The 71,910-nt window shown below is 44.9% G+C and overlaps 1 protein-coding gene and 1 pseudogene across 1 annotated transcript; one reads left to right on the top strand and one right to left on the bottom strand.

Moving 5' to 3' along the window:
- Positions 1 to 550: 550 nt before the first annotated feature.
- Positions 551 to 1,404, bottom strand: LOC128058060 (40S ribosomal protein S4-like; annotated as a pseudogene).
- A 25,958-nt stretch (positions 1,405 to 27,362) lies between these two features.
- On the top strand, positions 27,363 to 57,954 carry TGM3 (transglutaminase 3). The gene is made up of 12 exons (XM_052651186.1): positions 27,363 to 27,540; positions 27,874 to 28,116; positions 28,731 to 28,849; positions 30,228 to 30,356; positions 33,391 to 33,568; positions 33,676 to 33,811; positions 45,505 to 45,608; positions 47,391 to 47,633; positions 51,378 to 51,686; positions 53,950 to 54,107; positions 57,308 to 57,441; positions 57,807 to 57,954. The coding sequence occupies exons 1-12, from the start codon at positions 27,363 to 27,365 to the stop codon at positions 57,952 to 57,954; spliced, it is 2,079 nt and encodes a 692-aa protein (XP_052507146.1).
- Positions 57,955 to 71,910: the final 13,956 nt, after the last annotated feature.

Below are 71,910 nucleotides of genomic sequence, written 5' to 3'. Positions count from 1 at the left end.
TGGTAGAAGGCTAAAGTAGCTATACAACTTAAAGGAAAAAAAAGAAAAGAGAGCTGATTCAAAGAAAAATACTAAGTAGATGATGGCATAGCTGGTGTGTAGATATGGCAAAACCCGTGAATATGTTACGTGAGTGACCAGGGAGGGGAAACTGTCCAGAACCCAACACAGTGGCTGGCACATGGCAGGCCTTGAAGGGCTTTTCTCCTTCTTTCTCTTCTACTCCCAAGAGATGAAGAAGATCAAGGAAGGGAGGAAGCAAACCTACTTACTTATGTACCTACTTGATTTGTAAGTCTACTTTAGCCCTACCCTTGTTGTTCCATAATTTCCCTCTATGTAGGAATTGCCTGCTTACCTCTGTTTCTTCTCGGACACATCTCTTAGCTTTCCTACTAGAAAATGATTCTTGCCTAAGTCTTCTGATGTAACCAGGTATTGGAAATTCTAACAATACCTATATCATAAATTCTACCTATTCTAAATCCTCATCTGCAGCACCGTTCAACACTCCTTCGGAGCTTTGCAGGAGATAAACAGTTTTTTATTTTTAATGAACTATCATATTTAAGTACAAAAACGTTTCTAGTCCTGTCACATAGAGATCATTTTGTCCGCTGCTCTGTTTGGCTGCCAGTCTCTTGTTGCTCTCCTCAGCAATGGTAAAGTTAATACCCTTTCCACTGAAAGAGAGATCCATGGTTTATTGCCTTTGCCAATAGCGGAAATGTTCGAGAGCCAAGTGGCAAGGCTGTTGCCGTTGGTATCTTTCACATGAACTACATCAAAAGAACCTAGATGTCTCTCCAGGTTGATGATCACACCAATTCTTCCCAGGTTAGCACCTCCAGTCACCATGCACAGGTTACCAGTGTCAAATTTGGTGAAATCAGTAATCTTGCCAGTCTCCAAGTGAATTTATAAGGTGTCAATGCACATTGACGAGGGGATCGGGGTAGCAGATGTGCTAACATCATGGGTCACCAGATGAGGGATTCCTTTTGTCCCCACAAAGATCTTTCGCATTTTGCACAACTTGTACTTGCCCTTCCCAAGTGTAATTCGATGAACAACAAAGCGACCCTTGGTGTCGTAGATCAAAGAAAAATTCTCTCGAGTTTTATTAATGCTGATGACATCCATAAAACCAGCAGGGTAGACTTTGCCATCAATCTTAATGAAATGTTGCTTGCAAATCTTTACTTCATCTTCTTAAGTCTGTTCCTTTTAGAACTTAAGTCTGTTCCTTAGGAAAATAATTAAAGGGAGAAATTCCCTCAGCTTGTGGGGACTGGTAGATGGATGAGGGGCAAACACACCAGTCAATTTATCCAGCATCCAGTGCTTTGGAGCTGCTACACAATTCAGGTGCTTCTTGGGACCCTGAGGCTGTGCTAGGCACATTAAGAGGGAGCTAAACGTTTTAATGGATGTGAGAGAGAAAGAGACAGAGAGAGCATGTTTTACTTATGGGAGGAGAGGAAGCAGAATTCAGGAGGGGGGGATTGTGGGGCTTCAGACTCAGATCATGGCTCTTGAGTCTTTGGGATGGCCTGAGTTGTCTTCCTGTTTCTTAATTGTTTGGGGTTTTTGTTTGTTTTCTCTCTTGCTGCTACTGCTGCTAAGTCGCTTCAGTCGTGTCCGACTCTGTGGGACCCCATAGATGGCAGCCCACCAGGCTCCCCTGCCCTGGGATTCTCCAGGCAAGAACACTGGAGTGGGTTGCCATTTCCTTCTCCAATGCGCGAAAGTGAGAAGTGAAAGTGAAGTCGCCCAGTCCTGTCCGGCTCTTAGCGACCCCATGGACTGCAGGATACCAGGCTCCTCCATCCATGGGATTTTCCAGGCAAGAGTACTGGAGTGGGGTGCCATGAAGTGGAAATTCAGAGAAAGGAAGCGATTTGCTCAAAAAAATAGCAACTTAAACCTGAATATCTCATTTCTTGGTCCTATTTCTTGCATTCTGTCATACTGGGGTACCTGGGCTTTCCCGTACTAGGAGAATCAAAGCAGTTCTTAAGAACAGCCTCAGATGACAGGATCAAGGTGGCAGAAGAGTAAGATGTGGAGCTCATTTTCTCTGCACAAAGATACCAAAACTACATCCACATGTGGAACAACTCCCAGACATGGTATAAAATATGTACTGAATATATATTTAAATGTATATATTTGAAGACAATACATGACCACTACATGTATATCAGAATGACCCAAATCTAGGACACTGACAGCACCAATGCTCGAGAGGCTGTGGAGCAAAGGAGACTCTCATTTATTGCTGATAGGAATGCAAGATAGCACAGCCACTTTGGAAGACAGTTGCAATTTCTTACAAAACTAAACACACTCTTACTGTAAGGAACTGAAAATTTATGTCCACATGAAAACCTGTACACAGAAGTTTATAGCAGCTTTCTTCATAATTACCTCTTGGAATCAACCAAAATGTCCTTCTGTAGGTACATGGATAAATAAACTGTTTTATGTGAGGAAAATGAAATATCATTCAGCACTAAAGAGAAATGAGCTATTGAGTCATGAAAAGACATGGAGGAGATTTAAATGCATATTACTAATATAACCTAATTACTAATACAATCTGTAAAGGCTAAGCACTGTATGATTCCAACCATATGGTACTCTGGAAAGGAGAAAGCTATGGAGACAATAAAAAGGTCAGTGGTTGCAGGGATTGAGGAAGGGAGGGAAGAATAGGCAGAGCACAGAGGAATTTAGGGCAGTGAAGCTATTTTGTGTGATTATTAAAATGATGGGTACATGTCATTATTCATTTATACAAATCCACAGAATATATAAAACCAAGAGTGAACCCTCGTGTAGACTATGGACTTTCAGTAATTATGATATGCCAGTGTAGGTTCATCAGTTGTAGCAAATGCACCCTTTGGTGGGGGATGCTAATAGTGGGGGAGGCTATACCTGTGTTGGGGCAGAGGTGTATGGGAAGTCTCTGCACCTCTCCCTAAATTTGGCTGTGAACTCAAAACTGCTGTAAAAGATAGTCTTAACTTCAAAAAGACAGCACATACACTGATAATCACAAAGCTCGTATCCATTCTTACTAACATAATCCCAATATTGCATGATGTGGCAATGTGTCCCAGCCTCCCTTCAGTCCAAAATGACAGAGCCACACAGGTTCTGAGCAATGAGATGTAAGCAGAAGTAAGCTGAGGAGGGTTCCCAGTAAAGCTTTTTTAAGGGATCACAGTCAGCAGGCAATACTCTTTGCCCTTTCACCTTCCTGCCAGAAACACAGGGGTCATACTTGGAGCAGCTGTCTATGAGCTTGAGGCCTGATGCAGGCCAGAAACTTGGAAGGAGGAACAGAGAGCTGGGAGGATCCTGGGTCCTCAGCATCAACTCTGGGCAGCCTGGCCCAGAATTCTTATTTAGTAAGAATACAAAAGATGTTTGCTTAAGTCATCATTTCTCAGGTCTCTTTTACATGCAACCAATTGGTTCCTAACTTAATATGTATTCAGTAAACAAATTCAATGAGTACACAGTGAAAAGTCAGTATCTTTGTTTCTTTAACCACCAGACTCTCCGTCTCTTCCCTAGAGGAAAATCACTGTTACTTAAACCTTTTCAGTTATTGTTTAAGCACATACAAGTATGTGCAGGCATCACTGTGTGTGTCTGTTTTTTCAGTGCTCTTTTGATGATCATTTAAATCTAGAATCCTAAACCTTAAGACTTACAGGTGTGAAACATATGAAGATCATTTTGTTGAGATTCTCAGGGGAGCTCAGAGAAGGGACCACACTTGTTGACAATCACTGTGTCCAAATAAGCATTTGGATGAGAGTATGTAGAATGCGTGATGGTGTGAGGGCTGAAGAGAAGCTTTGGTCTACTGACGGACACCAAGCCCCTCATTTCCAAGGTCTCCAACTGAGTTAATGATGGAGCCAGGATTAGCACCCAAGTCTCCAGTCAATTTATTGCTCAAATGTCACCTAAACGTAATCATTAAGAACAGAGACTGTGAGCCAGAGGAAGTGCTCCCAGCTGCTTTGCTGGGAGCAAAGCTGAAGAGAGGCCAAGTGTTTGGGGCCTGCTTGAAGCAAGTAGTGCCTAGGAAAAGCTTTATGCCAGAGGGATGCCAGGACAAGCCCGAGCCCTCCATAATTTATCGCTTTCTTTATAGATGCATGAAACTAAGATCTGAATCTGATGCATTAGGAAATCCCCACTTCTCCATGAGAATTAAAGAATCTTTAGTATCAGATGCAACTGGTGAAGATGAAAACTGCCAATTAAACCCGTTTGCCAAGAACCAATAATTCAAACTAAAATAATTCACTCATAAGTCACATAGTGTTGAATCCATGTTCATTTCCCTCATCCAGTATACAATAAGGTCAAACCAGAATGGAAAGTGCACCCTTTGCACTCATTCAGAACTGCCTTGTTTGAAAAGGTGTGGATGAACTTGATGACTAAGCATGGTGGTTGGGTGGGAAAGAGAGACTGGGAGCTGGTCATGTGTGATCAAGCCTATTCCAGGCCTTTTCCCTGCTGAGAGTGCCCTTTCCTCCAATTTTTGTTTGTTCATGCCTACCTTTTAAGGTGTGGCGCAAATGTGTCTTTTCCATGAATCTTTCCTTGAGCCCCTTTCTACTGTGATTGTTCCCATCTCGCAGCAGATGAGTCTGCAGAAGGTTGCTGTACCATGTCATCCCATTTCTCTTCTCATCTCTTCTGTTAGATCATTAACACTTTAGAGGCAGGGGCTCTAAAGAATCTACCTGCATTGTGGGAAACCTGGATTTAATCCCTGGGTCAAGAAGATTCCCTGGAGAAGGAAATGGCTACTCAGTCCAATATTCTTGCCTGGAGAATTCCATGGACAGAGAAGCCTGGCAGGTTACAGTCCATGGGGTTACAAAGAGTCGGACACAACTGAGCAACTAACACTTTCACATTTCTTCGAGTTTATTAATACTTTTTTTAGAAAAGTAAAAACCTTCTTGTTACATAATTTTGCTTGCCTCTTAATGATTTATGCCCATTCATTCTAGACACCAGACAATACAGCAAAGCAAAATCAGGGAATGCAAATCATTTGCGTTTTGTTGTACAACATTCGAGGCTTTCAAAATTCCTTTATTTAATAACAAAAAAGAAGCAGACTCACAGATGTAGAGAATAAACTAGTGGATACCAGTGGGGAGAGGGAAAATGGGGGGCAATATAGAGATAGGAGATTAGGAGTTACAAACTATTAGGTATAAAATCAGCTACAAGAATATACCATACAATACAGGGGATATAGCCAATATTTTCTAATAAGTATAAATGGAGTACAACCTGTAAAAATTGTGAGTTACTTTATTACTATATCACTATATTGTATACCTGTAACATATATTATACATTGGCTATACATCCATTTTTTTAAATTTCTACATTTAAAATTTCTCCCTTTATAGGTGTATCAAAATTGGATCCTTCTTTACATAAAGGTTAAAATTTTTCTTCCATGTCATCGTATATCAGTGACCTCAGTGATAACATGGTAATTTTTAATTAATGGAAATATGTTGTTTTTCTGATTATAAAAATGTGATATGGTTTATAGAAATTGAGAGAATAGAAAATTGCACACAGTGTCAAGATCACCTTTTAATCACACCACACAGATAGACCACTGCTAACATTCTTGTATATAGCCCTCCATCTGCTAGAAGACTAGGTTTTCTTCTGAGAGCAAGTGTTTGTATATGTGCCACACTCATGTCGGCTCACTTGAATGTGTTCATTCATGTAAGTGTTTTAGCTTAATATGAACATCTTTCAGTGTCAAATTCTTGCATATCTACATCATCCCTTTTCCTTAAACTGGTGAATTAATTTTTTTTTGCTGCTCTGGGTCTTCGCTACTGTGCTTGGGGCTTTCTCTGGTTGCAGCGAGCAAGGGCTACTCTCAAGCAGTGCATGAGCTTCTCATTGCAGTGGCTCCTCTGGTTTCAGAACGCAGGCTCTAGAGCAAGGGGACTTCAGTAGTTGTGACCCTCGAGCTCAGTCACTGTGGCTCACGGGCCCTAGAGCACAGCTCAATAGTCGTGGTGAACAGTCTTAGCTGTCCCTCGGCATGTGGAATCTTCCTGGACCAGGGATGGAACCTGCATCCCCTGCTCTGGCAGACAGACTCCCAACCACTGTACCAGCAGGGAAGTCCTGCATCCTCATAACGTGTGGATCTGCCACAATCTAATCTACTTCCTATTATTGACACTGACTTTTTTTCCCCCAAATATTTCCTTTCAGTAACAAATTGTATGGATCATTATGTTAAATACATTTGTATATGTGTACTTTTAAATGTTTTGCTACAAATTGCCCTCCATGAGACACTTTCATCTTTGAATTTCCCAAAGTGTCTAAAGAGAGCCTTGCACATGGTGGACATAATAAATTGGGGTGAATAAATGCATGGAATATAGAAAAATCTTTGCCTCTCTCTCTAATTTTTCTTCTTCTCTTTTGAGACCTCAGTGGAAGATCTGTTGATTCTTTGGGCACCATGGGAAGGGCCCAGGTTAGAGGCAGGGCCTGTGCAAAGTAACTGCCTCAGTTCTCTTAGCGCTTTGGAGGCTGGGGAAATGGGTCCTGAGAGGGAGCATCTGGTTCTGAGCCAGCCTGTGGCTGAGCAGCAGAGCAAGTGTCAGAGAGGGCCCTGAGGCTATTGACTCCTAGCTCAGCCCTCCTTCCCCCTTCATACTCCCTTGGGTAGCCCTTAACCTCTTCCCAAACCTGTAGATTCTTCATAAATCATATTTATATCAAGTAACCTATGTCAGGTGGCAAAAATAAAGTGAAACGCTGTACATACAAGTTACTCACTATAAATCATCGAGCACATGAGTGACCCTGAACACCTTTTTCCCATTTATTATTAGCACTTGACCTCAAGTGCAGAAAAAGGAGGACAAAATTTGGAGTCCAGAACTTTAAGTTTGAGTCTGGCCTCCATTCTCTCCCCTGTAACATAGCAATTGTACTAAAATCTGCTTCCTAGGATCCAGGTAAGGATCAGGGAGATGGTGGATATAAAAGCAAATGTTGTGATAATTGTACAGTATTTAACAATGTTAGGGCTTCCCTGATAGCTCAGTTGGTAAAGAATCTGCCTGCAATGCAAGAGACCCTGGTTTGATTCCTGGGTCAGGAAGATTTGCTAGAGAAGGGATTGGCTATCCCCTTCAGTGTTATTGGGTTTCCCTTGTGGCTCACCTGGTAAAGAATCTGCCTCCAATTTGGGAGACCTGGGTTTGACCCATGTGTTGGGAAGATCCCCTGGAGAAGGGAAAGACTACCCACTCCAGAATTCTGGCCTGGAGAATTCCATGAACTGTATAGTCCATGGGGTCCCAAAGAGTTGGACACTACTGAGTGACTTTCACTTCACTTTACTTCTTAACAATGTTAATATTTCCTGCTATTGATAAGACTGAAAAATATTTCCCTAATCTTGCAAACTCAACCCAGAGGCCTTTCTAAGGTGGGTTTCTTAACTGAAAGTTGGCAGCAGAAAGAGTGTGGTGAGCTGGGAAGCAAGCATTCTAGTTCCAGGTGTCATGGCCTCAGTGCTTTCTTTGGAGGGAGGAAGTTCAGTTCAGTCCCTCAGTCATGTCCTACTCTCCAACCCCATGGACTGCAGTGTGCCAGCTTCCCTGTCCATTACCAACTCCTGGAGTTTACCCAAACTCAAGTTCGTTGAGTCAGTGATGCCACCCAGCCATCTCATCCTCTGTCATCCCCTTCTCCTCCTGCCTTCAATCTTTCCCACTGACTCTTTTCCAATGAGTCAGTTCTTTGCATTAGGTGGCCAAAGTATTGGAGTTTCAGCTTTAGCATCAGTCCTTCCAATGGATATTCAGGGTTGATTTCCTTTAGGATCGACTGTTTGGATCTCCTTGCAGTCCAAGGGACCCTCAAGAGTCTTCTCTAATACCACAGTTCAAAAGCATCAATTCTTAGGTGCTCAGGTTTCTTTGGAGTCCAACTCTCACATCCATACATGACCACTGGAAAAACCATAGCTTTGACTAGACAGACCTTTGTTGGCAAAGTTATGTCTCTGCTTTCTAATGTGCTGTCTAGGTTGGTGATAGCTTTTCTTCCAAGGAGAAAGCATCTTTTAATTTCATGGCAGCAGTCACCATCTGCAGTGATTTTGGAGTCCAGGAAAATAAAGTCTGTCACTGTTTTCACTGTTTCCCCATCTACTTGCCATGAAGCGATGAGACTGGATGTCATGATCTTAGTTTTCTGAATGTTGAGTTTTAAGCCAGCTTTTTCACTGTCCTCTTTCACTTTCCTCAAGAGGTTTAGTTCTTCTTCACTTTCTGACATAGGGGTGGTATCATCTGCATATCTGAGGTTATTGATATTTCTCCCAGCAATCTTGATTCCACTTTGTGCTTCATCCAGCCGGGCATTTCACGTAATGTACTCTGCATATACAGAAGTTGGCAAATGGCCTTTAACACTCTCCGAGCTCTGAGCCCAGGCCAGCTATTCCGTGACCTTAGGCAAATCATTTCTCTAAAGGCCTCAGTTCTCCCATCTGTGAAAGAAAGGGTTGGGCTGGATGACCTCTCTGGGTCGCTTCCTTTCTGAGGATTGACTCAACCCTGGAGACCTGCCCTCTGTGTGTTTTGCTTCCTGGCACCCTCTGGTGCCCATGCTCTTGGGCAAACTGCCAGCCTTCCGGGTGGTGGCCTCAGAGCCTACAAGTGGTGGGCTGTGGCCTCCTCTCTTTCCTGGTTGGTTTTTCCAGCCCCATGCACAAAGGTGACTGAGTGACAGCTGGACAGATTGAACCACCCCTCCTGTTAAGAGATGACACGTGTGCTGAGCGGGGCTGCCCACTGCGGTCCCTTCCTCATGCCCAGGATCCATGTCTTCACCCTGTTCTGGGGCGTAGCTAGCCTCCCCCACCCTCCCCTACTGTTCTCACACTGGGTGCTCCCCATAACCTCATGTGCAGTCTTTTCCCAGAACGACCTGCTTGCTGTCCTCTCTCTGATCTTTTCCTGCCTTCTCCTCAATAAGTAAGTCTTTTTTTTAATCTCTGTAATTGGAGCCCATCACTCGTTCTGCACCTCTTTTCAGCTTTTATCAGTCTCTGTGTTTAAGAAAAATTCAGCTTCTCCCTAAACTGCTTCCTGTCTTCCTCCCTGAGGGAAGCTCCCTGAAGGCTCGGTGTCTGCAGTGCTGACTACCTTTGACCCCCCTCAACAAGCACTGTAAGAAATCAGTGCTGACAGGAGCTATAAAGGACTTTTACACTTCTACTCTTCCTCCAGCATTTTGCTTTATTCATTTGTTTGGGTGAGAGTGGGAAATGCAGGCATAAACACATTAAAGTCGAGGCCTTCATATCAGTTCTGCAGGGATGCTTCCTTCTCTTCAGCCCTGAGTCACTAATACTATCATCACCAGAATCAGTAGCACTCTCCAGAATGCAAGGTCCAGAGTCACTCAGATGTCACTGAACTGGAGGATTCATCAGGGACAGGGCAGCATGTACAGGCCTCTGCTGTCTGGCAGATCTGGGTTCACATCTTGCTTTGCTACTTGGTTAGCTGCATACCCTTGTCAAGTTCCTTAGCTTCCCTAAGTCTCTGGCTTCTTATTTATTAAATGGGATTGCATTGAAAATATCTCCCTTGGAGGATTGTTGTGACACTTAAAAGTCAACTGATGTGAAACTCTTAGCACAGAGCCTGGTGTCAGGAAAAGGTGGCCAGCCATGCAGACCCACACGCTCCCCTCCTGAGTCAGATCATGTATCATTAGGTTCCTGATGAGTGACACAGGGCAAGTTCCAGAAGCTCGGGTGGAGAGAAGTCACTGCACCTTGTCACTTACACGTGTCATCACAGATTCCTCAGGATGCTCTGGAGGGTGAGTGGTGTTGGCATCACCAGACCCATTTTTCAGAGGAGAAAACTTAGGCTCAGAGAGGTTAAGTGATTTGCCTAAGGCCTGTGTGATTACAAAAATATGGGCTTGTGATAAGTTAGAATGTGTCTGAGGCTTAAACCTCAGTTTGCTTCTTTTAGCACCAGCCCCCTTTCCCGGAACAGCACACTGGAATGAGCACGAGGAGGGGAGACCTTTGGCTTGGTAGTGAGAGACCCTGATGCAGAAGAAATAGAGAAGGTGTTCTAGGCAGGGGCATTTTACAAATGGGTGTAGAGGCAGGGAAAAACAGATGGGGTTCCAGGAAAAATGATTGGGTGTGTTTTGCTGAATAGGAGAGTTAATGTAAGAGTAGTAGAAAAGGGAAAACAGAATTAAGTTGGACATACACTGGAGGGTCTTGAATGCCAGACCAAAGAACTTGAACTGAGAAAGGCTCTGGGGAGCCACTGAAGGTTTCAGAAGAGGGGATGACCTGATCTCATCAAGGAGATGAGAGGTCTCCAAATCGTGACTCACCAGGAATGGCTGGAGAAACTGATGCTTAATCTGAAGAAGAAGAGACTTGTTGGGAGGGAAGGGTTCTTTTTTTTTTTTTTTTTGCCATATTTGGGGGAGCATGTGATCTTTGTTGGGTGAAGAGGGGATAGGTGGGTTCGTTTGGGACCAGTAATGGATGGAAGAGAAGCAGTCAAGATCAATAGGCAGAAGCTCAAGGGAGATAGACTCTTTAGGAGGAACTTGCAGAGAGACAGACTTAGAGAAAGAAGTCTAAGGGGTTGCAGGGGTAAGGATGAGGGGAAGGGATAGTTTGGGAGTTTGGGATGGACATGTACACATTGCTGTATTTCAAATAGATAAACCAACAAGGACCCACTGTCTAGCACCGCAAACTCTGCTCAATGTTATGTGGCAGCCTGGATGGGAGGGGAGAATGGATACATGTATATGTATATCTGAGTCCCTTTGCTGTTCACCTGAAACTATCACAACATCGTCAATCAGCTATACCTCAATACAAAATAAAAAGTTTAAAAAAAAAGGAGGAACTTTCTAGTCCTGTCATCGCACTTTAAACTCCAGTTACTGAGAGCCCACCACATGTGCTGGGCACAGTGAGGCACTGAGGATGGAGCAGTGAAGCATTCAGTGGAGCCCCTGCCCTCACAGACTTCCTGTGAAACAGGAAGGGGGAAGATGTGCCTTAAACAGAATCATCCCCGACATGGATGTTACAGGCAGAGCTGCCTGTTTCATGTAGGGACTGCTTTGAGACTGTGCATTCCCTGTCACCGGAGTTTGCAAGAGAAATGTACCAGGAAACAGGATTCTTACTATGGGAGAATGGCTGGGGGTTAGATGACTTCTTATAAGGTTCTGTACCTTTACATGTGTTGTGAAATTTTCAGCAACTCTAAATCTCTTAATTAGAGGGAGAAAAAAGGCAAATGATCAATTAGTGTCTCTCTCTTTTTTTTTTTTTTTGAAGTCCATATTTGCATGTTCCATTCTAACTGGAGTCTGAGGCGCAAAGGGGGTGGCCAAGCAGGAATTTCATCCTGCGTGTAGCTGGGTGACTCCACCTGTGAATTGAAAATCATTTAGCTGAAATTGTGACAGCATGCAAATTACGGCCCGCCTGCAGGCTGGGGCTGCGGCTGCGGCTGCAGCCATGGTGCAATCCTCCAGCTGCTAACAGGGAGTCGACTCAGTCTGAGGACACAAGGCTTGGCTGCTGGGCAGTTAGAAGCTGCAGGGAGCCCAGCGAGCAAGTGGCAGGCAGGGAGGAGGCAACCCGCCACCACCCTGTCTATAGGGGAGTGTCATATCTGTGACTTCAGGGTTTGAAGCCTCACGACAGTGCTGAGAGGTGTCTGGGTAGGCTGGCGAGAAAACTGAGGCTCAGAGAAGGAAAATGACTCTGCCAAACCACACAGTAGGCAAGCCCCAGAGCCCGGCTTTCAGTCGGGGTTTCTGAATCCAGCGTGGGCATCTTTCTGCCATATCACCTTGCGGTCAAGAGTGATCAGCTACAGATCCCTCCAAGAGGAGGCCAAGAGGTCGGTGGGCAGGCACCACTGTCCACACTGTGGGTCCCATTGCAAAATCTATGACACTTGGGAGTGCTTTAAGGGCAGTGAGAATACCGATAACATCAGCACTAAGGGGCTACACTGAGTGGTGCCAGAGGCGGTGCTGAGCACTTAGGTTCATGCTCTCCTTTGACCCTCCCTGAGCTTCTAGCTAAGCTTTACCGATGTGGAAACCGGGACTCTGAGAGGAGGTCTATGTCAGAGCCAGAGTTTGGACCCAGATCTGTGTGATCTCAGAGTACAAGGGCAGAGCTGCCTGCCTGTCATGTGACAGGTTTCCCTGCCAGTTCACTGAAAAGGATGCCAAGGGTCTAGTTATTGGCTCTCAGGCCAACAACAGCAGCAGTAATAAGCAACTCCCCCCTCCATTTCTTTATCCCTCTCTTGAGGGCATGCACAGCCCTTTACATCCACTCATTCCCTTGGATTCACACAGCTCTTGGGTTTCTGGCAGGACTGATTCGGTGTAGTGAGACCCTTGCCCAGAGTCTCAGCCAATCCCATGGCAGGCGCCAGGACCCACGCCACACACCCAGCTGCTGATCAGGGTCCAGCTCACTTTGCTGTCACCTCTCTACACTCTGCTCTCTTGTGGGTCATCTGCCAGAGCCAGCGGTGGCCACATTCCATGGGGTCACGGATGCAGAGCTGCCAGAGGCCTGGGAAAGGCTGACGTACCACCTTGCTTAGTTAGCCAACCTCCAGGTTAAGCAGAAAGACTCTGGAGTCGCTCACACAGGGGTGGGAATTTCTCCCTCCTGTAGGACAGCAGAAGTAATGGTACCTGTGCCATAGGACTGATCTGAAGACAAGAAAAGGTGATACATGTAAAGTGTTTAGCCAATGTCTACCCAGGTTGGGTTCTACACTGATGGGAATTATTTCCATCTTTACATCGATTGATTGATCCACTCATTCAAAAATAGGTGTGCTCCTGCCATGTGACAAGCCCATGTTCAGTTCTGAGAAGACGTGAGTAATACATAGCCTGGACCTTTTGAGAGTGAGTGATGGGGATAGACGTAATCAGATTGCCCCAGTGCAGGCAGATGCATATGGTAAGAGAGGTCCTAAAGTGTACCAAGTGCTGTGGGAGCCCAGACGACAGGGAGATGATGCGGATTTCCTTTTTCCCATCCGCCTTATTCAGTCTCATCCTTCTCAGGGTCCAGCGTTCCCATCTTCTCCCTAAAGACCTAATTGTGTCATGGTGCTTCCTTTCCACTCCAAGTCTGGCGGAAGCCTTGCGAAGTGTCCTCTTGGTCACAAACCCTTGGAGCATTATCATTACTTTTTAAAACTCCCTTGTCTACCACAGGAAAGCTTGGAACTTGTAGACAGCCACCATAGGATCTTTAGATATATATTTTTTTATACCCTTAAAACAACAAACAAGCAAACAAAAAATGTAGAATGAGAGTCTCCCCCCTCTTATTTTTTTAAAACTGGTGTAGAAGCTGGGCTCAGAGAAGGTCCGTGACTTGCCCTCCAGTTTTACAGACAACACGTGGCAGAACAGAACGAAGTCGTGTCACAGTATAGCTTCACTGGCTGTCCTCACTGCCTCACTGAAAAGAATAATCCTCCCTCCCCCGACTCCCGGGAGACCCAGGTTCGATCCCAGGATTGGGAAGATCCCCTGGAGAAGGGAATGGCAGCCCACTCCAGCACTCTTGCCTGGAGAATTCCATGGACAGAGGGGCCTAGCTGGCTGCAGTTAAAGGGATAGCAAAGAGTTGGGCACGACTGAATGACTAACACTGACCCCTACCCCACATCTGTAGTTAAACTGACATCTCATTCCAGATGACAACTGGATTTAACCCATATGGAACACATCCAGGCACTTTCCACTCACATCACTTCATTTGATTACTCCCCCACATCTTGAGTTGAGAAGAGTGGGTGGGGCCTCCCCTCAAGTCACAGACAAGGCTTCCAAGACTTCAAGGTCCAGTGATGGCCCAGGACCTAGCCAGCACTGGAACCGAGTGCTTCTAACCACCAATCACACGCCATTTCTGGCACACAGCAACCTGTACAGTGAACTGTGATGAGTATCTCACGCCCCTCGTGCAAGTGGAGACCACCGGCATGTGAGGACGGTGAGAAACCATTAGGCAATTTTCTGCTTTAGGTTCTGCAGAGACTTTTCTTTGACCCCAAGGGACTTCTCAGCATCTGCTCTGGATAAGCTACTTCAAGAAAAGCATTACATCATTTCCTGAATCCTGTGATCCAGGAAGTAGTTCATCTTGAAACAAATAATAAAATCAAACTCTGCGTTTTTTTTTTTCCTTATCTCCCCTTTTCTTCCCAAACTGGTCTTGCACAAGCAGGTATGACCTTCCATTGGGTGACAAGTATGTCGTAAGTGAAACGTTTACAGGCACTACAGGAATGACCTGGTGCCTCACCTACCTCATTAGAATTCTAATTGGGGTGTGTAGGAGAGGCTTCTATAAATGGTAAGGTGATCCCAGCAAGGCAGTCAGTCTCCCCACACCATCCGTGCCCTTCCCAGACGAGCCAGAGAGGAGGCAGAGGAAAGCGAAACATGTCTGGTGAGTGCATGGCATCTTCTCTGCCAGTCCCCGCTGGACTCCCATGCTTCTCTTGGGCCAACTGAGAGGCCAGAGCGCCCAGCTCGTGACAGCTGCCTTCGGGGCTCTGAAAGCTAGAGCCTGGTTTTTTTTTGAAGGTTCTCTTCAGAGGCAACTCTTTCTCCATGCCTGCCTAGTCCCTCTAGTGTGGTCTCAGGGTTAGAGCATGTTTGGGACGAAGTCCTGGGTAAAGGGCAGGTTCTTCAGTGCAGCCAGAGGCATAGCCCCTTAGCTAGACAGACAAGCTTTGCCCTTTCAAGCCAGTTGGCACCTGCTTCCCGTGTTTCTCAGTGTCATTTTACCAGCTGTTAGTAATATAGGCAAAGAAAAGCACGTCTCAGAGCTACAAGGGAGGGAGGGAGTGACAGCGTGTAAGTCGATTTAACAGAAACCATCAGCGGTGCTGGAATGCTCCTAAGTAAACTACACATCTGCAAGCACTGGCAGGCTCTTTGAAAGTGACTTGATGAGTGAAACCACCAGGAGCAGAAGGAGCAGGTATGCCGAGGACAGTTCCTAAGAGCGGCACCGGGGAAGGGAGTGAAAAAGCACTGCTGGGGAGCACGGGTTCTCTGACTCTGTGGCCACTGTGAGGACTGGGCTCTGCTTAGACAGCGCCCCTGCTCAGCAGCAGGCTAATTATTGCCTGTCGTGGGTGCTCAGCCTAGTGGGTTGGCAGCGACGCCAAATCCAAACAAGGCATGAGTCAAACCAGTAAAATATTGTGAATGGAGGTTAAGGCTGCAGGAAGGTTTGCCCAAGAAATCGCTGAGCATGATGCAAAAGGGGACTGCTGGTTACCTCAGAGATCACAAAGACCAGGACAAGGTGGCTGCAAAAATGGACTCTTCCCTTATCCTGGACTTCTTCCCATGAACATGCAACAGTGCTGGGTTGCTAAGAAGGGAACCTTGGATTCTGCAGACTTTAGCAAGAAAGGATAGGCCATCTCCCTCCCTACTTCCCTCCTGCCAGAGGATGAGTTGGCCCTTACCTGGGACCCACAGAAATTTGGTAGCTGGGCCCAGACTAGGTTTTAGTAGCACCTCTTCTGCCACCAGTTCCAAGCTCATCCATGACGGCAGGTGAAATCTGTGACATGGAAAGCCATACTGAACCTGGTTTCTCATTTGAACTCTGTTACCAACTGCTGCTGCTGAGCCTCCAGCTCCCGATTCAAGATAAAGAGCTTGAAATGGGGGGACTTCCAGGTTCCTTCCAGTACTGACTGCTCTCTTTCATGAAAGGAAACAGGGGGCAGAGGGCAATGGGCTTCAGCAGGGGCTCAGCTCTGGGGCGTGTGCACCCACAGCAGCCTGCCCACTGAGAGCCCTGCAGGCATCCCCAGGGGCCCAGTGTGTCCATGTCTGTGACTCCTAGGGACACTGTGCTCTTAAGACTCAACTTCCGGCTCCACCAGATGCCCAAAGGTCGCAGAGAAATGTGGACAATGGTCAATTCAGAGAAAATCAATTTTTTAAAAAGAGAGACAAGGAAACATCTTCATTCCCTTGAAGCTGTCACACCTGTGGTTCCTGGCCTGTCCCAGTCATGCAGCCAGGCAGTGCTCAGTAATGAATTCCTGAGTTCCTGAATGAATGAGTTTGCTTACTGGACACTCAGGGAAGGAGCCACGAGGCGCAGCGGGAGCATAGAGATTGAGAGGGCAGTCTTTCTCCATGGTGGGTTCGCAGTGGACTGTCATTAGGTTGTGTTATATGTCCAAGCACTTACCAGGGGCCAAGAGGAGGAAGGGATTAACCCTGAGGGCGGTTTAAGGTAGGGGAGACCCTAGGCCCCAGGTAGCACCAGGTAGCACTGGTATGGACGATGAGTTGGACTTGGTCAGAAGTAGTTTTGTTGGGTGAGGAGTATTCTGGGAGGAGGGAACAGGAAAAGAAACATGGGTGGTCGGGTGCGTGTAACCCAGGGAACTAGCAGGGTTGCAGCGTGCTGGTGCAAGAGGGCTGTTTCTGGCTCCCAGGTTAAGGTTCTTGTTGGAATCTGTAGGGTGTGATTATTCCGCCTCCCAGGGGAGACGGCAGCCTGGGCTGGGGTGGATGACATGGTGGAGGAAGGCCTGGCAGCCTTCTACCCAAAGTGGTTGGCACCCTCTGCCTTCCACACACCAAGGCCAGAGCCCCACATTGGACAGACACGCAAGCTGTGGACACAGATGCCGGGCCCAGTGTGAAGGGGTTCCCCATCCTCGAGGCCATGCAGAGGCCCTGTGGCAGAGTCCTCAAGGGTCAAACATGGATGCAGACCTCCGCCTTGGGAGCCCGGCACTTCTGTGTCGGGGACAGGCGCCCTGTCCCACTAGGGCGGTGAGTGTCCCCATCAGCAGCTTAACTGGGCAGAGTGCTGGCTTCAGGACCCACCCTCTCTGGCTTCAGGCCCCAGCCTCAGAGGACCTGTGTTATTCTGGGCTGTGGGTCTGCACGTTTCCTGGGAGCTGAGAGGCTGGCCACTCCTTCTCCATTTCCAGGCCCCCACGCTTGTGTCCCTGCTGCTCTGCTCACCTCAGATAACTTCCCAGCTCAGCCTCCACCCTGCTGGGCTGTGCTCCACAGATGGGGCAATCATTCTCGTCCCCAGGGCCCGCATGCCAGCCTGGGTGTGAGATGAAGAGAGGAAAAGCTTTCCCTGTTGTATTGAAGTCGAGGGAATGAGGCCCCTCATCTTGGTAGGGGCCGAAAGGTGCTCAGAAGGATCTGCAGTCCTCCGTCTCAGCCTGTTTTCCTCCTTTGTAAATAGGAGATAGTGATTGCTCCCCTGCCTCCCGCTCAGAGTGGCCATGTGTCATGGGGGAGATAATTCATGGAAAGTAGTTTTGATTGCGTAGTGTAAACAGACACTGTGTAGGCTTAAGGTAGTGGTTCTCAACTCCAGCTCTGGTTCCGTATTAGAATCACCAGTAGAGTTTAAGAAACCAGCGCCGTCCAAGTGGTGGGGATTAGGCTAATATGAACTCTCCAGGTGGTCCTCGTGCATGGTGAGGGTTTAAGAAATTTGAAACTCTCTCTGGAAGCGAAGGGGGCCCAGGAGTCCTTCCTTCCTCTCTCATGCGAACCGTGTAATGTCGAGGCAAGGAGGAGGCTGTGGGTGTTCCCCTCTCCCTGGCAGCTTCCTGGACTCGTGCCCATTGCCACCACCACCACCTCGGCTAGATGCGGGGTGCAGCCTGGAGTGGCACATGGTCAGGCTGCACTGGCGTCAGTGTGAGCTTGGGCCAGTCTCTGCCTGAGTGTGCGATGTTTGGCAAGTGATGACACTTGACTGGACTTTCAAATCCCTCATCTGTGAAATGGGAATGACCACATCAGACAGGTTTGTAACTGTGAAAGGCCATATGCAAGAAAAACTTTGTCTGCCCATCTGAGGTCCTCCATGGCAGCCCAGGAAAAGCTCAAACCCTTCTCTCACCTGTGTCGCTGGTGCTATTATGCGTGGGATCCTAAGACATCTGTACCACGGACAGGAGCCCAGGTGCCAGTGATGGGTGCATCTGGGGTCCCAACCAATGCCCTACAAGGGAGGGTGTTCAGTTTCACTATTCCCTTCTACAGAGAGGCTGAGACCTTGCTCAAGGCTGCTCGAACCACCAGTTCAGGGCTCACTCAATTTTGCCCTGGCACCCTTGCCAGCCCCTTGCTCAGTGCCCCCCAGGGAACCCCTATTTCCCCACCACCTGAGCACCAAGAGATTGTACCACCCATGCTGCACAGGGGTTGAAAATGTCTGAATGCAGAGGAAAGACGAAGGGAAGCAGCACAGGCTGGAGAGAGAAAGAAGAGACTGGTGAGGGCTGGAGTGAGGCAGGACCTGCCAGGCGCTGGAGACGTCCTGATGCCCAGAGGAGGGGGGCATGTTGCAAATAACAGCCTCCCAGTGACCAGGATCTAAGACCTGGTTTCTGGGCCAAGCTCTGACTTTCAGCTACCGGTGACCTCAGCAGACCTTCCAGGACCTCAGTTGTTTTACCTGTCACATGGGAATATTGCATCATATCACTGCTTTTCAAGCTGCCAGTTTTCACCATTAGCAAGCTGTAAAATCAATTTAGTGGACTGTGACCAGCAAATCATTTTAAAAATGAAGTAGAAAATATCACTGTGCATTGTGCATAGTAAAGGTTCATACTGTTTTGGGAAAACTTCACATCAATTATAAACCCATGTGTGTATGCAATGTACAAAATGTCCTTCTTAAAGCAGTCTCTAACAAAAAACTTGACATTTGGCTAGATGATTTTTAATATATCTGTCCTGTGAGTCACCTTTCACAGTCTAGAATCTGTTCTGTGCTTCTCTTTTTATCCCTGCCAAAAGTGGACCACAGAATAAGAGGGGAGGGCATTACACTATCAGTCACATGCAGCTAGGTTTGGCTGTAAATGACAGTGAATCCCAGATAACAATGGCTTAGAGAAATGAACAAGACAGAAGTTTACTGGATGTAGGCAGTTCTGGTGGGTGGGGCAGCTGCACAATCCTGAGGGGCCTGGGCTCTTGCAGGCCCCCACTCTGTCATCCCAAAGGCATGTGTGGTTTAAACTGAGTCCACATCACACCCAGACCTGGGACAGCAGGGGGAAGAAGATGGAAATAAGCAGGCTAAGGGCTTTTGCCAACTATTTTGAAAAAAGAGGTTTCCTCAGGATTGAAAACAGGCATTCAAACAAATGCTTGCAAAGGAACATTCAGAGCAGCACTATTTATAAGAGTCAAAAGGCAGAGACAACCCAAAGATCCATCCACTGATAAATGGATGAATATACAGTATATCAACATAGTGGAATATTATTCAGCCATAAAGAAGGGATGGACTACTGATACACGCTACCACGTGGATGAACCTTAAAAACATAATGCTAAGTGAAAAACCAGACTCAGAGACTGTATGACTCCACTGATACGAAATGACCAGAGCAGACAAATCTATGGGAACAGAAATCAGATGAGTGGTTCCCAGGGGCTAGAGCTGGGGAGGTGGGAATTGAGTGCTAGTGAGTGGGGGATTTATCTCGAGGTTGAAGAAAAAGTTCTGAAACTAGATAGTGCTGATGGTTGCACAACATTGTGAATGTACTAAATGGCACCAAATTGTGTGCTTTAAGTGGTTAAAATGGTGAATTTCACCTCACTTTTTACAAAAGAGGTTTCCTGGGAATTAGGAATTAATACGTTTAACTTGCACCTATAAGTCATTGGCCAGAACTCATTGACATGACCCCCAGCTGCAAGGGAGCCTGGCCATTAACATGAAGGATTTTATTACCAAGCAAGAAGGAGTGAGTGTGTACTGGGATAGACATTTAGCAGTCACGATCACGTCAGTGGTGCTGGTGGCACTGATTTTCTCAGGATAAAGAAAGTGGGGAAACTGCCCCTGGCCTGCTGGTGGAGTTAAGCAGTGAGTCAAAGAGGCAGCATGGGATTGTGAGAAGGGCTGTGGATGAAAGTCCAGAGACATCCCACTGTGGGCAAATGACTTTCTGGGTCTCCATGTCCTCACAGCCAGAATAAGAGTCGGGGGAGATGCTCAGTCTCTAAAACGTTACTCTCTTTGATGTTTCTGAGAGTCTGTGTTGATGAGTCAATTATAGGGGTGAAGCCACTCTCCTTTCATCCCTGCCCTTCATCCAAGCAGGCACAAAGAACAGCTCTGAAGCTCATAAACATCCATGAAGTTGTAAACTCGGGAAAAAACTTGGATGTTTATGCACCTCCCCTATTCCCTGCCCTGTTGTTCACCCACCAAGGCATGTCCGACTCTTTGTGACCCCATGGACTGCAGCAAGTCAAGCCTCCCTGGCCCTCCCCATCTCCTGGAGTTTGCCCAAGTTCATATCCGTTGAACTGGTGATGCCATCCAACCAACTCATCTTCTGTCAACCTCAGCTTCTGCCTTCAATCTTTCCCAGCATCAGGGTCTTTTCAATGAGTTGGCTCTTTGCATCAGGTGGCCAAAGTATTGGAGCTTCAACTTCCACATCAGTCCTCCCAGTGAGTATTCAGGGTTATTTCTCTGAAACCAGGATTGACTGGTTTCACCTCCTTGATGTCCAAGGGACTCTTGAGAGTCTTCTCCAGCACCACAGTTCGAAAGCATGATTTCTCCGGCACTCAGCCTTCTTCATAGTCCAACTCTCGCGTCTGTACATGACTACTGGAAAGATCATAGCCTTGACTATACAGACCTTTGTCAGCAAAGTGATGTCTTTGCTTTTTCATGCACTGTCTATATTTGTCATAGTTTTCCTGCCGAGAAGCAATCATCTTTTAATTTCATGGCTGCAGTCACCAACCACAGTGATTTTAGAGCCCAAGAAAAGGAAATCTGTCACTACTTCCACCTTTTCCCCTTCTATTTGCCATGAAGTGATGGGACCAGATGCCATGATCTTATTAGCTTTCTTTAATAGTGAGTTTTAAGCCAGCTTTTTCACTCTCCTCTTTCACCCCCATTAGTGGCTCTTTAGTTCCTTTTCACTTTCTGCCATTAAGGTGATATCATCTGCATATCTGAGGTTATCCCCCTGCCCTTGCCTTTCTAGAACAAACTCAGGCTGAGATTAGTGCTACGTGAAGGGGTGGCAGGTGGGAGAACAAAGTCCCCTGGATAATCCACAAACAGGATCATCATATCCCTGATTTGGACTGGCAAAAGTGGGGTGATGACTGAAGGCAGCCAGCTGAAGGAGAAGGGTTTCAGGAACCACCTGGGAGTTTTGCGAGCATGCTCTCAACCTGCCCATCCCACTTGGGGGTCCATGGATGCCCCTCTTCTCTCATGTCTCATGTAGAATGCCTTTGGGATACACTGGCCTTCCAGTGACTCATTCTCTCCTATGTATCAGGATGCAAATGCCAGAAAGGAGGACAATGTGTAGTGAAGTTCCTCACCATCTGTTCTCCCCTCCCAGGTGGAGAACAGAAGACCAGGGCAACAGGGAGGGTAAGACCTGTCTAGGTACATGACCTTAAATAAGATATTTATCTCCTGTGGATAAGGAGTTTGAGACCAACATGTGCACTCTGCTGATAAATTGGATAACCAGCAAGGTTTTACTGTCAAGCACAGGGAGCTCTGCTCAGTGTTATGTGGCAGCCTGGATGTGAGGGGAGTTTGGGGGAGAACAGATACATGTAAATGTATGGTAGAGTCCCTTTGCTGTCCACCTGAAACTATCACAACATTGTTAATTGACTATCAGTTCAGTTCAGTTCAGTCGCTCAGTCGTGTCCAACTCTTTGCGACCCCATGAATCGCAGCATACCAGGCCTCCTTGTCCATCACCAACTCCCGGAGTTCACTGAAACTCAGATCCATCGAGTCGGTGATGACATCCAGCCATCTCATCCTCTGTCGTCCCCTTCTCCTCCTGCCCTTAATCCCTCCCAGCATCACAGTCTTTTCCAATGAGTCAACTCTTTGCATGAGGTGGCCAGAGTACTGGAGTTTCAGCTTTAGCATCATTCCTTCCAAAGAACACCCAGGACTGATCTCCTTTAGAATGGACTGGTTGGATCTCCTTGCAGTCCAGGGGACTCTCAGGAGTCTTCTCCAACACCACAGTTCAAAAGTATCAATTCTTCGGCACTCAGCTTTCTTCACAGTCCAACTCTCACATCCATACATGGCCACTGGAAAAACCATAGCCTTGACTAGACGGACATTTGATGGCACAGACGGACCTTTGACATCTCTGCTTTTTAATGTGCTATCTAGGTTCGTCATAACTTTCCTTCCAAGGAGTAAGCGTCTTTTAATTGGCTATACTCCAATATAAAATTTAAAGAAAATGTTTAAGATAGTTATCTCTCTGAGTGTTAGTTTCCAGTTTCTTTTTTTCTTCAATTGAAGTATAGTTGATTTACAAGGTTGTGTTAGTTTCAGATGTACAAAATGACTCAGTTATACATAAATGTATATTCTTTTTCATATTCTTTTCATTATAGGTTATTACAGGATATTGATATAGTTCCCTGTGCTCTACCCAGGGACCTTGTTGTTTATCTCTTTTGTGTGTAGCAGTGTGTATTTGCTAATCCCAAGCTCCTAGTTTATCCCCCCCGCCCCAGTTATTCTGTAAAGATTTCATCCACGGTGTGTGTAAGTTGCTCTGTGTACTGTTAACAGCAGTTGACACACAGGACACCAATGACAAATATGAGTCCTGGTGTTACTCACCCTGCAGCTCAGAGAAGCCTTGCACACCCCACAAGCACTCCAGGGAGAAGCAAGACTCTTTCATCCAACGCTCACGACGGGAGAGGCAGAGATGATCTCTCAGCCAAGGACCCCACCTAGTGTGTACAAAGTTCCCTTTATCTCCTTTCAGTGTCTCTGCAGTCAAGGAACCCTGGAGCCCAGTCTTTTCTTCATCATTTTCCCTACAGACTGGTTTCTGGGATGAAAGAGACACGCCTCTACTTTCTTTTTTTTTTTTTTTTTAATAATTAGAATTGTCTTATTTTTCAGGACTTAGGCAAACCTATATGAACTGGCCGTGTGTACTTTTGTGTGTTGATTCCCCCTTTTTCTTGCAAATCTCTTTTTAAAAATTGAAGTGTAGCTGAGTTACAATATTATATTAATTTCATATCTATAACATGGGATTTCAATTTTTATAGATTACATTCCATTCAAAGTTGCTATAAAACATTGGCTATATTTCCTGTGCTGTACCATCTATCCTTATATTCATTTTATACTTAACAGTTTGTAACTCTTATCCCCTACTTCTGTCTTGCCCTCCCTTCCCACTGGTAACCACTGCTTTGTTCTCTGTATCTATGTCTGTTCTGTTTTGTTGTATTCATTCGTTTCATTTTTTCAGACTTCACATAGAAGTGATAACATATAGTATTTGGCTTCCCGGGTAGTGCAGTGATAGAAGTCTGCCTGCCAATGCAGGAGCTGCAAGAGAAGTGGGTTTGATCCCTGGATTGGGAAGATTCTCTGGAGTAGGAAATGGCAACATGCTCCAGTATTCTTGCCTGGAAAATTTCATGGACAGAGGAGCCTGGCGGGCAAAGTCCATAGGGGTCACAAAGAGTCAGACACCACTGAGTGACAGCACACACGCACGCGCGCATGCACACACACACACACACACACACAGCATCTGTCTTCCACTGTCTGACTTATTTCATAAGTCAGGTCCATCCATGTTATTGCAAATGGCAAAATTCCATTCTTTTTTATGCTTGAGTAGTATTTTATTGTGCATATATACCACATCTTCTTTATTTATCTGTTAATGGACACTTGGATTGCTTCCATAGCTTGCTGTTGTAAATAATGCTGCTATGAACATTGTATCTTTTTGAATTGGCATTTTTGTATTCTTTTGATAGATACCCAGGAGTGGAATTTCTGGGTCATATAATAGTCCTATTTTTAGCTTTTTCAGTTCAGTTCAGTTCAGTTCAGTCACTCAGTCGTGTCCAACTCTTTGCGACCCCATGAATCGCAGCACGCCAGGCCTCCCTGTCCATCACCAACTCCCGGAGTTCACTCAAACTCACGTCCATTGAGTCCGTGATGCCATCCAGCCATCTCATCCTCTGTCGTCCCCTTCTCCTCCTGCCCCCAGTCCCTCCCAGCATCAGAGTCTTTTCCAATGAGTCAGCTCTTCACATGAGGTGGCCAAAGTACTGGACTTTCAGCTTTAGCATCATTCCTTCCAAAGAAATCCCAGGGCTGATCTCCTTCAGAATGCACTGGTTGGATGTCCTCACAGTCCAAGGGACTCTCAAGGGTCTTCTCCAACACCACAGTTCAAAAGCATCAATTCTTTGGCGCTGAGCCTTCTTCACAGTCCAACTCTCACATCTATACATGACCACAGGAAAAATCATAGCCTTGACTAGACGGACCTTTGTTGGCAAAGTAATGTCTCTGCTTTTCAATATCCTATCTAGGTTGGTCATAACTTTCCTTCTTCCAAGGAGTAAGCGTCTTTTAATTTCATGTCTGCAGTCAGCATCTGCAGTGATTTTGGAGCCCCAAAATATAAAGGCTGACACTGTTTCCGCTGTTTCCCCACCTATTTCCCATGAAGTGATGGGACCGGATGCCATGATCTTTGTTTTCTGAATGTTGAGCTTTAAGCCAACTTTTTCACTCTCCTCTTTCACTTTCATCAAGAGGCTTTTGAGTTCCTCTTCACTTTCTGCCATAAGGGTGGTGTCATCTGCATATCTGAGATTATTGAGATTTCTCCCGGCAATCTTGATTCCAGCCTGTGCTTCTTCCAGCCCAAGGACCTTCAATACAGTTTTCCATAGTGGCTGTACCAATTTACATTCCCTCCAACAGTGTACAAGGATCCCCTTTTCTCCATACCCTCATCAACATTTGTTATTTGTGGAGACGCCTCTGCTCTTGACACAGCTCTAGCAAACAGTGCTTAAGCCTTGGCAGAAACCAGCTACAGATGGGAATCCCTGCTGCCCCCCCATTCCTTAACCTGTGCTATCAGAGGGCTGTCCGGGGACCATACTTTCTGTTCTCAACCCATGGTCAAGAATAGTGAGCTTCTTCTGGGGAGAAGACATACATCCTTTCGGATTTGGGAGTGGGGAGGAATCTCTGGGGAGACTTGTGTGACCTCAGACCACTGTATCTAAGAGCTCTTCTTTTTTCTAAAGCGAGACAGTGAGTAAATCTCTACCAAATCCCATATGCACAGAAGATAGTAAGTGCAGTTGGTAAGAGGCAGGGGTTTAGAAGGTGGGGACTTTGCCCTAGAGGGTCCTAACTTTCAGCAAGCCAGGTCTCTGCAGGTCATATAGAGCTTGATGCTTACCAGAGACCACCCAAGATCTGAGCTCTCACCGTTCAGCATTTATGTGCAGGAATGTTCATCTCCCTTCGTCCCACCTTTCCCTCTGTGCCTTTCTCTTCAATCAGTAGATTCTTGTTGGCTGCATGAATGTTTTTGTTTCTCTGAGTTTAAGAAAAAAAAGCTTTTAATTTATTCTTTCAATAGTTATTTGCTTAATGCATAAATAAATGAGTGGGCATGTGAATGAATGACTCTTTAGTACACTGAGCAGGTGGCACGATCACCTTCTCAGCCTGCTTCAGCAGCAATCTTGGTTCATCACCCCAGATTCTGCACCCCACTCAAGTCGATGATGAGCCTGTGCCCATCCCTGGAGCTGCTTGGGGAGATCCGCAGCCCCAGGCCTGCCCTGGAGCCATGCCCTCGGTCTCCCTTTTCTCTTCCAGACAAGACCTCTGCTCTAGCCAAAAATACCTGCTCTTCTGGGCCTTCGGTCTCTCTGCCTGTTGTCTGAAATGAGCTTGACAAAATTCTCTCTTCCTTCAAGGCCTGGCATTTTCAGTGATTTTTTTTTTTTTCTGATTCCTACAACTGAAAGTGATTCTTGCCTGCATCTCCTAGACATCTTTTTGGGTGGGGGGAGGAGATTGGATTTCCCTCATCATTCATTCTGACATGTTGTCTTATGCACTGCTGAAGCTCTTTGGGGATTAAAACTAATTTTCATACATTTTCATACCTCAACATGTGCCTTATATACTGTCCTACAAATAACAGGTAATCTCTCTGTTTATTAAGGAATACCCCACATACACCTTTCTTTATAGACTAAATTTGGAGCCCTAGTCACGAAGGTCATTGGATGACATTAGTTTTATGTTTGTTTGTGTGTTTGTTCATTTAGCCCTTCATTTGTTTATCTGATTGTCCTAATCTAGTCAAGCAATGTGCCAGGCGTTAGAATACAAAGATAAAGAAGGCACATTCTAATGAACAGAGGCAGACACATCTAAAGAAGAGTTGTGTCATCACACTCCCATCATAGCTGTGACCACATCGTAAAGGTAGAGACCAGTTTCATTTGCAGAAGATTGGGTGTTGTAATGTCTCAAACATAACTCAAAGGGATTAAATACTTCAAAAGTTTTAAAAAGGTTGAACTCCTCATATCCCATGGAATCTCTCATAACCCTTCTCAGCTTAGCTCCCTTACCTACACTATCATCTGAGAAGCTGAGGGTAGATTTTGAGGTGTTTGTCCTCAGGGTCTTATCCAGGGATCTCATGGCCTGAGACCACTCTTGCCAATGAGCCTTTGAAAGGCTCTCCAGGCCAGTGGTTTCCCAGTCTCCGAGCCTCGAAATGCTTCCCAGAATCACATGGTCCTTCTCAGCATCAGGGGCACAGGCCAACACCAAAGTGTTGTACATATACAGTACAGATGACATGGGTAATCATTTGCTGGGTGTTGGCATCATAGAAGGCACATGGCGTCTGGGAAGACACAATGGGAAAAGCAAGGAAGCCAAAGCAGGGTGGTAGATCCAAGAGAAGTAGCCTCCTCCCAGTCCGTGCATCACTGTCCACAATGGAAGGAGGATAATGTGGACAGAATGGCTTACTCGGTTTCCTCGCTGGTTGGGGGAAGCTACGTGCTTCAGGGCTGAGTGACAATCAGCCAGGTGGAAAGGGAGGTGAGGTAGTGTGTGCCAAGCGTCACCCATCTGAAAAGGCAGGTGGGAATAGGTTGTGAAGTGCTTGCCATCTTGCATTTTAATGTGATTTTTCCAAGAAGCTTCTTCCCCAGCAAGCCCTGTCCAAATGCTGTCTCTTCGGTAACTTACACCTTTTCCCATAGGCCACCATCCCTTTTCTCCCAGTATCTCAAGTCCTCTTTTCTGTCTCATGGCTTTAGGACTCCAGAGTGTCAACTGGCAGACAGCCTCCAACCGGCAGGCACATCACACAGACAGGTTCTACAGCCAGGATCTCATCGTACGGAGAGGCCAGCCCTTCCATATGTCAGTGACCTTATCCCGAGGTCTCAGCTCTGGAGGAAGTGTGACATTCACAGTTTCCACAGGTACCTGCTCACTGCTCCCTGCCCCCCTCCCACATACACACCTTGAGGAGACCTTGGGGCTGTGCATCCAAGGGGCGGTGGTGGTGGCGGCCTCAGGCTCTAACCCAGATCTACCATTGACTTAGTAGAGTCCAGTTTCACCTACCTCTGAGGGTCACAGTCTTAACCTCAAGAAGGATTTGGACCATGTGATCTCAAGTTGCTTCCAGTGCCATAACGTGCTGCTTCATTGTATAACGTCTCCCAAAGAATCCCTGCAGTTATATTGGAATCTGGTTTCTCCACAGTCAGCCAACGCTACTTGGTTTCCATTGTCCTATGTCTTTTTTCCAGGGCCTTACCCCTCAGAGTCGGCCAAGACAAAGGCTGTGTTTCCACTCTCCAATGGGACAAGTAGCAGCGGCTGGGGTGCACAACTTGTGTCCAACAGGAACAATGTTCTGAACATCTCCATCCTTAGTCCTGCAAATGCACCCATTGGGAGGTACACGCTAAACATGCAGATCTCCTCCCAGGGCAGTGACTCCATGCTGAAACTTGGGACATTCATACTGCTCTTTAATCCCTGGCTGCAAGGTAGGCATCCAACCACCCACACTCCCAGCCATCAGCTAAGGGACGTCCATGGAAAAGAGATGGAGGGAATGGTTTTCATGGGCTCAGGTTTGATTAGGGGAAGTTTGTGGAATAAGGAAAGAGCATAGAAGCCAGAAGTCAGAAGCCAGGGGTTTTGGTCCAGCTCTGCCTCTGAACCTGCTATGTGAGTCTGGCAGTCTCTCTACCCTTCTGAGCCTCAAATTCCTCACCATTAGATGGACAGCTTGCTATTTCTGGGGCTGTTGCAAGGATCTCATGAGTTTTTGAAAACTGTATAGTATGGTGTAATGACTACAGCACCATTCTGCAGCCTGGAGACAGCTTGTGCCTGAAGAAGCAAGTTTTTCATTCCCAGAGGTCTTATTTTCAGATTCTTAGGTCATCTCAGCTTCTCTTTCAAGTTGATAGTTCTCATGATACGATGTGGAAGCATTTTAACCCAAGGCTTCACTCCTCAGTGGAGCTGGGGGAAGGGTTGAAGGTGTGGCTTGCTCCAGCCACCATGTGGGTACTCAGGACTGAGACAAGGTTGAGTCTCTATAGTTCTCTGTAAGATTCTATCCCCAACTATCTGTTTTTTTCATGTCAAACAGCTGATGGTGTCTTTATGAGTAACCATGCTGAGAGAGAGGAATATGTTCAGGAAGATGCTGGCATCATCTTTGTGGGAAGCACAAATCGAATTGGCATGATTGGCTGGAACTACGGACAGGTAAAAGGGTCATAGAGGCTGGCAGTAATGTCCCTATTCTACCCAAAGAAGCTCCGCAGCTGACCCCACAGATAGGTGACAGTTCCCAAATCTGTCCATTTGCCTGCCTCTTATTTGTTCATTCATTCAGAAGACATCCATTGATGACCTACTATGTGCCAGGGGCCAAGGTGCATCTGTGGATACAGGAGATGGATAAGACATATTTCATGTCTTTGAAGAGGTCACACTTTCATGGGCAAAACAGACACATAACTAAATTGATGCAACAATGTGTTATTGGTACCATGACACATGAATGAAGATAAGGCCCAGTAGAGACTTGCACAACAGTATAGTTTCTGTTATTCATTCCGTGTCATAATGTGATGAAATTTCCTTGGTGTGAGCATTCAACCTTCCAAGGGTCCTATAGTACTATGATGTCTGAGTCCACAGAATTCCCGAGTTTGCTCAGCTAGCCACATCCAGGGATTCCCTCCATATTTTCTTCTTTCCAGCAGACAGATGAAGCATTACAATGAAGTACCTTGCGTGGGGTGCCTTGGATGTCCAGCAGAGGGTGGACAGGTGCACATTCTGCCATGTCCAGACCCCTTTCTGTAGTCAACCAGGGCATATCTGCCATGTATTTTATCTTCAGTATAATGCCATATATTTTATATGTTGAGTTTTATATGTTGTGTTCTGTGTTAAATTTCATAGAAAAGAAGAAAAAGGGGTGGGGTGGGTAAGGGCATAGGGTGCACTGAGGGGTGGAAGGGAGGATATTTTTGATGGGGTGATCTGGGAGAGCCTTGCTTAGAAAGGAACTTAGGATCAGAAACTTAATGGAGGCAAGGGAGCTGAATAGATATCTTGGGGAAAAGCATTGGAGGAAGAAGGAACAGCATATATGAAGACTCAAAGGCAAGAAAGAGCTTGGCCTTCTCCATTTTGTGAAAATGGCTTCAAATTCCAATTTTAGTGAGACACTTTATAATCAGTTCCCAAAAGTCTAAGTGATATGCTAGAGATCAATGTCAGAACCAGATGGAAACTTTGAGATGTGCTCAGCCTGATCCCTTGTTATACAGCTGGTGAAATTGAAGCCCAGACAGGTCAAGTGACTGCTCTCAAGTTTGTAACAGTGAGGGAGTCTCATTAAACTTGAGGGGCCTCAGCACAGGGCCTTGTGTACAGCAAGAGGTCTGGATGAGTTTTCAGGGTTAAGGGCCAGGTGGGTGGTTGTTCCTCAGTCTCTCAGTTCTGGGGGCCGTGGAGTAGGGGGAGATATGGGCAGTGCCCGTGGCTCTTACCAGCATAGCCTCCATGCCCTCAATTAGCTGATACTACTTGTAATTTCTTTCATCGTAACATATGGCCCCATTTTGAACAGTTTGAAGAAGGCATTCTGAACATTTGCCTCTCAGTCCTGGATAACAGTCTAAATTTTCGCCGTGACCCTGCTACGGACGTGGCCAACAGAAACGACCCCAAATATGTTGGCCGGGTTCTGAGTGCAATGGTGAGTGATGAGAAAACCATGATAACTAGTTGTTCCCCTATATCAAACTCAGCTATGGGTTAGGCACAACCACTCATCTTGTTGGTTGATGTCTCACAAAATAAAGTTGGTGGTTATTACATCCCCATTTTGTACACACAGAGTATGACACGCCTCTAAATTAAAGGACTTGCCTGAGACACACGGGAGTGAGTGGCAGAGGCAGAACCAGACCCAGGCTGCTGGCTCCCAAGCCCTTCCCACTGTATTGTGAGGCCTTCCTCAGATGACACGGACTTGATCTGTGGGGGTCCACCAGGGCTGGGAGGACACAAAGCTGAGACATGGCTCCATCCCTGGGGCTCCTGGGGAAGGGGCTACGCTCCTTTGCTCTGACCCATCCCCTCCTCAGCACAGAGAGCTTGAGTGCCAGCAGGGAGGGCAGAGGTTGACATGGTCGTCTTCTAGATGGGGAACCTGATGCCAGGGGGCTGGAGGGAATCACACACAACTTAGCCTTCGAGTGAGTCCAGCCAGAACAAGGCCTCCAACTGCCCGCCTGGGGCCACCTTCACTCACCCACTCCCTCCACGTGAGAAACCTACACCACCTATCCAAACACACACATTAGCTGGATATATACACAAGCTGAATGCTGGGGGAATGCTCTATACTCAGTGGGTAGAAAACCTCTCCATCAGAAAAATGTCCAAACAAGGGATAACCTGCTCAAAAGTTATAAACTAAAAAGCTAAAAGTCAGAGAGTTGTTGAACTTTAACCCTCTGAAACTAAACAGTTACTCAGAAGTGTCAACTTGTGTGTGTGTGTGATTAATGGACTAGGCATTTCCAGTCTTTTTTGAGCTGGAAAATATCCAAGCTAATGAGCTAGTTACATGGTTAATTGAACGACCTCCTGACTACATGATAGATATTGGGGGTCATCAGACAGGGCTTCTTAACTTGAACCTGGCAGGACAGGTGTGGGGAGGCCCAGAGAATGTGGAGGCACTGAGGAGACGATGGGAAGCAGGGTGGCAGGAAGAGTCCAGAGAGGGAGTGGACCCAGGCTGAACCGTGAAAACCAAGTGGTCCTAGAAGGGTGGGATTAAAGCCCAGGCCAAGGTCTAGGAAAGCTGGTGTTTAGGCAACTTAGAAAGTTGAGCCTCCTCAGCTCAGGAGAGGGTGGGGGAGGCAGCTGGCTCCACCAGCTGCTGACTCACTCCAGCCCTCGGGACAAAATACTTGATCTCAGAGCCAGGCTCCTCAGCTGCACCTCCCTGCTCTCTCTCCAGCCCTCCTGGTTGGGCTGGACCACGAGCTAATTATGGCCTGTGTGGGGCTTTGAAACACTCGGCTTTCAGTCAGAGATGAGCCTGTGATTACCACACTGGAGGCTGGAGCACCTGTGACTCAAGAGATAGAGATGGGCCGTGCAATCTTCCATCTTGAAGGAGCCCCGTGGCCCTGATCCTGCAATTCCAGCCCGGCCATCCTGGAGGGGGTGCAGAGCTCACCCAGCACACAGAGGGGCTGCGAAGACTGGGCCAGCTGGTCGTGGGCAAGGATCCTTCCATTTCCAGACTGCTGGTTCTCACAAGCCTTGCCTTGTGACCCCCACAGAGAGAGGGGGCAGTTCTCACTGTGAGGTTGGGGTAAACGCTACTCAGTTTCATAAACTGAAGACCTGGCTGCTGGGAGACAGCTGAGGGCATACTTGCTCCTTCTGTTCCCTGTGTTGGAAGGAGAGCTTGAACGAATCAGCTTGTCAACAATCAACCAGCTGACAAGCAGCCAGGGTAGGCTCGTGACTCAAGTTTCTCCTTCTTCTTTCTCTTTTAACTTTTTTAAAAAATTTGGCTGCCTTGGGTCTTAGTCATGGCACACAGTTGTGCATCTTTTGTTGCAGTGCACGGATTCTCTAGTTGTGGTGCCTGGACCCAGTGCAGCTCCCAGGCTTAGGTGGTCTGTGGCACATGCGATCTTAGTTCCCTGACCAAGGATCAAACCCACATCTCCTGCATTGCAAGGCAGATTATAACCACCGGGCAACCAGGGAAGTCCCTCTTTTGACTTTTTATTATAGAAAAGTTCAGACGTTCACAAAAGTAGAGGAAAAAGTAAAATGAACTTCTATGTGCCTGTCACCGGCTTCATCAATTACCTACCCAAGGCCAGTCTTGTTTCATCTGTGTCCCCTTCTTCATGCATTATGTGATAAATTCCAGATAGCACATCATTCTGTCCCTAAATACTTCAATATGAGTCTCTAAAAGACTCAGACGAAGAGATTCAGGTCTCTTGATTCCTAGTCTAGTGCTCTTTTCATGTGACTCATTCAAGAATCAAGGGTTTCCCAGGTGACACAGTGGTAAAGAGTCTGCTTGCCAATGCAGGAGAAGCAGGAGACATGGGTTTGATCCCTGGGTCAAGAAGATCCCCTGGAGATGGGAATGACAACCCACTCCAGTCTTCTTGTCTGGAAAATCCCATGGACAGAGGAGCCTGGCATGGAATTGCAGAGTCAGATGTGATTGAGCACGCACAAGAACACCCAAATACAAGAATCATGCGTTAAGCTGAGTGAATGAATCAATGGATGGATGAAAAGCGAAAGTCCATCTTTATTCTTTTCAAGAATAAGTTAGTTGCTAAAGTTTTACAGTGATCTTTTCAGAAGACCAGGACACCAAAAGAGAGCTTCAAACTATGGATCCCCAAGTCAGGTGGCAGCAGCCTGTGAGTTCTGGCCAGGACTTGATTGTAGGCTGATTTTCTACCCTTGCTTCATCACTGACAAGCCATGGAGCCTTGATTTTCTCTGTGAGCTGGGAATAACATATGAATTAGGGGCAAGCATGGCCTGTTAAGGAGAGCACTTTCAAATTCATACACTTCTTGATACCCATTATCACAATTATCATCCAAATCACCCAGAAAGACACAGAGACTTCAGGGAGTCTCCCTGGTTTCCTTCTTTGACTCCTTACCTTGCCGCCTGAACTCTGCCTGTCACTATCTGTGCTGATTCCTTTGGGGTTTATTCCTGCCCAGATCAATGCCAATGATGACAATGGCGTGATTTCTGGGAACTGGAGCGGTAGCTACACTGGTGGCCGGGATCCTAGGAACTGGAATGGCAGCGTGGAAATCCTCAAGGAGTGGCAAAGATCTGGCTTCAGGCCCGTCCGGTACGGCCAGTGCTGGGTCTTTGCTGGAACCCTCAACACAGGTATTCTGGATGAGGTGTGCCTTTGCTGGATGGATGGGCAGCAGTGGGGTGCCCCCAGGTACTGTCTCCACTGCACCTCGAGTCCTCAGACTGCCCTTGACTTGCAGTGTTGCGATGTTTGGGGATTCCCTCCCGAGTGATCACCAACTTCAACTCAGCTCATGACACAGACAGAAACCTCAGCGTGGATGTCTACTACGACCCCTTGGGACGGCCCGTGGAAAAAGGCAGTGATAGCGTGTGGTGAGTATCTGATCCTTTCTGAGCACCAAATCCGAGCAGCTTCTCCCTAGCTCTCCCCAGCTCCTGGGACCAGCTCCAAACAGGAATCAGGAGGCAAGTACCATGTCAACACATCGTTTAGAATGGAAATGCTATCATATCTTGGCCTTTTGGCTAAGATCAAGTGTAGAATGGAAATGCCGAAGCTAGCAAGACCCAAAACAACCCTTCTCAGAGTTCTGCAAATGCTGATGGTCCATTTTATCTTGCCACCAGATGAAGGCTCTGATACCAGTGAAAAATATGATTCCTGGGCTCTGTGAAACTGCCCTGAGTTTATAGGGGCCCCTAGACCCTATGATATTTTAGAAGCGAAACATTGAAATCGTTGATTTTCTAGTAAGAAGAATAATGTATGTCATTTCGGGCAACCCATATGACTTAATGGGCTTTCTTAAAGAAAAGTGACATATTTTCTCATATATATATATACACTTGCTTAGTATCTTGATTGCTAGAATAAAATGTTAGCTTATTCTGGATTTCAACTGAAAATAGGAAACTTTATAAGTAACTGGAAATATATATTTCTAAACCATAAATATGACATGCACATATGTGTGTGTGATATATAATATATGCCAACTGAAAGTAGGTTATCTAAAACTTACAGACACATATCTATAACTTTGTATAGCTGCTTATATACATAAAATAGATACTGTTACAGCTATTTAAGGTTATACCATATGACGAGTTATTACCAGATGACAACTGAAAATAGTTATGTCTATATGTGTATATACACATAGATGTCTACGTATATAAAGTACTACATGCATATGTCAATAATCCATTGTTTGAATCCATTTCAAAGGATATACATATAATAATCATTCACATGCATATACATGTGAATAAATGTATTCTAGATAACTTAAAAACAGATGTCATCTTTTTTCCAGATGTTCAACTTTGAGAAAGTCTGTATAAAAAATTCTTTATTGCTTATTATTCCCAGAATAAGTAGATGCAAGTTTACTGAAATGTACTTAGGGTAACTAATAGAATAAAGTCAAAGGAATATTAAAATTAACCAAAAGAGATATTAAAACTAATAAACAACAGCCTGCACCAATAATGGCACTGAATACTGTAAGCATCCTCTCCCCTCTGAAGGGAGGGATGTATATGTAATTCACCCAAGGTCACATGGATGCTAGGGTTTAATGGGGGAGAGAAAGTTTATTTCAGATGTTCTTCCTTAATCTACACACACATAATGTTCTCTCTAGTGATGCTGCTACTTACAGTGAGGTTTTGTTTTCCAACTTCTCATAAATGAATGTCTTTTCTTCTCCCTGTTTTTTCCTTTTGTTATTGTGTCCAAAATCCCATTGCAACCTTTTCTGATCCTTGGGACAATGCCATTCCTGGCTTTGTCTTCCTTTAGAAAAAGAGATGCTTGTTCCAACAAGATGCTGATTTTGGGGAAAGAGTGGCCCTCTTCAGCTTAACCCTTCTGTGATTATTCTGCACACTAGGAACTGCAGAGGGGTCAGAAAGCATGAGGCTCAGTCCTTCTGCCGAGAGCACGTCTGGTGCTGTTAGGGGACAAAAAGTGGGGAGGCCATTAGAGACTATTTAGTGATGCAGTGTGCCAGCTGTGTGTCAGACAGTTAGTACTGTGGGAACTCAGGGAGGGGGCCATCAAGGAAGACCTGCTGGGAACAGAAAGTTGGGTCCTTTAAGCTGAATTTGGAATTAGACCTGAGATCTCTTGGTTACTGGTTCATGCTACACATTAGCTTCATAATTTATTCTAAATGTAATCACCTTGGGGCAAGTGTGGACCCCTGGAGACAGTCTCTGCTGTCATTTCTGTTGGCTTTGCTGCAGAGTGTCAGGCCGTAAAACTCTGATTTTTCCTGGGGTTCCTCATCAGAACCCTTCTCAGAAAGCAGTGGGTGCTGAGCATTCCTTCTCTTCCCCCTTTTCTCCCTGCAACTATGGGTGGGGAACCAGCACTGGATGGTGTGTACACAGGGATTCCTGAGCCCCAGTTCCAGTCCCACTCACCATCCAGCTCTAGAACTTGTATAAGCCACTCCATCTTTCTGACCCCCAGTTTCCCCATCAGTGAAATGTAAATGTTGCCTTGGAACTAGATGTTCACTTAAGCCTCTTTAACTTTTTGATTCTGTGAATCTTCAGCTTACCCTACTTTTTGAGTTAGAGCTACAGCTCCCAAGAGTCCCTTCAACGTGGTTCCTGCCAGGGGTTGGAGGGAATTAGCTCACAAGTCATTTTCTGCCTGGAGTGAAATTACTAACCTATTTTTTTTCCTTGCCTATTATTAAAAGGACAGTTTGAGTTTGGACAGAAATTCTTCGATCTGAATCTGTATGTTGCAAATGTTAAAAGCTTTTAGAACCTTGTTCAGATTTGCCTAAAGTAATAGAATGTAAGGATCAAGTGAGGTTAAGCACGTGAGAATGCTTAATAATAAAAACAGCAGCAACTAATAATTTGCTGAGCAATTGTGCTTCAGGTCCCTTTCTGAATGCCTGCATGTACTGTTCAGGAACAATGAAGTAGGCGCTATTGTGATCACCCCATTTTACAGCTGAGGAACCTGAGACATAGTGTCATTCATTCAAGGGCAGATAACTTGGAAACAGTGGAGCATGGATTTGAACCAGGCCACTTTGTAAACTATGAAGCACCAGAGAGATGCCAAAGAATATTATCACTATTCCTGACTGATATTTGAGAAACCTGACCGCATAACTTGAGATTTTCCAGAATAGGGGTTGGGGCAGTGGCTGGACACCAACCAGCTGAAGAATCTGGGTTCTTTGGTTCACACTTAGGTGGAAAATGAAAATGTTCTATGACACTAGATGCTATCTCAGGATTCAGTGGGGAGAAACAATTTGCCCAAAGTAGAACTGAAATAATGTCCAAGCTAGAGGTGAACACAGGTGTCTCTCAATAGGACTATTCCAAGTCAAAGAGCATTAAGATCTCTGAGGGATCTTAGAGAGGGACCCACTTATCTCATAACCAAGAAACCAGAGGCCCAGGGAGAAGCACTGGTTAATGGCTGAAGACATTTGGGTGCTCTCAATAAGGGTCTAACTTTATGTAAGTTCCTTAACTTTCTGTACCTCAGTTTCCTGTCTGTAAAATGAAGGGCTAGGTCAGGGGACCTCAGCAATTTCTTCTAGAGCTCTCTTTGAATCACATTATAGCATCCAGTGGGGTCCGTTTCCTTCTAAGCCATTCTGCTCATGCCAGTGGTTTGACTTAAAAGGCACAAGGCTCTGGAGTTTTCACTTCTTTCGAGTCAGGACACTCTGGGAAAAGCTTCTTTACTACGGCTCCCCTCTGTACCACTGTGAAGGAGGTCTCTGAAGCCTGCAAACAAATGTTTTAGAAAAGTTTGGCCAAAGTTATCTTAATCTTGACATTTCTGGCTTGTTTTCTTGGTTCATTTGACTTGATCCCCCAGTTTCTCAAGTCACAGATTTGACTCTGTTTGTAGCCTTTACAGAGCTCAGAGGTGGAAGGCAAATGGAGATTGCCCATTCTTGTGGTCGGGGAAGTGGTGTTGGTCAGTAATGGAGAAGAACTGTCATAACCCACACCCCTACATGAGCCCTAACTCCTAAGGCATCTATCTCTCTGTGACCACCAGCCTCCACTACTAGTTAGCCAGTCCCCAAAGTACCTGGAGCAGCTTGCTTAGACCCACAGCAAGGAAACCAAGGCTGTAAGAGTGGCAGGGTTCCAGAACAATTCAATTCAGAGAGCATGATGCATGAACTGCACGTCAGACCCTGCACTGGACACTGGGCACCAAGCAGAGTGCGATAAATGAACCTCACTAGAGGAATTCCCAGCTGCACAGGAAGCTAGACGATTGTGGAACAAAAGTTAAATCAGAGATAGTGTAGAGGTAGGGTTGGCACTCTCTGAGTATGTTCAGTTCAGTTCAGTTCAGTTCAGTCACTCAGTCGTGTCCAACTCTCTGCGACCCCATGGACTGCAGCATACCAGGCTTCCCTGTCCATCACCAACTCCCGGAGTTTGTCCAAACTCATATCCATTGAGTTGGTGATGCCATCCAACCATCTCATCCTCTGTTGTCCCCTTCTCCTCCTGCCTTCAATCTTCCCAGCATCAGGGTCTTTTCAAATGAGTCAGCTCTTTACATCAGGTGGCCAAAGTATTGGAGTTGCAGCTTCAACATCAGTCCTTCCAATGAACACTTAGAACTAATCTCCTTTAAGATGGACTGGTTGGATCTCCTTGCAGTCCAAGAGACTCTCAAGAGTCTTCTCCAATACCACAGTTCAAAAGCATCAATTCTTCAGCACTCAGCTCTCTTTAGAGTCCAACTCTCACATCCATGCACGACTGAAAAACCATAGCCTTGACTAGATGGACCTTCTTGGGAAGGTAATGTCTCTGCTTTTTAATATGCTGTCTAGGTTGGTCATAACTTTCCTTCCAAGAGTAAGCATCTTTTCATTTTATGGCTGCAGTCACCATCTGCAGTGATTTTGGAATCCAAAAAAGCAAAGTCAGACACTGTTGCTACTGTTTCCCCATCTATTTCCCATGAAGTGATGGGACCAGATGCCATGATCTTCGTTTTCTGAATGTTGAGCTTTAAGCCAACTTTTTCGCTCTCCTCTTTCACTTTCATCAAGAGGCTTTTTAGCTCCACTTCACTTTCTGCCATAAGGGTGGTGTCATCTGCATATCTGAGGTTATTGATATTTCTCCCAGCAATCTTGATTCCATCTTGTGCTTCCTCCAGCCCAGCATTTCTCATGATGTACTCTGCATATAAGTTAAATAAGCAGGGTAACAATATACAGCCTTGTCATACTCCTTTTCCTATTTGGAACCAGTCTGTTGTTCCATGTCTAGTTCTAACTGTTGCTTTCTGACCTGCATACAGATTTCTCAGGAAGCAGGTCACGTGGTCTGGTATTCCCATTTCTTTCAGAATTTTCCACAGTTTGCAGTGATCCACACAGTCAAAGACTTTAACATAGTCAATAAAGCAGAAGTAAATGTTTTTCTGGAACTCTCTTGCCTTTTTGCTGATCCAGCAGATGTTGGAAATTTGATCTCTGGTTCCTCTACCTTTTCTAAAACCAGCTTGAACATTTGAAAGTTCTTGGTTCACATGCTGTTGAAGACTAACTTGGAGAATTTTGAGGATTACTTTGCTAGCATGTGAGATGAGTGCAATTGTGTGGTAGTTTGAACATTCTTTGGCATTGCCTTTCTTTGGGACTGGAATGAAAACTGACTTTTCCAGTCCTGTGGCCACTGCTGAGTTTTCCAAATTTGCTGGCATATTGAGTGCAGCACTTTCACAGCATCATCTTTTAGGATTTGAAATAACTCAACTGGAATTCCATCACCTCCACTAGCTTTGTTTGTAGTGATGCTTCCTAAGGCCCACTTGACCTCACATTCCAGGATGTCTGGCTCTAGGTGAGTGATCACATCATCATGATTATCTGGGTCATAAGGATCTTTTTTGTACAGTTCTTCTGTGTATTCTTGCCACCTCTTCTTAATATCTTCTGCTTCTGTTAGGTCCATACCATTTCTGTCCTTTATCGAGCTCATCTTTGCATGAAATGTTGCCTTGGTATCTCTAATTTTCTTGAGTATGTTAGGACAAGATTTTTTGAAGGAGTTTGTATCTGAACTGCATTTGGAAAGACAAATAAGCTTTTATCAGCATAAGTGGTGGAAATCTGGGTCACATCTACAGAGGGTCCCCTAACCCCATGAATTCAAAGGTCAGCATAACTCAGTTGCTGTCTCTAGGGACAGTGGTTTAGCAGCTTCAAAGATCAAATTAGAATTGACTTGAATGGATGAGCAAGGAGAGGCAGAGATTAGCTTCTTATAAAATAAATGCTTCAGTTTGCACTTTCCTGCACTCTTGCTGGGGAAACACTCAAGACAGGAGCGGAGCCCAAGGTTGGGAGGTGGGAAAGAGTGTGGCACACAACCAGGAACAAACCAGCACATGCTTGATGATGCACTTGAAAGGCACATACATCCAAGTAAGTGTGAGCCAAGTGCTGGCTTTCAAACAAGGGAGGAACCAGGATGTGCTTGTTATCTACTTTGTCTTAAATTCTTGCCTTGCAAATAAGTATTCAAACATAGCTACTCACCTGTATATCTTTACCAACTCACCCTTCTCCTAAGGTTCTCTGCCAGAAACAAAATGAATCTGAAATTTGGTGTCCTTACTGTTTTCTCTTCCTCTCTTTCCCTCTCACCCTTCTAAGATCATCTTCCCACACTCTTCCTGCTTTCTCCTGGGTAAAATATAACCGATTTTAAGGGCCCAAAAAAGATCTTGTGGGTCTGCCTGGAGATAATTTTTATGATGCCTTTTTTCCCCTACAATGGTAGGAAATCTCACAAAACATATAAAGAAGTAAAAATCATCTATAATCCTATTGTTCACATACTTTAAATATTTGCTAGTTTCCTATGCAATCTTTATGAGTTGTTGTTTTTATAGAATTGGGATCATGCATTTTATAAGACTTGGGCACAAGACAGAGCATGTAATAGACACATCCTGCTTTTCCCTGTAGTTGGAAACCAACCACTTCATAGTTTTAAACCATGTATTTTTGACTAAACAGTGTGTTAGGAACATTTTCCCAATGTCATTAATCTTCAAAAATAAGATTTTTAATGTATTATATTCCATTGAATGTTAAGCCATTATCTCTTTTCCCACTAATAATGGTAAACTGTTTCCTATTCCCTGTTACCTATCTATTCCCCCTTTTTTTTCCTACTTTAAATAACACTGTAACAAGCATTGTTGTATGGAAATCTTGAACATGTCAGTGATTAGCCCTATAAGAAAGATTCCTAGAAATGGTATATCCTAGGTTAGAGAATGAACATTTTAAATGCTTATGACACCTATTGCTATTGCCTTCCAGAAATTTTGTAATGAGCTATGTTTCATTACAGCAGTGAGTAAGGCATTGCGTTCTTCCCACTCCTATCATTGGTTGATATTTTTTCATTATTTGTTCACCTCTCATGGCCTTATCCCTTCTGTCTTGTTTTGGAACTGATTTTTTAGCTCTTCCCCTTTCCCCTGGAAAATCTAGCAGGGTCATAATGCACCTGATATGTACTTAGGAAGCACTTCTAACTCTTGACAACTGTATAGTGTAGAACTCTGGATCTGGTCCCTACGGAAAGGCTTGCAAGTTTCATTTTACAACATGCAAAATGAAAACAGTTTTTCCTGATTATAAAACAATAAAAAATAAATTAATGAGAGTTATAGTAATATAGCTACCCAAAGAAAACGCTAATAATGAGTTAGAGCCTTCCAGACATTCATGCTGTTTATACTCACACACATCAGATGTATGTGTGTTAAGTAATCATTACCCAAATGGGACCAAATTAAATGGTCTGTTTTATAACATTTAATATCTTCCTGTATCAATAAATTAAAATATAGAGAGAATGTCGTTTGGTAGTTAAAAGCAGGGACATTGCAGCCCTTCTGCCTGGGTTAAAATCCCATTCTGCCTGTTTACTGACTTTGAGACCTTGAACAAGTCACTTCACTTCTCTATGCCTCAGTTTCCAGAATTGTCGAAAGAGGATAACACTTATTCTTATCTTCCCTTATAAGAACACTGTGAAGCTTAAGATATAACGCGGACACTTAGTATTATTCTGTGTTGATACTTAACTGTGTTAGCTATTAGTGTTTCTATAATATACATATTTTAAAATATTCATTTATTTTGTAATTAGAGCTTCCCAGGTGGTGCTAGTGGTTAAGAACTGCCTGCCAATGCAGAAGACTTCAGAGATGAAGGTTCAATGCCTGGATTGGAAAAATCCCCTGGAGGAGGGCATAGCAACACACTCCAGTATTCTTGCCTGGAAAATCCCATGGACAGAAGAGCCTGGCGGGCTAAAACTCCATGGGGTCACACAGAGTCAGACACGACTGAAACAACTTAACACACATATTTTGTAATTACAGAATTATAGAAGTAATAAGTAATTTTCATTATAGAAAATGAAAACATTGCAGAAATAAATAAGGTACAACTTAGTTCATATGCATCAAAATCTGCCCATATGCACAATACTTACACCAAACCATTACTTAAACTGTGGTTATCTAAGATAATGGAATTATGGGGGACTTCCACTACTTTTTTATGATGATTTTTTTTTTCGCAATTGTAAGAAATCTCAAGAATATGTATTTTCTAAATCAAAATAGGTTCATCATATCAGTATATATTTTTATAAGCTTATGCATACACATACACACTCTTGTAATTTTTCTTCAGTTCAGTTCAGTTCAGTCGCTCAGTCGTGTCCGACTCTGCAACCCCATGAATCGCAGCACGCCAGGCCTCCCTGTCCATCACCATCTCCCAGAGGTCACTCAGACTCACGTCTATCGAGTCAGTGATGCCATCCAGCCATCTCATCCTCTGTCGTCCCCTTCTCCTCCTGCCCTCAATCCCTCCCAGCATCAGAGTCTTTTCCAATGAGTCAACTCTTCGCATGAGGTGGCCAAAGTACTGGAGTTTCAGCTTTAGCATCATTCCTTCCAAAGAATTCCCAGGGCTGATCTCCTTCAGAATGGACTGGTTGGATCTCCTTGCAGTCCAAGGGACTCTCAAGAGTCTTCTCCAACACCACAGTTCAAAAGCATCAATTCTTTGGTGCTGAGCCTTCTTCACAGTCCACCTCTCACATCCATACATGACCACAGGAAAAACCATAGCCTTGACTAGATGGACCTTAGTCAGCAAAGTAATGTCTCTGCTTTTGAATATGCTATCTAGGTTGGTCATAACTTTTCTTCCAAGGAGTAAGCGTCTTTTAATTTCATGGCGGCAATCACCATCTGCATTTTTCTTACTTGGTGATATAATTTAGACATCTTTCTATGTAAATGCTAGATTGATTTTCCTCGTTCTTTTGGACAGCTGCATGATATTCTGTTGGATGGTTGTGTCACAATTTATCTAACCATCGCCTTATTGGTAAACTTTTCCTCCATTATTTTTGCTATTACAAACAATGTTTTAGTGAACATTTTCCCACGTACATCCATGTGCATGTATGTGAGGGGTTTTATAGGAGAAATTTCTGGAAGTGGAATTACTGGTTCAGTGGGTATGTAGATTTTTAAACGTTTTTCACACTGATTACCAAATTGTCTTTCACAGATGTCATACACATTTAAACTCCCACCAGTAGTATATGACAGTGCTTGTTTGCCCACACAGCAATGGGTATCATCCTATGCTTTCATCTTTGTCAGTCTAATAGGTGTGATAATATCTCTTTGTCATTTTAATTTTTTATTGGAGGATAAATGCTCTACAATGTTATTGTGTTTTCTGCCATACAACAACACAAATCAGCCTTAATTTTCTTTTAATTGTGGTGGAGTTAAAACTATCTTCATATGTTTAGTGATCATTTTTATTGCTTATGAAAATTGCCTGTTCATTGTCCATTATTGGCATGTTTGACTTCTTTTGCGTCTTGTTGTTTTTAGTTCCTAACTTTTTTGTAACACCAAAGACTGCAGCCAACCAGGTTTATCTGTCCGTGGGATTTCCCAGACAAGAATATTGGAGTGGGTTGCCATTTCCTTCTCCAGGGGATCTTCCTTACCCATGGATCAAACCTATGTCTCCTGCATTGCAGATAGGAGAATCTGGCTTTATCACTGAGCCACCTGGGAACAGGTTCTTTCATATCTTATTGATTTGTAAATACTTTATAATATTCATTATAGTAACTGTCTAGTATACATGTTGCATATATTTTCCCTATTTTATTGATTTTTTCAACCTTTTTTCCTCTCTCTTCTTCAGACTGGATACTTTATACTGATCTGACTTCAAGTTTACTCTTTCCTCTGTTATCTCTATCCTGCTAGTAAGCCATCCATTGAATTAATTTTGGATACTGGACTTTTTTCCAGTTAAAATTACCCATTTGGTTCTTTTTCTATATTTTCTGTTTTTCTGCTAAGAGGTTCCTCTTTTCATTTGTTATGAGCATATTTCCCTTTACTCCATTGATCATAATTATCATAACTGTTTTAAAGTCTTTACCCAGTAATTCTAACATCTGGATTATCTAAGGGTTAATTTCTGTTGATTGTCTTTCGCCTTGAGGATAAGTGACATTTTTCTGGTTCTTTGGGTGTTCATTAATTGGGGATTGTATCCTGGTCATTGGCTATGTCTTGATTCTGCATGTTGTCTTAGGAGCCTACCTGGGGTAGACTCAAACTGCAAACTCTGTCTCACCTGTGGTAGGCAGCAGCTCAAGTTTCAGCTCATTTTTTAAATTTTTATCTGGACTGTTTGTGGTTTGCCTTGTATATGCCTAGCTCAGGGGTCACCCAGAAGCTTAGGCAGAGTTAATATACAAATCTATGTTCCACTTTCCGACTCTCCTTTCCAAGACTTCTGCCACACCCTCTAGTGATTCTAGTTAACCCAGAGTTTGTTTCTTAACTCCTCAGGTCAGAAAGAAGTGGACTGTCTGTTGGAACTTTTACTGCCCTGCACTGTCCATCTGCTGCAGCTTGTCCTTAGGAGCAAGGTCACCAAAGCACAACTCGCTCCATGCTAGTCTCTTCCTCAAAGTTTTGACACCCTTCCAAAATCCTCCTACTTTGTTTACTCCCAGATAGTTATCTTTTGTCAGTTTGTTGTTTTTGCACAAGAGACTATCTATCCATTAGGAGCTTATTCTTCCATGCTGGAAACAGAACTATAGTCTCTTTGTTTACTTGGTATATGAAAGCTTAATATTTTTACCTAGCCATATGTATCATTCTGAAGTCGGCTCGCTACTTAAAACTATCTTTTCCACCTCAGGAATATAAAAATTTTTTTTTCAAGTTGAATAGAACTTGAGTATATGTCAGACTTACATTTTCTTCCAAGTTGGACCTAAAACTGCTAACGTTAATGTGGTTGTTGTGGTATTGGAGAGGAGGAGAATAGAGGGCAGAATAAAGAATGAAGAAAGCTTTGGATAACTGTTTACACCTGGTGAGGGCAGGGACCAATGACTGAGAGCCTGCAGATTGGGAGATGAGGGCGCCACTGATTTAGAACATTTAGGACCGGCATGTGCGTTCTTCTATCCAGACCTCAACCTCAGGGCTCTGTGGCTCTTAGCCAGACCTGTCACTCTTGCTGCACCCCATTCACTTTCATCCCACATGAAATACAGTAGTGTACCCCAGAAGGATGCACAAGAGAAAGCCGTGTGGGTTTGCTCGCTGGGTCTTGGCTCTAACCTAGATCCATTCTGCTCCTCAGAAAAGCAGGAGAACATGGTGATTTTGGAGTTAGGCATACCTGGGGCCACACTTTGACTTTGCATTGTTAGCTGCTTGACTTCTCTGAGCCTCACTTTCCCCTTTTATGAGATGAGCATAAAGACAGTACCCATTTAACCGTGCTGTGAGAATCTGAGGAGACAGTGATTGCCGAGGTCTAGCACAGTAGCTGGCCCAGAGTAAACTCACTTGAGTGCGAGGGCGCTGCCCTGCCAGGTCAGAGATGTGGCGCTTCTGCTGTGTGGCCCTGGCCAAACTCTGCAGTGTGTGGCTCTGTCTGCAGGAATTTCCACGTCTGGAATGAAGCCTGGTTTGTGCGGCCTGACCTGGGCCCTTCGTACAATGGATGGCAGGTTCTGGACGCCACCCCTCAGGAGAGAAGCCAAGGTAACCACTCTTCTGTCAGCTTGCCGGGGCCCCCCTTCCCTGGGTTTGGCTCTAAGTCATGACTTCTCAATCTTTACAACGGTGGAAAGCGGCACAGCAAGATCACCTAAATCTTCTCTGCCTTTGGGGGTGCAGAGAGGGATTAAAACAGAAGCATTTTCAAAGTAGATTTTCCTCTTAATTGGCTTAGTTCAGGCTGCTGTTTAAATGACTGCCATCCCTGCTCTCACATGACTGCTGCAAAGGCCCTGGCCCATGGCCGGCAATAGGGAAGGGAACTGTCCCTGCCAACAGTGATTCTCCCACACAGCCTCTAGTAGCCCATCCCTCCCAGCATAGAAACCTTCCTTGTCCCTTTGCCTTGGGATTTAGTCCAGATTCCCTGGCTCAGCTTCAGGCCTCTGTGGTCATGGTCCCCAGCACCCCTCTCACCTTCTGGGTGTCCCCCGCCAGGCTGAGCTCTCCTTCTCGCAGGCTGGCCCTTCCCCGCCCCTGATGGCCACTCTCCCATCAGATCTGGGGCATTGGGCTCTCCGGGAACCTTTCCTCGTCCCTTCCCTGATTTCCAGAGCATTCTTATCCATTACCTTCATTTTCAATTGTTTCTTTCAAACAAAAAAATTATAAAAGTCATATATGCATGGTTAAAAATGGTTAAAAAAAAATTCAAATCGTTCCTAAAAGATTTACAATGAAAATGAAGTCTTACCCCCTCCCTTGCTGCAACATCTCTACCAGAAGCAATGCGATTCGGGGAACTTGGGTGTGAGGAGGGTAACTTCCAGATATTTTCTAGGCCACTATTCAAACTTCTCACTGCAACTCATTAGTGGTTATAAAATCAAGTTAATGGGTTGTGACCATTGTCTTAAGAAATGAAATAGAATAGCATGGAAAGGAGTGAGGGAAGGAAAGAAAAAGAAACTATCAGAGTGTATTGGATATTAAGAATAAGAATTTTCCTGTGGGATTTTTGTTTCAGGACCACATATGTGCCATGATGTAAAAACTTATTTCTAGAGATCATGATAAAAAAAAAAATGCTGAAAGTCACGGTCACTGTTTCAGGCATATAAAAGTGTGTGTGTTTGTTTTATAAACACAAATGGAATAATATTCTTCTATTCTGCTGTAACTTACTTTTTATCATCTGGGCACTTCATGAAGGGACCTGTATCTGTGCATCTACACCTGTACCTACATTTATGTCCTTCCATCCACCCATCCGTCTATGAATCTATCTACCTATCTGTCCATTTCTCCATGTATCCACCCACCTACCTACCTATCTGTCTGAGCTAGCTATGCTGAGTGCTCAAGAAGGGACGTGATGGTCAGGGCTTGGGAGCCCAAAGAAGCAGGACGTCTCTGTAGGCTGGGTTTGCAGAGAAGTCTTCCAAAATACGGGGATGGTTTGGGAAGAATGATTTGCAGAGTAGAAAAGAAGCAGCCCTGAGCACAAGACAGTCAGACTTTCCTCTTTAGGAAACAGACTGAAAGCAGGGGGTTAGCACAAATTATGCACCTACAGAATGCAGGAGTGGGCGGTCTTCTGTGGAGCTGGAGTCTGACCAGAGTGCTATCGGACAAGATAACAGTAGCCCCAGAGGGTCCTGCTGAGTGCCCAAAGAGGAGAGCAGACAATCAGGGTTGAAGGAGTTTGGGGTAGAAGCAGGGGAGCTGGGCGGTGGGGACGGCCCCCAGAGGAGCAGGCCATGAGGCGGGCTGTTGCAGAGGGGTCTGGCTTTGGCACACATCCAACCTCTGCACCCTGGCCCCCAGGGGTGTTCCAGTGCGGCCCTGCTTCGGTGATCGCTGTCCGAGAGGGTGATGTGGACTGGGACTTCGACATGCCCTTCATCTTTGCGGAGGTCAATGCCGACCGCATCACGTGGATCTACGAGTCGAGTGGTGCCTTGAAGAAGAACTCCACAGACACTCACAGCGTCGGCAAGTACATCAGTACCAAGGCGGTGGGCAGCAACTCTCGCGTGGATGTCACCGAAAAGTACAAGTATCCAGAAGGTAGGAGGGGCTTGGATGGGCTGTGCCACCCAGGGCCCGGCGGTGGGAAGACAGCTTTGAGGCGGCAGAAGGAAAACTTGCTCATGCTCCTCCCGCTTTCTCAGCCTGCTGTGCCTGAATGTTAGGACTGCTCCCTAGCATCTACTGCCCAGTTCCCCAGACTGTTTCCTGTGGGGATAAAACCATCAGGGGCAGACACAGTGCCCGCGGAAACGCGCTGAAGGACTCAGGCGGCTGTCAGTCTAGCTCGTCTCCAGCTGTGTCCCTTTGCCAATTGCACCGTTAGGGTGACAGCACCATGACTGAGCATCACAGGGAGAAACGTGGCCCCCACAGAAGACCCCCTAGGGGTCTCTGTCAGTCCACTCCCCTTGCCTGCAAGAAGCGCAAGCAGGAAACACCCTCTGAAAAAAGAAATGGACAGTCCCCAGAGACATGGGGACTGCTTTGTCTGCTTCAGTGGCTCCCTGAAAGCCAGATGAGGTGGGGACACCTCCTACACCATGAGGACAATGCCCAGGTCCCTGAAATTGTCACCATCCACTTGAGTGCTGATCCCCCTAAAGTCACCTAGAAGCCCAGTTGGTAGGAGGCTACCTTTAACACAAATTACGAGTGTTGCTCTGTTTCAGAAGTTGCTTTCAGTGTTAGCAAATTAATATCTCTGAGGAATCTCAATAGTGACAAAATGCTACATTTGAAGGTGATGTTCATTTTAGAAATAGGCCAAAGTGAATTAATGCTTGCTCTAGCAGGCCAGTCACTCCTTAATGGGATCAACATGTCACTCTAAATGCTTTGAAATAGTTGCTTTAGCGGGTCCTCACTGCTGGTTCTGAGATGTCAAGAAAAGTGCTCTTGAGAAGGTACCCATGTGCACCCTAAAGTAAACCCCACAGTTCGGTGCCCTGGATGGCTGCTGCTGGCTGCCATATACAAAAGAGGAAAGCTGAGCAGGGGGGTAGGCTCCAAGTCCAGGTGGATGAGCTGCTGGGTGTGGGTCCTTTGGAGGCACCAGAGTAATGAGATTGGTGCTTTCCGTTAGACCCCAGTGTACTTCTGCAGCCCATTCCTCCCACTGGGGTCAGATGGCCTTTCTCTCAGTCAGTAAACACGTACTGAGACCTCCCCGAGTGCCCATTCTTGCTCAACTCCAGGAGGCCAGGAAGCACCCTGCAGATGGGCGCCTGCCCCTCCAGAGCTCACAGGCTGGAGGTCAGGCTTGAGTGTGACAAGCATTCTCAACAGTGTTCTGATGTAGAAACCAGGGTAGGGGCCAAGGAACTGATATCCCCAGGCAAGAGGTGAACTCTGCCCTACCCCTTATAGCTGTGCAACCTCAAGTACGATTCTTAGCATCTCTGATCCCTCACTTCCTCACCTGTAAAATGAGAAGAGCAAGGCCTCTCTTCAATGGAATTTAAATGAGCTAGTGTATAGAAGGAGAAGGAAATGGCAACCCATTCCAGTGTTCTTGCTTGGAGAATCCCAGGAACGAGGGAGCCTGGTGGGCTGCCATCTATGGGGTTGCCCAGAGTCGGACACGACTCAGGCGACTTAGCAGCAGCAGCAGCAGTGTATAGAAAGTATCAAGGGCAGTGCCTGGCCCATAGTGAGGACTTAATAAATAGTGATGATTTTTATCAACTTGAACATCTGCAGCCTCATCAGAATGACCTCCCAAAGGGACTTTTAAAACGCACTGCCTATACAGTTGTGTGATTCTGTGGGGCCCCTTATCTGAGTGTCACACCTTAATTCCACTTCTTGGGGATTCTGGCTGTCCCAGCCAAACCTCCTGAGCAATGAGGAGGGGCCACAGCCAGGTGGAGAGATCCCCGCCAGACCCCTGGCAATGCCCCAGCCCTTGTGTGACAGCAGGACTGATCACCCCACCTGTTGTTGCCCATTCTCCCTTACCTAATGATGCTAGCTTGTGTCTGATGGCCTGAGGGAGGAAAAGCCCATAAAATGGGTTGCTAAGCATTTGTGCAACAGCAACACCAAAGGAAAAAACAGTAGCAGGAAGCTTAGTCTTGAGTAAGCCTGGCAGGTGACCTATATAGGTATCTAGGCTCTGAGCCTCATTGTGCAAACACAACTGCTTCGAGGTTCTGGGCACAGAGGCTCAGCTCCCTGCTCAGCCATCAGACCTGGGTGTGGATTTACAGCTCGGCTAGAGAATGGGAAGGCACCAAAAGGAGCCCAGCCCACCAGGAGCTATCAACTCGGGTAATTTGGCTGCCTGCCTCCTTTTCAGTAGGGTGTGTGGGAGGAACTACTCGACTTCAGGTCTAGACTTCTGGGGACTGGCCTCTTTCCACCCCTAAGTCTCAGATTACCGACTACTTGGTCCAGACACTCCTCCTCTTTGGGACCTTAACTCTAACGCGATGTGCTTAGATGGCTTTGGGGTCTCTGCCAGTTGTTACATGTAACTTATAGGAAAGATTTCACTAAATGATAAAGTGCTTCTAATAAGTCATCTTAAAATTTCACAGGTTTGTTGGGGAGGTTAGGGGCAGGAGCGTAAACATGGTCATTCTTCTTTGTGTTTCTCTGTCCATGTTACTGGAAGGTCAACATCTTCTCCTTGTTAGTGGGTCTATCTTCTGGTCAAGGCAAGGAGACTTATGTGCCCTGTGTGGTCTACCCTGGCTCAGAGGCTTGGAGTTGGTTATCAGCTCTTAGTGCCCCAAGAGCCGTGGTTTTTTGGCCATGATCTTGGCCATTTTCTGGGGACTGTTTATAGTATCACATTCAGCAGCACCCGCAACAAAGGCTAAACCCATCCTGTGGTTCAGCCTTTGTGTTTTTGAAAACTGAACTCTCAACAATTTAAACTAGTCATAACCTGGAACCATACCAACTGTGGGAAGTTCTTGTCAACTGACATAGACAAAAGTTCTGCTCTCCGAGTCTCAAAGCATCATTAGAAATAAAGCAGAATAACATGATAAAGTGGTTTGGAATTTTTTTCAGTGAGGTAATTCTAAATCATAGTTTTCTCACTTATGAACTCATTCTAATCTTTTTAAGCTCAGACTTGTTATTTTTCAAATTATCAGTTTGTTCTTTGGGCTTCCCTGGTGGCTCAGATGGTGAAGAATCTGCCTGCAATGCAGGAGACCCAGGTTCAATCTCTGGGTCAGGAAGATAGTCTGGAGAAAGGAATGGCTACCCACTCCAGTATTCTTGCCTGGAGAATTCCATAGACAGAGGAGCCTGATGGGCTGCTGTCCATGGTTGCAAAGAGTCAGACATGACTGAGCGACTAACACCCGCTTTGTTCTTTAAGTCTCACAAAGGACATTTTATTAAAAGAAAGAAAGGAGGGAAGGAGGAAGCGATGGAGGAAGGGAGGCAGGGAGAGATGGAGAGAGTGAAGGAAGGAAGGGATCTAACCTAATTAACCTAAGCAAAACATCAAGCTATGTATTTTATGCAGCTTTCCCTAAGCTTGATGGAAATTTGAGCTGATTGGAAGAGCTGGGCTGTGAGCCTCATGTTAAGGAGAATGAAATGGAGACCTGGGGGAGGTCAGACACTTGCTTGGAGGTCAGACAAATGTTAAGGAGGGTGAAATGGAGACCTGGAGGAGGTCAGACCCTTGCTTGGATTAGAATCATCGTGCAAGCAGCAGAACCAGGGTTAATTCCAGGCCGCCTTTCCAGGCAGGGAACTGCTCTTTGTTCTCATTGCCACTGCATCTCTGAGATACTTCTCTCTTTTCCCACCACACAGGTTCCAGCCAGGAAAGACAAGTATTTGAAAAGGCTTTGAGGAAACTAAAACCCAGAGCATCATTTAGCGCAACATCTGCAAGCAGCCTGGCAAGAGACGAACAGGAGCCTAGCATCTCTGGGAGGTTCAAGGTCGCTGGTGTACTGGCCGTGGGCAAAGACGTCAACCTGATCCTAATACTCAAAAACCTAACAAGCGATACAAAGACAGTGACAGTGAATATGACAGCCTGGACCATCGTCTATAACGGCACTCTCGTACACGAGGTGTGGAAGGACTCTGTCACTAAATCCCTGAATCCCGAAGAAGGTAATTCAACCTGTAGGCTGCTGGGATGCCACACACTCATGGTAGCTGGTATCCTCTTGGGGTTGGAGAGTTCCTATTGGAACCAAATCAACTGATTAAGGAAGGAAATAGCACATGGTAAGCAGTACAAGTGGGGGTGTGCCAACCAAAATACTTTCATGCCCTGGAGGAGAAAGGAAAAGGCCTTTGGCAGTTAAAGACAAACCACAGTATCCCTTACATACCATTTTGCCCAGTGTGCAGAGTGCTTCCTTCTATACTCTTAGGTACTATCACATTTGACCTTCTACAAGGACAGATTTCAGCATTCCTTTTGCAGAGCCAGAAACTGAGGCTTGGAGAGATTGTGATTCACTTAAAAGATTAAGCGTCATAGCTAGGAGGTGGCCAGATCCTGGTCCTGGACTTCCTGATGTGAAATCCAGTGCCACCACCCATTTTCTCGGTTTTACTGCTGCGACCCCTTCCTCTTTCCAGCTCCCACCCTACCTTACCCGCAACCCACAATGAATCACTTTCTGGGTTTGACCCTAGAAGGGTTGCAATATACCACGAGGGCTTGAATTCCCACCAGTGTTCCCCCACAGCTGCCAGTGGGTGGGTGAAATTCCTTGATTTCCAGTGACAGTGATGGGTTTTCTTGGAGGCCTGAGCCTCTGGGAGGAAGAGTGAGTTGGTTCTCCTGGATAGCACAGATGGGAGGGGAACAAGGTGGAGCAGAGAGAGGCTGGGGCTGTGGAAGGATTAGAAGGCAGGTGTGCCCAAGCTGGCAAAATCCTTCAAGCTGTTATGAAAAGTCTGGACTTACGAAGCAGATTAATAAGGGTGGGGTGGCTATTTGCTTCACATAAGGAACTAATAAAAACTGATTACTTATACAGCCCATCTTGAAAAGATTTTGTCTGCAGAGAAACTGAGAGCTGTCACAACTGTCAGAGGCAGCATCCCCTAGCAACCTGTCTTCTGGCAGAACTGAGCAGAAATCTTCCCTATAACAAAGGCTGGCTGTTATTTACCTTCAAAGCTCGAGGGAAGAGCTATTTTTGTAGGCCAAAAATAATTTATGTGAGGGAAATGCTTTTTTAAAAAGCTATACTTCTGCAAGAAGCAACAGAGTTAAATGGGAAGGCAGGAGGAAGCAGGCAAAATGGTCTTGGAGTCCTGACATCATCACCTACTCTCTGGATGACCCTGTTAAGTCTCCCTCCTTTTCTGAGCCTCAGGGTTCACTGTTCAAGGGAGCTGGACCAACTGATGCCAGGGCCTGTTGTCTCCATATTTGGGGCAGGCTGGGTAAATCCCTCCAGTGCTGAAAGCAGAGACAGCTCCCTCCTTACAGCCTCACCTCAGGGAGTGTGTGACCTGTAGGTGCCGGGCACCACCCAACCACCTAGCATGACTGCACGAGGAAGGGGGAGAGCACCCAAAGGCAGCCAAGGCCCCCCGCCTTGCTTGCCCAGTGAGTCAGAGAGGTACCTTGAAGCTTGGAGAGGAGCCAGAGAAATGGAGAAAAGCTGGGGAAGGCCATTCCATCTGAGGGGACCTTGTGACTCAGAGCATGGAGGTGGTAAGGCACCTGTGTTGTCAAAAGGACAAAGAGAACTGTGGGGAGGAACATTCTTTTGAGGAAGAGAGAGACACAGGGCCATACTGAGGGGTCTGAACTTTATTCCTGAGGCAGCGAGGGACCACAGGAGATTTTTCAGGTGACACAGAAGAGTGACATGATTTGGGAGGGAAGTGCTTCTAAAGCCCACCTGGTGCGTGTGGGTGCCTTAGAAGCTGGAGAGACCAGAAGCAGGGTGGTGGTTCAGATGCTGTGGCAATAGGATCCCAGGCTGTACGGTCACCTGAGAGGACCAAGCTCTTATGTAGACAGGCCCTGGCTTCCCTTGCTAGTTATTATCATGCTGCCATCATTACTGTTTTCTTTACTTGGCAATGAGTTAATACTCATATTCTTCCCTGCCCCTTAGATGGAAATTTGCCCTCTGATATTTACCAGGATGGGGAGGAAGTCTGAGCCCCCGTGAGCTCCTCCTCCTGGAATCCGCCCAGCCAGCTGGCATCCTGGTCTCAGGGCCCCCGCTCTGCAGCTGGTGTGGAGCAGGCAGGTGTTCCCCCAGGGCCCGGCAGGGAGGACTCAGGCAAGCCTGGGCTTCAGGTGCTCCCAGCCAGCCACACTGACTCGGCTTGGCATCAGCTTTTAAGGTTTCAGAAGCCAACCCCACCTCTCACGCTGCTTCCTGTTTTCTTCTTCCAGAAATAGAGCACCCTGTAAAGATCACATATGCTCAGTACGAAAAGTACCTGAAGGCGGACAACATGATCCGGGCCACAGCCGTGTGTCAGGTCACTGACGAGCCTGAGGTGGTGGTGGAGAGGGACGTCATCCTGGACAACCCCACCCTGACCCTTGAGGTAAAGGGATGCTGAAGGGGCACTGCTCCATGCTAGCCCAGCCCTCCCAGACCACAGGGAAAGCCCTCTCTGCCGACAGGCCAAGCACAGGGCCCAGCTCGGATCCAGCCTCTGCCAAAAGGATCAGCCAAGAGTTCTGCTCAGAGCAGTGTCCTTGGGAGATCCCAGTGGTCCAGTGGTTAGGACTCTATGCTGTCACTGCCGAGGGCGCAGGTCCAACCCCCAGTTAGGGAACTAAGATCCTGCCAGTGGCGCAGCACAGCATGCCCTTGCTCCCTCTCTGGAAGGATCCACGGGCACATTGCCCTGCGGCTTCTTTGGTTGCAGCTCTAGACCCATTGGGGATGCCAGCTGAGGAGCAGCTGGAGGGCTCTTCAGCTCACTCGCTCTGAACATCTGCTGTGTCCTGGGCTGTGTTAGGCTCAGGAATCACAGAAGACCTCAAGGGCTGGGTCCTGCCTTCAGGGAACCCACAGCCCAGCCCCCAGACACATTTGTAGAGCAAATCAGAAATGGGCATAACTCATATGCATCTCCTGACTCTAGACCCCAGAGTTACAGAAGTGTAGACTCTTAGAAACCTGGTCTCAAGCTTTCATGCCCTTCCATTTCACACATGAGTAAACTGAGATCCAGAGAGAAAAGAATTGCCAAATACTGCCAGAGCAAGGGCTAGACCTCAGGCCCTTTCCAGGACATCTGGCCAGTCCATACCCAGCAGCAACATCTTCCCAGTAGTTGACAATGAGGATGCTTCATTTTTTTGGCAGCAGGCTCTGCTCCCAGGCTCCCTCTCAGGAATGCAGGGATGTGGGCTCTCACAGGTCTGTGGGAGGCACTTGGGACCACTCTGTCCCTTCCTCAGCACTGGTGCTGGAAGTATGGGGCTGACTCCAAGCCTGTCCTTACACACACCAACCTCAGCCCAGGGTGGAGGCGGCCAGAGCCAGATGGCATAAATCTAGGGATGAGGGGCTGGCAGGCAAGGACAGGCAGATGAGTGGATGAGGAGATGGGGTCTTCCCTTGGGACCCCATAAGGAACTTCATGGGTCAGACTCCTCACAAGTCTGCAGCACCATCTGCCCCAGCAGTCTAGACAGCAATTGCCTTTTTTGTTATTGTTCCATCACAATGTCACTAGTGTCCCTAGCCCCAGATTTCTAGAGTAACTCGTGACTGCCCTCGTCCCACCCTCCCTAAGCTACACCCCAGCTTCGGGGATTCCTGATGTCAGACAGAGGGCAGGGGGACCCAGGGCCTGCTCCTTGACACTAGCCTGAAATAGAGCTCTCTCATTGTCCTGTTAGTCTGGGCTGTGCTTCAGAATGGGGGCCAGAGTGATCCATCTTCTCCAAGCTTAGGGAGACGGAGCCACGCCTGTTCTAGGCCCATCACAGTGGTTGTGAAACAGAAAGAGGCTTCTCCACGAGCAGGACCAAACAGAGCTTCTGGGCTCTGGGCTTGCCTTTTTTCCCACCCAGCAAGTTTTCATCCATGATTGTAGAAGCCTCTCCTGTTCCCTAGGGTGTTTCCAAGAATCGTGCCCCACTCCTGTAGAATGACAGGGAGCAAGTGCCGTTTGCCATTTTTGAGGCTGTGAAATGAAACATTCTGAGTGGAAGTTATCGGTGTTTGATAAAGTTAGTTTCTCCACCATTATATTCCCTTATCCTGTATCCTCAAACTTGCTTATAGCTTTTTCTTTTTTTCAAAATTTTGCTTTCCATCTTTTAGATCAAATCAGCTTCATCTTTCAAGAGAATCTAACATCTTTTAAAAGGAAATCAGAATACACGCAGCCTGGAAATTATTTAATCCTTTTAAAAAATATCTGCCCTTTCTTCTCTTGGACATCTTTGTATGAATTTGCCCTTAACACAACTTCTCCTTTACTTTAGCCTTCAGAGAATCAAGACGATCTAATCATGACTGAATGAATTAATGCATAGCTGACTCAGAGCAGGGCACGTGGGTGATCTGTATGAGAAGATAATAATTTGGGCAACACCCTGTTGTCTTATTTATGATTGGGAGTAGGCATTGAGGACTTTTGAACCAGATCATATAATCTGAACTTTATTTCAAAGGCTGAGGTCCTTCACATTGGCCTACTGACAATAACAGACACAGGTTTCTGGGGTGGCTCTTATCCTCTTCTTTGGGTGTATGTATAGATTGAGGTCAATAGGATAGAGTGGTAAGCAGCCACAAAGAAAGGAAAACAAATATAGGAAAGTCTCAAATTGAATATCAGTGTGAAAAATATGACAACATTTATATATATTCTTGGGTCCCAATGGCATAAAATTATGCTTCACCCTTCAAATCATGTCATACACTTAAATGAGTTCTATGGGAGAAATTGTGATATAGACCATGGTCTCTAAAACATTGCAATTATGCACAAATTATTGGCAGGCATTGCAAAGTCTAGCAAGAAGAGAAAACTGCTCTGGGACCATAAATCTCTCAGTTATTGAGTCAATCTGAACTGCAGATTTATTACTATAAAAGGGTGGCAGGGAGAATTGGTGACAACAAAAAGGAACACCAAATGAACAAAAAGCAGCTACCTCTAGAGATCCTCGAAAGGAAAATCCACCCATCACCTAGTTTCGGTTTCTGTTTCCAAAGTGCTCTCTTCTGCATCCATGATCTCATTTGTTCTCTTCTAGTCCAAGGAAGGAGGAGGGGAGGGATGAGCCCTCTTTATCAGGGAGGGGGTCAAGGCCCAGGGAGATGACGCATCTGCCCAGGCTTAGCTGCTTCTTAGCAGGAGTGCAAGCTTTCATCTTTGGGAGCAAACAGATAGTCCAGGTTGCTTCTCTGACCAGCCCCTTGATAAAGGACCCTGTGCAGACCACATGTCTGGGAAGTGGGGGCTGCCCTTCCCTAGATGAACTGAGAAAGGGCCCACGAACCCAGCTGGGAAGTTAAGTGCTCTCAGCTGCTGCGACCTGCCGCCTCTCCCTCTGGGCTTGGGTGTCCTGTCTGTAGCCTGGGGATGACAGCAATTTCTTAGGAACCCCCTGTATGGATGGCACTGGCGCTTAGGAGGACTAAACCAAATGGTCCTCCCTTCCTTTGTCCCCAGCGATATCTTTCCCATGACCAAGTCTCAGGCACCGCCTCATCGGCTTTCAAGGGCAGATGAGATGAGCACTTTAGCCCTGACTCTCTCAAGCCCTCTCCCCACAGGTGCTGGACGAGGCCCGGGTGCAGAAGCCTGTGAACGTGCAGATGCTCTTTTCCAACCCGCTGGATGAGCCGGTGAAGGACTGCGTGCTGATGGTGGAGGGCAGCGGCCTGCTGCTGGGCAGCCTCAAGATCGAGTGAGTCCCACACTGAAGGGCTGGTAGGGGATGCGGGAGGGGGTCAGAGGGACCTCCCTGGAACCCCAGGCAGGGTAGACAGAACTCTGCTAGCCTCTGAAGTTGGGAATCTGCCCATAGGATGCACACTTGCATTTGGTTTAGGGGTTCACCAAACTTGAACTTAAGAGAAGTCCAGGTCTTCAGTGCTTGGAGCTGGTCCTTATATCTGGGAGCTCATGGGACCCCTACCTTCCCCGCTGAGGGGTCCCAGGGCTGAAGGGGCTCGATGACCCAGGGTGGCAGCTAGAGGGAGTTGAAGGAGCAGTGACCTCGACCAGAGCAGGACTTGAGGCCTCACACTGACTCCTGCCCTTCCCCATCAGCGTGCCAGCACTACGCCCCAAAGAGCGGTCCCGCGTGCGTTTTGAGATCCTGCCCACCCGGAGTGGCACCAAGCAGCTCCTCGCCAACTTCTCCTGCAACAAGTTTCCTGCGATCAAGGCCATGCTGTCCGTTGATGTGGCTGAGTGAAGGGCCCAGGGAGCCCCATACAAACTTGGGAACACGGAGCAGGCAGGATTTGCCTGTGGAGTGAGCCCCTGCCATACTCATTATCCAGCCTGGGAAACTCACTCCATCCCCCAAGGTGGCCTGGATCCGGAACTCCAGCCTCCAGCACACACCCCCTCCTTGCTGCCAGGCTGGGCTGGTTCCACCCTGGCCCATCACTTGATCACTTTTGCACGTTCCCTGAGCTTCTCCCCGATGCTGCCTGGTGTGTGAGCCCCATGGCCCTGCTCAGCCCTCATACCCTCAATGTTGTGGGCACGGAGTGGCACCTGACCCAGCGACTCTCCAAATGGATACTGGGGGAGAAGATGGTCTGGACTGTGTGCTGATCCCCAGCCTGCAGTTGGCACTTTCCTGCTCCTCCCCCGGGTCATTGTGGAGGTGGGGGGTATGATGATTAGCCATCCATTGTGACACTCACAACTACCCTCAAAATAAATATTAAAAAGAGTGTGATCACACAGCACTGACTCTACAAGACTGCTGCTTCACCTAAGGTGGTGGAGAAGGAGACAGCGGGCCTGGGGCCATATCCTTCTGGAGGAGGGATGGCATTGGGGAAGCCGTGCTCCCCACGTCCCAATATCCAAAAGGAGTGGGCTGGTTCCCTGTGGCTCCAGGTGCAAAACTAGGGAGACATTTCAAGTCAGTTTAGGAAACTGCACTAAGATGATGTCCAAAAATCGATTGACTGCCTTGGGAGGGAGTGACTTGTCTAGGCAGGTTCAGACATTGTGGGGCAAAGTGAACCCTTCCAGGACCCTCTACAGGCATCAGAGTGAGAAGGGACTTCAGTCTTCACTGGAACCTTCTGCAGAGCAGCTGTGGGTGGTGGTCTCTGCTCACACTGGGTTCACCCCAACTTGTGCCACACTCCTCCTCTTGCAGCCAAAGCAATGCTAACTCCACAGGAACCTTCTCTACCTTCACACATGCTCTCGTGGTTCCTCAGTCTGTGCCCCTTGAAATCGCCCCAAGCAGATCCCATAGCCTTCCGTCACCGGTGCTGACTAACCTCGTTTTGGCGATCATGCCTCACTGTTGGGACATAAAGGACCAGTCCCATCTAAACAGAAGCTTCAGCCTCACATCCAGCTCAAAGTTTCTTCCCTATGCTCAACTCAGGCCTGACCCAGGCTTGTAGGAAGCACTGTCCATGCCTTCCTCTTACTTCCTCCTTCTTTTGTTGCTGGATCCATTAGAGTTGGAGCAGGGAGAGAGGAAATTTAGAGAAAAACCATAAAGTTCCATTTCACTGGTGCTGATGTGGTCTGGCCATGGAAGCCCACCGCATGGCTGGAGTGTTGATGCAGACTTTCTGCACTGTGTGTCCCCCCAGATTTGGGCCCCCAGAGTTCTCCCCTACCTCGAACTGCACTGGAAGTGTGGTTCTATAGTGATGGCTTGAGGCCAGTTCCGTTTGTGGGCTCCACTGCCCTGCCCCAGCTGCCTCCTCTCTCCCTTCTTAACTCAACCTGGTCCAGCCTCAACTGCCCAATTCAAGTTCCCCAGGTGGGCAGTCAGCATCAGAATCTGTGTCCATGTCTGCTCCCAGTGTCAAGGAGCTCTCACCAGGGTCTGTTTCTGGTGTCTGAATGCAGCTGGGCCTCCCATTCTCTGCAGGACAGCAGGCTCTGAGCTGTGGAGGGGGAAGGTTGTCTCATCTCTTGAAGCTTTGCCCCTCTCTCAAGTGCCCCTTGGGGCTGGGCTCCAGGTCAGAGTGAGGAGGGGCAGGGTTAAATAGACATACTTCTGCTCTGGTTTCTATCAGAAACAAGGAAATCCAGAGGTTTCCATTTCCTCCCATCTCCATGAGGCCTGTCCCAGACCTTAACTCTGTCAAGCATCAGCCAGTGTCTCCTGAGTGCGTCCTTTCTGCCAGTCTCTCTCCAGGGAGATGAAAAATCAACAAGAGCTTGACCCTGCCTTTGGGTTTCCATCCTCAGGGAAATCTCCTAAGGTGTAATGGGAAAAGTCCATGTAGAATTTCTAATCAACCCCAAGCACATGTGTCTTAGAGCTATAGCTAAACACCCCTCTGCAACTTGGCTTCTGAAGAATTTAACAATAAAACAAAGTAATAGCAGGCCAAGGCCTCAGCACCACATTTATTTCTGGTAGACTTAAAGTTAGAGGTGGTACTGACTTGTGAGATGCAGTGGGCCTGCTGACTGAACCCCAAAATTAGGTGGTCTTGCTCCGTTGGTTAGGATCTATGCTCAGCGACCACAGCAGGGAAACCCAAACGGCCAGGGTCCTAAACAGGATGGGCGTTAGTTGCTCTTGTATAAGAGCCAAGGGAAACAGAGGGACACAGGCTTCCTTGTCTTACCTCACTGTTATCCTCCGCATGTAGCTTCCACCTACCGGCTCCAGGTGACTGTTACAGCTCAAGGCAAAAGCCGCAGGCTGTCCAGCAGGAAGGAAGAAAAGGCAAATCGATGGGCACCCTCTTTCCCATTGAGGGGACAATCTGAAAGTCAAAAGTTGAAATTATACATTTCACTTCTGCAAACATCCCATTGGCCAGTGAAGCTAAAAGTGATTTCTTTTTGAAATGAATCACACTGATATATTTCTAGCCAAATTGACTGGGAAAAATTAAACAATATACAAATTACAACTATGATGAGAAAAGCTACAGCTATTTAAAGGATATGGAGGCATATGTGAACAACGTTTTGTCAATAAATCAGGCAACTTAGATAAAACGAATTCCTTAAAGGACACAAAATATCAAAATTCATTCAAGAAAAGTACGTATTCCCTATATCTATTGAAGAAATTGAAATTGGAGTGAAAACCAGCAGGAACTGTTCAGGAGCCTAACCAGCCACAGAGCAGGTGTTTGTTTTGTCAGTATGTTTTCCTGCAGTTTGTTATACAGGAAAGGATCCATTTCTTTCCATTTCCATGCATACATTTATGTGCTCTCCAGGAAAAATGTTTCCTCTTCTGAGAAACCTTCTCCATTTCCCTCCCAACTTGCTGCACCCAAACACAGTTGGCGTCTCCTTCATCTGTGACTCCCTTCACTGTGTCTTTTTAGACCACTTGGCTTAAAGTCATCTGGGTCATCTCTCCGCATCTTAGACTAGTACTTGTCATGGGCAAAAACCAGGTTTCCTTTAGCCCTGCATCCTCCACACTTAGCAGTGTCTGGTGTAGATGAAGTACTCATAGATATTCACTAAAGACCAAAGAAGTGAATGATATTGTAGATGAATAAATGAATGAATGAATGAAGTGACCAATTGGAATCACTAAAAAAAAAATGTAATATCTAACCTTCATTGAGAGGGTAAATCTGTAAGTCACTGTTCTAAGGATTCTTGAAAATCTATTGAGTGCCTGTTATCTGTCAGATATTGTGCTCAATATTTCACATCCATTATCTTACTGAATCCTATATACCATTCTTGAGTAGCAATTCTTATTATTCTTATTTTTGTTCTTTTCCTTTCTCTTTAAATAGATTTTATTTTTTAGAGTAGTTTTAGATTCATGGCAAAATTGAACAAAAAGTACAGACATTTCTCACATATCCCCTGGTCCCACATATGCATATCCTCCCCCATTATAAATATTCCTACTGAAGTGGCAAACCACTTCAGCCTTCTTGCCTTGAGAACCCCATCAACAGCATGAAAAGGCAAAATGATATGACACTGAAGATGAATACCCAGGTCGGCAGTTGCCCAATATGCTACTGGAGAAGAGCAAAGAAATAGTTCCAGAAGGAATGAAGATGCTGAGTCAAAGTGGAAACAAAACCCAGTTGTGGATGTGACTGGTGATGGAAGCAAAGTCCATTGCTGTAAACAATATTGCACAGGAATCTGGAATGTTAGGTCCATGAATCAAGGTAAATTGGAAGTGGCCAAATAGGAGATGACAAGAGTGAACATCAACCTTTTAGGAATTAGTGAACTAAAACAGACTGGAATGGATGAATTTAACTCAGATGACCATTATATCTACTACTGTGGACAAGAATCCCTTAGGAGAAATGGAGTAGCCCTCATAGTCAACAAAAGGGTCCAAAATAACAGTACTTGGGTGCAATCTCAAAAATGACAGGATGATTTCTGTTCATTTCCAAGGCAAACCATTCAATATCACAGTAATCCAAGTCTATACCCCAACCACTAGTGCAGGAAAAGCTGAAGTGGAACAGTTCTATGAAGACCTGAAAGACCTTCTAGAACTAACACCAAAAACAAGACATCTTTTTCATCATAGGGGAGTGGAAAGCAAAAGTAGGAAAACAAGAGATACCTGAAGTAACAGGCAAGTTTGGCCTTGGAATACAAAATGAAGCAGGGCAAAGGTTAACAGTTTTGCCAAGAGAATGCACTGGTCATAGCAAACACCCTCTTCCAAAAACATAAGAGATGACTGTAGGCATGGACATCACCAGATGATCAATACCAAAATCAGACTGATTATATTCTTTGCAGTCAAGGATGGAGAAGTTCTATACAGTCAGCATAAACAAGCCCAGGAGCTGACTCAGATCAGCTCAGCTCATGAACTCATGTGGCTCAGATCATGTACTCCTTATTGCAAAATTCAGACTTAAATTGAAGAAAGTAGGAAAAACCACTAGGCCATTCAGGTAAGACCTAAATCAAATCCTTTAATATTATACAGCAGAAGTGACAAATAGATTGAAGGGATTAGATCTGATAGACAGAGGGACTGAAGAACTATGGACGGAGGTTCATAACTTTATACAGGAAGTGGTGATCAAAAACATCCCCAAGAAAAAGAAATGCTAAAAAGACAAAATGGTTGTCTGAGGAGGCCTTACAGATATCTGAAAAAAGAAGAGAAGCAAAAGACAAAGGAGAAAAGGAAAGATATACCCATCTGAATGCAGAGTTCCAAAGAATAGCAAGGAGAGATAAGAAAGCCTTCCTCAGTGATCAGAGAAATAGAGGAAAACAATAGAATGGGAAAGACTAGAAATCTCTTCAAGAAAATGAGAGCTACCAAGGGAACATTTCATGCAAAGATGGGCACAATGAAGGACAGAAATGGTATGGACCTAACAGAAGCAGAAGATATTAAGAAGAGGTGGCAAGAATACACAGAAGAACTGTACAAAAAAGATCTTGATGATCTTTTTAAAGATCAAAAACATCTTGATAACCACGATGGTGTGATCACTCACCTAGAGTCAGATATCCTGGAGTGAGAAGTCAAGCGGGCGTTAGGAAGTATCACTACAAACAAAGCAAGTGAAGGTGATGGAATTCCAGCTGGGCTATTTCAAATCCTAAAAGATGATGCTGTGAAAGAGTTGCACTCAATATGCCAACAAATTTGGAAAACTCAGCAGTGGCCACAGGACTGAAAAAGGTCAGTTTTCATTCCAGTCCCAAAGAAAGGCAATGCCAAAGAATGTTTAAACTACCACACAATTACATTCATCTCACACGCTAGCAAAGTAATCCTCAAAATTCTCCAAGCCAGGCTTCAACAGCTGTGAACCAAGAACTTCCAGATGTTCAAACTGGATTTAGAAAAGGCGGAGGAACCAGAGATCAAATTGCCAATGTCCATTGGATCGTAGAAAAATCAAGGGAATTCCAGAAAAACATTTGCTTGATTGACTACGCTACAGCCTTTGATTGTGTGGATCACGACAAACTGTGGAAAATTGTTAAAGAGATGGGAATACCAAACCACCTTACCTGCCTCCTGAGAAAACTGTATGCAGGTCAAGAAGCAATAATTAGAACTTGACATGGAACAACAGACTGGTTCAAATTTGGGAAAGCAATATGTCAATCCTGTATATTGTTACCCTTCTTACTTAACTTCCATGCAGGGTACATCATGGGAAATCCTGGACTGGCTGAAGTACAAACTGGAATCAAGATTGCCAGGAGAAAAGTCAATAACCTCAGATATGCAGATGACACCACCTTTATGGCAGAAAGCAAAGAGGAACTAAAGAGCCTCTTGATGAAAGTGAAAAAGCTGGCTTAAAACTCAACATTAAAAAAATGAAGATCATGACATCTGGTCCCTTCACTTCATGACAAATAGATGGGGATACAGTGACATTTTATTTTCTTGGGCTCCAAAAATCACTGTGGATGGTGACTGCAGTCAAAAACAAAATAAAAGATGCTTTCTCCTTGGAAGAGAAGCTATGACAAACCTAGACAGTATATTCAAAAACAGAGACATTACTTTTCCAACAAAGGTCTGTATAATCAAAGTTATGGTTTTTCCAGTAGTCATGTATGAATGTGAAAGATAGACCATAAATAAGGCTGAGTGCCAAAGAATTTATACTTTTGAACTGTGGTGTTGGAGAAGACTCTTGAGAATCCCGTGGACTGCAAGAAGATCAAACCTGTCAGTCTTAAAGGAAATCAACTCTGAATATTCATTGGAAGGACTGATGCTGAAGCTGAAGCTCCAGTACTTGGGCCACCAGATGCAAAGAGCTGACTCATTAGAAAATACCCTGATGCTTGGAAAGAAGGCAGAAAGAGAAGGGGATGACTGAGGATGAGATGGTTGGGTAGTATCACCAACTCAATGGACATGAGTTTGAGTAAGCTCTTGGAGATGGCAAAGGACAGGGAAGTCTGGTGTGCTGCTGTTCATGGGGTCACAAAGAGTTGGACATGACTAATCAACTGAACAAAAACTAGAATAGTACATTTGTTACAACTGATGAGCCTATGTTGACACATCATTATCAACAGAAGACCACTGTTTCATTAAGATTCACTCTTACTTTGCCAACAAATTTTCGTCTAGTCAAGGCTATGGTTTTTCCAGTGGTCATGTATGGATGTGAGAGTTGGAGTATAAAGAAAGCTGAGTGCCAAAGAATTGATGCTTTGAACTGTGGTGTTGGAGAAGACTCTTGAGAGTCCCTTGGACTGCAAGGAGATCCAACCAGTCCATCCTAAAGGAGATCAGTCCTGGGTGTTCATTGGAAGGACTGATGCTAAAGCTGAAACTCCAATACTTTGGCCACCTGATGCCAAGAGCTGACTCATTTGAAAAGACCCTGATGCTGGGAGGGGTTGGGAGCAGGAGGAGAAGGAGACGACAGAGGATGAGATGGCTGGATGGCGTCATCGGCTCAATGGACATGGGTTTGTGTGGACTCCAGGAGTTGGTGACGGACAGGGAGGCCTGGTGTGCTGCAGTTCATAGGGTCACAAAGAGTTGGACACGACTGAGTGACTGAACTGAACTTGCTGTTATACATTCTATGGTTTCAGATAATTTTATAATGCAGTGGTACAGTGTACCACTGTAGTACCACAGTAGCTTCACTGTCCTAAATATCCTCTGTGCTCCCTCCATCTCTTCTAATGGCTGGCAACCACTGATCCTGTTACTGTCTCCGTAGTTGGCCCGTTTTCAGAATGCCATATAGTTGGAACCATACAATAGGTAGTTTTGTCAGCCCTGCTTCTTTCACTTAGTAATATGCATTTAAGTTTCCTCTGTGTGTTTTCATGACTTGATAGCTAATTTATTTTTACTGCTGAATAATATTCCTTTGTCTAGATGTGCCACAGTTTGTTTATCCATTCACCCACTGAAGGACATCTTGGATACTTCCAACTTGCAGCAATTATGAATAGAGTTGCTGTCAACATCCATTGGCAGAGTTTTGTGTGGACATAAGTTTTCAACTCTTTTGGGCAAATATCAAAGAGCCTAATTGCTGGATCATGTGATAACAGTATACTTATTTTTATAAGAAACTGCTAAATTCTCTTCCAAAGTAGATATACCTTATCATTCCCACCAACAATGAATGAGAGTTCCTGTTGCTCCATATACTCATTGTTTTAACTTGCATTTCCCTGATTACATATGAAGTGGAGTATCCTTTCATACGCATGTTTACTATCTATATACTTTCCCTGGTATACTGCCTGGTAAATGTCTTTGGCCAGTATTTTAGTCAGAGTGTTTATTTTCTTAAGGCTGAGTTTCAAGAGTTCTTTGTATAGTTTGGATAATAGTCCTTTATTAGATATAACATTTGCAAATATTTTCTATTAATGTCTGTGGCCATTTTCTCATTCTCTTGACAGTCTTTTGTAGATGAGCAACTACTAATTTTGATGAAGTCCAGCTTATTAATTCTTTCAGGTGTCATGCCTTTGGAGTTGTATCTAAAAAGCCATTGCCAAACCCAGGGTCATCTATACTTTCTCTTATGTTGTCTTCTAGGAGTTTTAGCATTTTACATCTTTAATATAGGTCTGTGATTCACTTTGAGTTAATTTTTGTAAAAGGTATAAAGTCTGTGCTTAGATTCGCTTTTTTTACATGTGGATGTCCAATTGTTTCAGACTCTTTTGTTGAAAATGCTATCTTTTCTCCATTGTATTTGCTCATTTGTCAAAGATTAGCTTTGTGTACAGACCCCATATGTATGTGGGTCTATTTCTGGGCTCTCTCTTACATTCCACTGATCTATTTGTCTATTCTTTCAGCACTACCACGCTGTGTTGATAAGTGTAGCTTTACAGCAAGTCTTGAAGTTGAGTTGTGTCGGTCCTTTGACTCTGTTCTTCTTCTTCAATGCTGGCTATTCTTCTTTGGTGTTGGCTATTCTGGGTCTTTTGCCTCTCTGTATAAACATTAGAATCATTTTGTTGATATAGACCAAATAACTCTATGAGATTTTGATTGCAATTGCTTTGAATTTATAGATTAAATTGGGAAGAACTTACATCTTGGCAGTATTACGTTTTCTTATCCATAAACATGGACTATGTGTCCTATATTTAGTATTTTGATTTCTTCATCAGAGTTTTATAGTTTTTCTTATATAGACCTTGTATTATTTTCTTAGAATTTTATCTATTTTATTTTGGAGGGTGGTGAATTAAATAATATTATGGATTTTTTAAATTTCAAATTCAGCTTTTCATTGAAGGTATATAAGAAAATGATTGACTTTTATATTAACTTTAAATCCTGCAACTTTGCTATAATAGATTCTTAGTCCCAGGAGTTTGCTGTTGTTGTGACTGATTCTTTCAGATTTTCTGCATAAATAATAATGTTATCTATGAACAAAGATAGCTTTATTTCTTCCTTCCCAATCTGTATATATTTCTTTTTTTTCCTTCTTCTTGTATTAGCCAGAACTTCCAATATTGAAAAGAAGTGGGAAAGCTTATAGTATGATCCTTGCTTTGTTCTTGTTCTTAGTGGGAACGCTTTTAGCATGATGCTATCTGTAGGCCTTTGTAGATATTTTTTTTTTAAATCAAGTTGAGGAAATTCCCCTCTATTCTTGGTTTACTGAAGCTTTGAATTGAGCGTTGCATTTTGTCAGATGCCTTTTCTACACCTATTGATTTGATTGTGTGATTTTTCTTTAACTTATTGATGTAATTGATTTTTAATTAACTTTTATTGGATTATAGTTTATTTACAATGCTGTGTTGGTTTCTGCTGCCCAGCAAAGTGAATCAGTTATACCTATACATATTGCTGAATTGTGTCCAACTCTTTGCAACCTCATGGACTGTAGCCCACCAGACTCCTCTGTCCGTGAGATTTTATAGGCAAGAATACTGGAGTGGGTTTCCATTCTCTCCTCCAAGGGATATTCCTGACACAGGGATCAAACAGCCGCTCTTTAAGATCCTTTCCCCATATAGGTCATTACAGGGTATTGAGTTGAGTTTCCTGCACTATGTCGTAGGTCCTTATTAGTCATCTATTTTATATACTGCAGTGTGTATATGTCAACTCCAGTCTCCCAATTTATCCCTTCCACATTAACTGATTTTTGAATGTAGATCAACCTCCCAAACCTGGGATAAATCCCTCTTGATTATGGTAGATAATTATTTTTACACAATGTGGGATTTATATTGGTATTACTTTGTTGAGGATTTTTGCATCTATGTTCCTTAGAGATATCAGTCTATAATTTCCTTTTCCTGTAAAGTCTTTGTCTGGTTTTGGTATTTGTCTGGCCTCATTGAATGGGTTAGGAAGTAGTCTCTCTGCTTCTACTCTCCAAAAGAGGTTGTAGAGAATTGGTATAATTTCTTCCTTAAATGTTTGGTAGAATTCACCAGTGAACCCATCTGGACTGCTGCATTTTATTTTGTACTGATTCAATTTCTTTGATGAAATTTAATACATATAAGCCTTTCAGATCCTTCTGTGCATTTTGACAGATTGTGTGTTCAAGGAATTGGTCCATTTCATCTAGATTATATTAATAAAATTTATGGGCATAGAGTTATTCATAATATTTATCTGTTTTCCTTTTAGTGCTCATGGGATTTAATGATGTCCCCCCTTTCATGTTGATATTAGTAATTTGTGTCTTCTCTCTTTCTTCTTATTTAGCCTGGCTAGAGTCTTATTGATTTTACTGACCTTTTCAAAGAGCCAGTTTTTGGTTTTGTTGGCTTTCTCTCTTGATTTCTTATTTTTCAATTTCTTTATTTTTAAGTTTTATTTCCTTTATTTTGTTTACTTTGGATTTTATTTGTTCTTTTCCTAGTTTCATAAAGTGGAAATTTGGATTATTGATTATAGATCTTCCTTTTCTAATATATGCATTCAGTGCTGTAAATTTCCACCTAAGCACTGGCTTGCTGCATCTTACAAATTTTAAGTTACATTTTAATTTAGCTCAAAATTTTTTTAAATTTCTCTTGAAATTTCCTCTTTGACTCATGTATTTAGAATTGTGTTGTTTAATCTCCACGCATCTTGGGATTTCCAGTTATCTTTCTGTTTTTGGTTTCTAATTTAATTCTAGTGTTGTCTGAGAGCATGCACTGCACAATCTCTATCCCTTTAATTGTTAGGTGTTTTATGGTCTAGAATATGGTCTATCTCGTCTTATGGTCTAGAATATGTTATATCTTGGTGAATATTCCATATAAGCTTGAGAAAAACGTGTAGTCTGTTGTTAGGTATATTAATCGATAGTTGCCAATTATATCCAGTTGATTGATGGCATTGTTGAAAATCCTTATGCTTTTCTCCTTGCTAGATCCGCCCGTTTCTGATAAGGACATGCTGATGTCTCCAACTATAATAGTGGATTTCTCTATTTCTCCTCACGTTCTGTCCGTTTTTGTTTCACATATTTTGTTGCTCCATTGACAGGCACATACATGTTGAGGACTGTTATGTTTCCTTGGAGAATGGACCCCTTTATCATTATATAATGCCCTCTATCATTTCTGATAACTTACCTTGTTCTGAAATCTCTCTTCTGCCTGAAAATAATATAGCTACTCCCAGCTTATTTTGATTAGTGTTAATATAGTGTGTCTCTCTCCATTCATTTTTAATCTATATACATTTTAATATTTAAAGTGGATTTCTTCTAGACAAAGTATATTTGCCTCTTGTTTTTCAATCCACTCTAACAATTTCTGCCTTAATTGGTGTATTTAGATCATTGACATTTGAAGTAACCAGATATAGTTGGGTTACTATCTACCATATTTATTACTGTTTTCTATTTGTTTTCTTTGTTCATAGTTCCTAGTTTTTTCTCTCACTATTTTCCTGCTTCTTGTGCTTTTAATTGATCCTTTTATATTATTCCATTTTATCTCCTGGCAGAGCATAACCTTTGTTCTTTTTAAGTGCAAGTACCTTAGTATAATAATAATCCAAAATCTTTCTTCCTGTCCCTCATATCACTGCTATCCTTCATTTTGTTATTATGCAAGCATATATATATATATATATATACATGATATATAAATACAAAATCAAATATATTGTTGCCATTATTATTTTGAATAAACTACTATCTTTTAGATCAATTAATAATAATAAAAACAATAAAATCATTAGGGGAATTTTCTCTGATCTTCACCAAGAAAATTTGGTAAGGCTTCTGGAGGGAAAGCCCACAGAAGTGTTGGGATCCTCTATGACTGGGTCCCCCTAGAGTGTTTTTTTTTAATTAATTGATTTTAATTGAAGGCTAATTACTTTACAATATTGTAGTGGTTTTTGCCATACATTGACATGAATCAGCCATAGATGTACATGTGTTCCCCATCCTGAACCCCCCTCCTACCTCCCTCCCTATCCCATCCCTCAGGGTCATCCCAGTGCACCAGCCCTGAGCACCCTGTCTCATGCATCGAACCTGGACTGGTAGGCTATTTCACATATGATAATATATATGTTTCAATACTATTCTCTCAAATCATCCTACCCTCGCCTTCTCCCACAGAATCCAAAAGACTGTTTTTTACATCTGTGTCTCTTTTGCTCACATATAGGGTCATCGTTACCATCTTTCTAAATTCCATATATATGCGTTAATATACTGTATTGGTGTTTTTCTTTCTGACTTACTTCACTGTATATAATAGGCTCCAGTTTTATCCACCTCATTAGAACTGGTTCAAAGGCATTATTTTTAATAGCTGGGTGATATTCCATTGTGTATATGTACCACAGCTGTCTTATCCATTCATCTGCTGATGGACATCTGGGTTGCTTCCATTTCCTGGCTATTGTAAACAGTGCTGTGATGAACAGCACTCCTTCAGTAGCTACTTACTTTAGATTAATCCTGTAAAAACTAACTTCATTTAAGATGAGTTACCTTTAAAATCTTATAAACAAAGCAAAAAAAAAAAAAAAAGAACAAAACAGTCACATATTTCAGGTTTTCCTGCTCTGGCACTGGTTCCAATAGAGGTTGTGCTCATGGATTTCTCTGTATTCACCAGTCTCTCCAATTTAGGGGACAGCAGTGTGCCGTGTGACCTCACATCTCTTATGGATCTAAGAAGAGGGTTTTTTTAATCAGTTTGTTCAGATTTTTACTTGTTGACAGTACAGAGTGGTGACTTCTAAGCTTCTTGCATGCTAGACTGGGAAGCTAGAAGTCTGTTCTAAGCATTTTATAGGTATTTGTTGATTTAAGCTTCCCAACAAATCTTTGAGGAAAGGAGTAACAATAATCTTCACTTTACAGATAAGGGAACCAAGACTTCAAGACTTAATTAGGTCACAGGAGAATTAGTAAGTGGCAGTGCTAGTGCCTAGGTAGGCTGGCTCTAGTGCCTAACCTCTATGTTATGCTGTACTCCCTACACAAATCCTGAAAAGGTATCCAGTAATAAATGCCATCACAGGTTTACAAAGAGATAAGGAGGTAAAAGACGAGAAACTCCAGGAAGTGTGCCTCTGCCATAGAGCCCAGCCCTGGAGAGGCATCCTTGGATGCCTCCTCCCAGGCTGCTTTCCTGCAACGACTTGATTCCTGGCTCTCTCTTTCCACACTGAATACATGCCATTAGCAGGGGAGCTAAGAGTCCCTCTTCCCAGAAGCAGCCTCTTCACCCGCCCTGCTTTTGGCTCCAGGCCACTTCTCCTCCCAACCTTGATCACATTTGCCTCAGAAGCAAACTTCAAACAGCTGAATTCGACCAGCATCTCCTGGAACCTACCCCATAAGTAAGGGGTCCTCCTGCCATTAAGTCATTTCTCCTCCTTGCAGCTTTCTTAGGCAGACATTATTTACCCCCCACCTTATACCAGTATGGAAACAGAGGTTTAGCAAGTTCTCTCCATTCTTTGCTCTCATACTAGCCTTCACATACCTTTATGATCACCTTTACTGCAGTCATTTATCTGTCAATAGTTGCCATTATGCAAGGTAGAAACATAGGCAAATGTGTATAAAAATGATTTATTTATATCATATTATAATATACGATCTATTCAGTGACATTGCATAAGTTCAACATGTTTGAATTATTGTACAGCATAATTTGTCTTTGGCAAAACTGCAGTGAAATTAAAGCATTAACACAGCAATTCCAGGAGTCCTGCATGCTTTCCCAGGTGAACTGTGTCTCCGACTTTCGCTGAATAAACCCACAGCTTTAGCATGCTTCAGGAGAC

The sequence above is a fragment of the Budorcas taxicolor genome, chromosome 13 (assembly GCF_023091745.1).
Source record: "Budorcas taxicolor isolate Tak-1 chromosome 13, Takin1.1, whole genome shotgun sequence".
In the NCBI taxonomy this organism is placed as follows: domain Eukaryota; kingdom Metazoa; phylum Chordata; class Mammalia; order Artiodactyla; family Bovidae; genus Budorcas; species Budorcas taxicolor.
Note: the sequence above shows the minus strand (reverse complement) of the source record. Positions and strands in the feature narration are given on the sequence as shown.

Bases quoted from the DNA above. Each gene is read 5' to 3' on its own strand.
- TGM3 (XM_052651186.1), top strand. From the start codon at position 27,363: ATGGCTTTAGGACTCCAGAGTGTCAACTGGCAGACAGCCTCCAACCGG. The intron at 27,541-27,873 runs GTACCTGCTCAC...TCTTTTTTCCAG, and splicing joins GACATTCACAGTTTCCACAG to GGCCTTACCCCTCAGAGTCG. The intron at 45,609-47,390 runs GTAACCACTCTT...CCTGGCCCCCAG, and splicing joins CCCTCAGGAGAGAAGCCAAG to GGGTGTTCCAGTGCGGCCCT.